A 69,753-nucleotide genomic window follows, 5' to 3' on the forward strand; every position below is an offset into this window, starting at 1 on the left:
ATTTTTCCATATTTATGTTGCCGCTCCTGCATCAATTTCTCACCCCGTCTCCTTTTTTTAAAAAAATTTTAAAAAACACGTTCATTTTGAAAAAAAGTTTCAACTTTAGGAGAAGGAAGTCGAAAAGATGAAAAGGTACTTCCCTAGTTTTCTTGACTCAACAACCTTACTAAGGACAACTTCCTGGTTGAAGCACTCAATGTAGTCGCATAGGAACTCATTCATGTCTTGTATGATGGCCTCTAACACATTTATTCATTCAATCTTCTTTAGAGATTTAGTAATGTGTAAGATAAATTGATGATAAAACTCTTCTTAAAAATCAATATAACATTTTTTAGAGGTTTTTTTTACAAGACCTTTTCCTTTTTTTCATAGTTAGGGTGAAAGACTACATTTTATAGGTCTTGAAGCTCTTTGCTAATTAGAGGACAACTTCAATGCTCTTTATAATGCTCACTCATGATATTCTTTATTTCCTTTATAAACTTCCATACATGGAGGTTTCTTAAAAAAGAACTTGGAATAAGATAGTTCATAATTTTGAAAGTGAATAATTCTTGAAAAGAAATTTGTCTTTTAAATTCTTGTGTTTGTGATCTAGAGTTATATCAATGAAGATGATGATTATATATGATCTAGCGTCAAATACTCAAATCCTCATCTCTTGTGTGTATATATCACTAAGACAATATTCGTCTATTTCAAAATGATTGTTATTTAAGATTTTTGTACACAGATTAATGAATACAATAATGTTGTTATAAACTATTACAACTTTTATTAAACTAACCTTATAATTATATCAGAAGAAGTAGTGTATAGTTATTTTAAAATAAATTTTATTTACTAAAACAATAGACATTTTAAAAATGGAAGGAATAATTTGGAAGGAATATTATAGTTGCTAATGTAATGTATTAGGTTTTCTTGAGAAATTTTTTTCAAATTAAATTTTTAACGTGTTGAAATTTTGCATGATTGTCAAGAGTTTAACTCTACTCCCTCCGTTTTTGTATTATAAGTCGTTTTAGACTTTTCACACAGTTTAAGAAAAATAATAATTGTTATATGAAAATGAGAAATTATGAAGGTTTTTACAATATTATCCTTCATTAATGATATAGGGAAGATAAATTTATATAATTGAAAGGAGAGAATAATAAATATTTAAGGATATAATAGAAAAAGTAGCATCAATTATTCATTGGTATTGTAAAGCGATTTATATTTAAATTCAATTTATTTTCAAAAACGATTTATAATAAAAAAACGGAGGGAGTATTTTATACTTTACTTAATATTTATTTAAGAGATAAACAAAAGTATAACAGGTAAATTTAATTAGTTTAATTAATTTAATAAAAGAATGAGAGTAATTTTTCACTTATGTTTATCCATTTTCACCTATCTAATTCTAAGCTAGAAGTAGAATACTACTCCTATATTCCATGGCAGCGCACTTGCACAATGACCAATGTGGATTCTTTCAGAATTTATCCTTTTTAAATCTCGTTACACACAGTGTACAGCAGGCTTTCTAGTTTCAGGCAAACAACCAAACCAACTGCAACAAAGTGAACAAACAACAAACTTTTAACCGAGTAGCATAACAACAAAGACGCACGTGTGAGCATTCGCCACGTCACTTATCCAACCACCGTGTGCCGTCCCTTCCCAAACCCCATTTCGTCGTTTCTTCCTTCCTTCCTTCATCCATTCCTCTCTTATTATTTTCACCACTACTCTTTATCATACTACGTGTGAACAAAAACCTTACTCTCCTCTTTCTTCATCTTCTTCTTCCTCTCATTTTCCAAATTTAACAAATTTCCTATTTTATAATGCCCACGTGGTGGGGTAAAAAATCAACCAAGACCAAGGACCTTCTTCACCAAGAAGAGCCACGTGGCGGAAGCAGCAGTGGTGGAAGTAGCGGCGGCGGCGGCGTGCTTCATTTCAATTTTAATAAGTCTCCGATTAGAAACGCTGCCAATTATAAAAACGGTTATTATAAACCAGAAAACCCTAGGAGTTTTGAAGACGCTTCTAATTTTAGAAATTCTCCCAGATCTAGTAGAGATTTCACTCCTTCAACCACCACCACCACCGCTGCCGGTGGTTCTTCTTCCTTTTGGGATTCCGAAGCCGGTGATAAGATAGGGCATCCTTTGCCGCGTCCTTCTGTTTCTTCTACGCAAAGCTTGAGTAATGATCAGGGGATTACTTTTGGCTCTGCTTCTGTTTCTGGCTCTAGCGTTAGCTCCAATGGCTCTTGTGATGATCCTTTGGCTTTTAACTCCCAGATTAATAGCGTTAGGTTGGTTATACTCGTCAATTGACTTTCGATCCATTTGATTTTCACTTTTCTAGTTATGATTGATATTTGAACGTATAAAGTGACTTTTACTTTTAAATCTTGATCTCTCTTCATTTGGTGTTATTATGTGCTTAATTTAAATCATTACTACAATTGCTTTTAGTTATGGATAAAATTTGTAAGGAAAGGTAACACAGGGCTGTTAGGTTTTGTTTTTTTTACAAGGGTGTTATAGTTCTCTATATGCTGATGCTAGACTAATCACTGTCATTTCTTTATGTTAGGGGACAATGTGAAACAAAGTTCAATGTGAGGTCTAAAAGCCCTGGTCCTGGGTCAAGAGGACCTACCAGCCCGACATCACCTCTTCATCCAAGGTTGCATGTTTTGAGTCTTGACTCACCTACAGGCAGGCAAGAAGATGGAAGGAGTGAGTGTCATCCATTGCCTCTTCCTCCAGGATCTCCGACTAGTCCATCTTCAGCTCTTCCGAACAACGCGAGACCAAATGGAATGGTAGAAAATTGTGCCACTAACCGTGGCAGGTGGAAGAAAGGAAAGCTTCTAGGTCGGGGAACATTTGGGCATGTTTACTTGGGATTCAATAGGTATTTTTTTCTCCTTTTTCAGTGATGTATATTTACTTTCAATTCTGTTTTGGATTAGCTTCCGACAATTTTTATCATGTATACTTTTCACTTCCTGAATATTTAATGGAAAAAAGTGTTTTTTCAGTCTGGTGGGTTGTAAATTGTAATTATACGAATACACAAATATTTGGGATTCAAATTTAATATCACAATGCCAGTTTTGTTGGCAGAAACAAAAGTCTGACATTAGAGCCCAACTGTTTTACAGAAAGAAATCATCAGCCTACTTTCAGATTGCGCATTTTGTCTGGTTTTGTCCATATTACGGACAGATTACCGAAACTAAATGTATTCTGCTTCCTATGTTTTTTCTACCTCTAAAATGCTTGTATTGCGAATTTGCAACTTTGGCAGTGAAAGCGGACAATTGTGTGCAATAAAAGAAGTCAGGGCTGTATGTGATGATCCAACCTCAAAAGAGTGCCTCAAACAACTTAATCAGGTAATTTAGTTGTTTTTCTGAAGAGATGTGCTTCATGCTCTAAGCTTCACCGCAGACTGTCACGATAATACTTTTGTAGTTCTTCTTTTCACTGTTGCAACTGAGTTTGTTTTTAAAATATCAAAATCATTTGGTGATCTAATAAATCTATATCATGTTTTCAATTTGCTGCAGGAGATAACTTTGCTGAGTCAACTTTCACATCCAAACATTGTTCAATACTATGGAAGTGATTTGGTATGCTAATATGTTCCTGATGTTTAATCCTGTAATATACAACATATAGAAAAAGAAATTAGAAAATCATGAATGTGATCCATTTTATTTTATAGATGTACATTTTCCATGCTTGCAGGGAGAAGAAACACTTTCCGTTTATTTGGAATACGTCTCTGGAGGTTCTATTCATAAATTACTTCAGGAATATGGGTCCTTCAAAGAGCCTGTCATCCAAAATTATACAAGGCAGATTGTCTCCGGACTTTCATATCTTCATGGGAGAAATACAGTGCACAGGTAATTCTGCAAATCATATTATAACTATAGCTTGAAACCGGTGCTTCTTGAATCTTTGTAAGTATTTACATGCTATATCTTCACAGGGATATCAAAGGGGCTAACATACTAGTTGATCCTAATGGTGAAATCAAGCTGGCGGACTTTGGAATGGCTAAACATGTAAGTTTATCATGCATATACTTTAAAGTGTGCATCGCTGCCGTCTCACTTGAAAAATTCGTAATTGATTCTAGCACTGAATAATTAGACAGTGACATTGTAAAATTTGTGGAGAGTGTATGATTAATACTGCTTCTTTTGGGATTTGATAAAATTTGCCATTTTACTTATCTGAATGCCTAGTGGTGGAGTCCTTCCTCTTCCACGAATGCATGTGCTTTCTCTCTCAGAATTGTGAACACCAACATAGAAAATGAGAGGAGAGCTGGAACCTATCTATTTCTTACACAAACATTGCACATTCTCTTCTCTGTTCCATCCTTTTATTACTTAACTATATAGCATTGTCATAAGCACGTGGTAGAAAGAAAATCTAATTTAGAGGGCTTCAAAAAGTATAATTTTCTGTTTTGGTTGATTTCTTATTTATGGAGACCATCTCTGAGTTATGATTTGTCCTGGACCAGATAAATTCTTCATCCTCAATGCTTTCTTTCAAAGGAAGTCCACATTGGATGGCGCCAGAGGTAAATTCTCTTCCCCTTCGTTTCAGATTTTGATTTTTTTCTCCCCGCTCCTTTCACTTTCACTGGAACTAGTTATGTATCCTTATGTTAACTTTCTTAGGTTGTAATGAATACAAATGGCTATAGTCTTCCTGTTGATATTTGGAGCTTGGGATGCACAATTCTTGAAATGGCAACATCGAGGCCTCCTTGGAGTCAGTATGAAGGGGTGCGATATTGACTATTTTGAACTAGCATTCGATTACATATTTGTTATGACTTTTCATCCTGTTTGTAAAATATGAAGGACCAACACTGTTTTTCAATGTTGGATTCAACAGGTAGCTGCAATATTTAAAATTGGCAACAGCAAAGACATGCCTGAAATTCCTGATCATCTCTCAAATGATGCAAAGAATTTCATTAAGCTATGCTTGCATAGAGATCCTGCAACTCGCCCTACAGCCCATATGTTACTTAATCACCCCTTTATTCGAGATCAGTCAGCAACAAAAGCTGCAAATGTCAGAATAACCAAGGATGCTTTTCCCTACATGTTCGATGGAAGCCGGACGCCGGTACGGTGTTCGATTCTTATTTATTTTCTCAGTGAAGTTATGTTTCATTGGCATCTTACAAGCTAGTTCTACATATCGCTAAGTTGGTCACATAATCATCATAAAGATGTTCTGTTCTCTGAAATATTAATATGCTGCAATCATTTTTTAAATTTAGTTTGGTTCCCTAGTTTAAGGTGATACGTTACTGGATAACATCAAATATTGTACATAATAACTTAATGATAGGATACTGGATTTTTAATCATCCAGAGGGGTTATAATACCATGTCAGGATTTTATCTATTGTACTTGTAGAGCATATAGCTTTGTTTTTTTAGGTAAAAGCTGACTACACAAATTTATATAGCGGACTTCATGCTACTAAATTATACCTTGGAGCAGAACTTGAACCCAAAATACAATATCATTTGAAGTTGCGATTCTAACGCTTATATCCCTCTCACTGATTTATATATATTTATAAAGTTACATATTTTCTGGTAATCAATTTTGTGGTCAATCTTGGTCTGGAGCTAACTTTCTCTTTGCTTGTTTGATTTTGCAGCCCGCTTCAGATCTTCATTCCAATAGAAATTGTATTGCTTCTCATGATGCAGACCATGCAACAAAGCCAGTTGTTGCATCTTCCCGAGCAATAAGGAGCCCAAGGTTAGATATCTGATTTTTCGCGGTTATTTATGATTGAAGCCTGGTTTTCTATACCTTTTTATATATGCTTCATGTTTTTTATGTTATTTAGGCTGACTTGCTGTTTATATTTCCTTATTCAGAGACAACACAAGAATGATCACATCCTTACCAGTATCTCCGTGTTCAAGTCCATTGCGACAGTCCGGTCCGGCACACAAGAGCTGTTTCCTTTCTCCTCCACATCCAAATTATTCTATGATGGGACATCATACCCTTGCTTCATATGAATCATATCCAATGAGATCAAATGCCAAGTTTACTCTTGATCCTTGGCAAGAAATACCTATGTACAAAGCCCACACACCTGGTGGATCCCCAAGGAGACTTATTTGAGTTTTTAAATGTAAATACCCGTAAGATCTTTGTTGGTTTTCCCCCAGCCTGCCTTGTGCTCTGTAGTTGAACTTCATTCAATCTTAACTCTCTGAAAGTTCAAACTATATAAAGAAAACTCTGGTCGATTCTTTCTTTATAAATGAGAAATAGACGACGGTAGAAGTGAGAAGTGTAGGAGTCATCTCGGTGCAGGCACTGGACTGGGGAGACCTTGTAGCTTGTAACATTTTTCATTGAATACTGTAAACAGAAGGTGCTTGTACTGTGTAGTAGCGTTTTTGTTGTATATTGTTATTAGTCCATGGTAGAAAAGAGTAAATTTTCACACGTATTTCCTTTTTCTTTTAAAATGCTTGATGTGATTCATGCATTTCATTTACTTTTTTGTCGGTGAGAGATTACACACATTTCCCTTCAACGATGGATAAGTACTCCCAGTAGTCGAGGGTCCAACAAGTAAAGAAGCTCACTGAAAACCCTACATGTCACCTGTTTGGGTTTTCCTTACATCCGAGAATTTACACATTGTGTTAAAAGTGAAAAGACCTTACGATGTGTTCAGACTGTTGTTCCAACGAAGGTTAAGATTAAGATAACCATGTTGAGAGAGTTTCTTCAATAATAATTCGTTGCTTCTCGAATCAGAAATGCATTGAAAGAGAAGAGATGAGGGTGGTACCTACTAAAGATCGCCCAAGTCAATAATTGATTTAGACATAGAAATATTATTTTCAGCTTTTTGTGAGTGTGCACTTAATTTAACATATTAACATATGATTCTTTATGTGATCTAACAATTTATTCTACTATATTTTATGAGTGAATCAAGTGTTTTCTTAAGACATGTCTACACAATGTTCTTCACGTCCTAAAATGTTTTAAACGATGACATATCCGTGACGTCTTTGTAGTGACATCACCTTTATCATTATTGCTCGTACCTCTACGTTTTACATGATTCTCCCTTGTGGGGCCAGAAGCGATATGAACTAACCATGATCCAAATTCATGGACACGAAGGTGGTTGGGCCAATTTTACTTTGCATTGATCTCATAGGACCACTATCAAACTAGCATCAAATTTAAGACTTGCATAACTATGTTTCTCAACCATATCAACAACAAGTTACATACAATTCTCACCAACCTCTAACAAAAAACAAAATACATTGAAAATGCCCTGTATAAATTAAAATAGATTAATTTAATATATATGTACGCATCTATTTAATCTCTCAATAACAAGAAATGATAATGCTAATTTGTGCCCCAATGACACAAATTAAGAAATTTATTTTTAAAAATTTTGTTTTAAAATATATAATAAAAAATTGATTTTATATTTTCTTTAAAATTAATATACAAATTGCAAAATATTTCATTAACAACCATTGTTAACTTGTGCTCTTTGGACACGTTAGCATTATCCTTTAAAATATTCAAATTTCAAAATTCGTGTGGAATTGGTCTGAGTGATTCTAAATTTTATAATTCCCACCATGCATACGGACAATTAAAAAAATTTCATAATTTTGAAAGAAATGCTAACGTTATAATAATGAGTAACCTTTATATTTATTGAGATTGATTTATCGTGAAGCTTCCGCGGGAAGCTGCCACAAATTTGAACAATACCAATTCCCTTTCTTCCCCAAAACCTAAATCCATTAACATCAAACAACCTAAAAATGCCGATCGAAATGCCTCAAGGCTTACCATTCTCCGTAGACACATGGACTCCATCCTCCAAAACCAGCAAGCGACACCATTTCCTCACGCACGCTCACAAAGACCATTCCTCCAACATCACTTCTCATTCCTCTTTCCCTATTTACTCCACTCTTCTCACCAAAACCCTACTCCTCCAACATTACCCTCACCTTCATGATTCCCTGTTTCTAGAAATCGAAGTAGGCCAATCCTTGATCATCCATGATCCCGACGGGGACTTCACTGTTACAGCTTTTGATGCTAATCACTGTCCTGGTGCGGTGATGTTCTTGTTTGAAGGTGAATTTGGGAATATTTTACATACGGGAGATTGCAGGATTAATCTCGAATGTCTTCTCAATTTACCTGATAAGTATGTAGGGAGGAAAGGGAAAAAGGCTACATGTCCTCTTGATTGTGTTTTCTTAGACTGTACTTTTGGAAATTTCACTCGTTCTATGCCTACCAAACAATCCTCTATTCAACAGGTTCGATAACTTTTCACTCTTTTTTGCTTACATAAAGCACACCATCAAATCCATGACTTTTTTTGTTGCTTTTTTATGAAAACTGGAAGTAAATTTATTTATGATTTAGGTATTTAGAGTCCTGTAAAGCCAGCTCATATATAGTAGCTGCAGGGATATCTGACTGCAAAGACGCGAGTTTGTTTGAATATGTGATATCCTCTTTATTCACCTTTAAGACAACTGGAGAAAAAACAAATATTCACCTTTAAGAGGTGAAATTTCAGTCACAAGGCAACTAGAAAAAAAAAATTGTTCCTAGTAATATATTTAATTATGTTCTGCTAGGGAACTAGATGTGTCTAGTGAAGTGGTGAGATGTGGTATTGGATCGGTGGAGCAAGTTTCTGGTGCAGCGGATATGAGGTTGGTCTGCAAGATTAGCACTCCAACGTTCAAGTCAGTGAGAGAATGAGAAGTAATGTGAGAGTGAGAATGAATTTGAGTTTCTAAAATGACGTGCTTTACCCTTATATATCAAGAGCGGTTGAAACCGTTTGCGAGTGATGCGGCATGCTGTGTGGACAGCCGTCTGATTGAATTGGTCGGGTGATTGATGCATTGGAGGACGAAAACATCTTCTGGGCAGAATGAAGGTCTACTCGTTCCACGCGCCCATCTACTTGCAATTCACTCTTGGGCCTTTTGGCACGGGCCTTGGGACAGCCCAGAACAAATTCCCAGCTTCATCATGTTTAACCCCTTCAACCTTGGTCTTTCTAGTTCCCGAAACGTGATAGGAATGATAATGTGCAAGTGGGCCTTGACTATGGTCCTAGGCCCAAAATATGGAACGTGTATGAGAGGAAACGTTGGAAAGGAAGATGTGGACAGAATAATGTCAAGGCTGCATGAGTTGCATGAGTGGGGGGAGAGAATAATATATAGGTGGTTAGAGGACAGAGAGGGTAGCTAAGTTTTCTGTTAGTGGAAACAATTCATTTGCCGTGAATTGTGGAGAGCCTTGGCTCTAGGGATTGCAAATCATTGCAATCATTATCCTTGTAACTGTTTGATTGTTGTTAAACGAATACACAGTTGCATTCAATCCATATTTTCTCTATTATTATACCTGAGTTCCATCAAAACGCATGATTTCTGTGTTGTAAAATAAATATGTTACAACAGGTGGATTTTTAAGCCCAAGCATGCTTCATTTATACTTTTTTGTTTGTTTTCGTGGTTCTAATTTCTGAAACTTTCAATGTATTAGTAGATGCATATTACTGTGCTTGGAATTAATTTTCAACCATATTATTTCCCCAAGCGCAAAGATTGCACATTACTAAGTTATTTTTAGTTAAATTGAATCCATCATTCTGCAATATTGTTAACTCATTATGAGTAATGTTCTATCTGACAGTTTTGATTATGGAACTGCAAAGCAGGTTGTTAATTGTATATGGAAGCATCCGGATGCATCGACAGTGTATCTTACCTGTGATGTCCTCGGTCAGGAAGACATCCTTGTTCAAGTGTCCCAAACATTTGGAGCAAAGATATATGTTGATAAAGCCCAAAATCCAGAATGTTTCAAGAATCTAATGGTTACCGTGCCTGAAATCATTAGTGAAGACCCATCTTCCCGTTTCCATTTATTTGATGGATCTCCAGGACTATATGAAAGAGCACAGGCAAAACTGGTTGAGGCCAAGGCATTGCTCCAGACTGAGCCTCTCATTGTCCGCCCTTCTGCTCAGTGGTATGCTTGTGAAGAAGTTTCAGATGTTCAGAACACTAGAAAAAAGAGGATGAATGAAGCAGTTAGGGATCAATTTGGTGTTTGGCATGTCTGTTACTCAATGCACTCTTCCAAGGAAGAATTGGAAGAGGCGCTTCAACTTCTTGCTCCAAGGTGGGTTGTTTCAACAACCCCTCCCTGCAGGGCTATGGAGCTCAATTATGTTAAGAAATACTGTTTTAATTCTAAAGCCGGTCTCAACAACTCTGTACTGAAGCTTCTGGATATGACTGTGGAAACTTCTGACTTTGTAGATACATTTGTCAAACCTGTAAACTGTTATCCTGTGCCTTGTACAAAAACTAAATCACCCATCAAGCAGTACACTGATGCGAAAGCACTGGAAGAGTTGACTCTTTCGGATAATCGTTCGCCTGTCACATTATTTGGAAGAGCAAGGCTTGGTCTCCAAGATGTCGACTTTTTACGAGTACAGTGCAATATTTTACCAGTTAATGCCCCTTTGCAAACAGATTCAAGTGATGCAAGACAAGAATGTTTAGATGATCCTGCTGAAGTGAAATGGGAGAGGTCACCAGAAAGAAAGGAAGATTTACATAATGTGAATAAGAATCCGCAATTAGAAGAGGTTCAAGAAAACACAAGAGTTCGTAAGAGTGCCTCTAATGAAAATATTGGATCCCCGGGCCTGAGTGAACATATCAAAAAATATTACAGGCCAATGAATATTCCTACGCTTCTTCCCTCATTAGTGGATCTTAGGAATTCCATGAAACGTGCCAAGAGGAGAATTGATCAGTTTTCTGCGGCTAACTTTGATCGGAAAATGCCCATGGATTGATGAATCTTTAGATTTTAGATGAATTTATTTCACCTTGCTCTTTCTCAGATTACTGTCTGTGTTGCAAGAGTGCTTCGCAAGAAGTTGCAATGTGGGAAGGCAGAATTTGCAGGAGCAAGGAAAAATGTTGCGGATTTGTTTCAATAATGTTGTTGACATTATACTTTCTTTCAATATAAGAGATAGATACATCAAAATATGTTTGATATTGAGGAATAAAATTGCGTGGGAGTTCATGTATGATGTCCTATAGTGGCGATGGTGATGGTGATCAATTCATATAATTACCTTTTATTGCTTCTTTTTATTGGTAATTAGTACATTTTTATAGTCACGGACACGTGTGAAGTAATTGGGTTTTTTAAATACATAAATATAAAAACACATTACTTTCATGTTTTTTAAATAACACTCTTTTTAAATTTTCCCAAAATAATTGGGTTTTGAACCACTTATACCCCTGAGACCACAAGAAGATGCTCAATAGGAGACAGGTGAGAAAAATGTGTGATGATCCACAAAAGAAACACAAGAAAAACATATTAACATGTCATGGAACCTTCAAATTTCAAATAAGGTTCCAATAATCATCAACATGCAGATCACTTGTGTTGTGTCAACTAAGTGAGTAAACAATGTACTGTACCATGATTTCACTACATAAGAATCCGCAACCTTATGATACCAAAGTTTCATATCTTGTTTCATATCTTGTAGGATACCTGTTACTAATGACTTACCGGCATAATTTGTTCATATCTTGTAGCATTTATAGTACCGGTTCTTATAATATAGGAGGAAAAAATTCTCATACCAGCCGATTTCATCGCATTGCACCCATGTTGAGTACATTTCTCATTTGCTAATTAAAATATGTTAATCCAAAACATCCCAATGTAAGATATGGTGTATATATAAACAGCACATAGCACATACGCTAATCACATTTTCATATATCAATGTAAATATATAGTATATATGAGAAGTAGTGATAATCACATTTTCATATATCAATGTAAATATATAGTATATGTGAGGAGTAGTGAGGAGTAATTGAGGAGTAATTGAGGGTGAGTGATCAAATTGACATTAACAACAATGAGGAGTAGTGAACCCTTTTTATAGTACAAAGTTACAAATGATTCGAAACTAAAATAATAGTCAAACCAGAAAAATAAAACTGCTATGCTTTAGTGTAACCGGTTACGAAAAACAGCATAACTGGTTACACCAACTGAAGTGCTAAAAACAACAGTTTCAACAATTTTTCCACCTGAGACATATCTTAGTCTTCCAATAACTGTCCTTTTCTGGCTTAGTTCCAATGCAGATTCCAAGAATCGTCCATAAACTTCGCAGGATCCTCATGAAGAAAGTCACACTTATCACAATTGCAATATTTCTTGCAGATCTACATCTTATGAATGATTTTTTGATGGCCATTCTGATTCCCGCCCAATCGCAACTGTTCTTCTGTACGCGGACCTACAAGCTCCTGCCAGTTTGGTGGTGGCTGCCTTATCTCATCAACCCCATGAGTAAAGGTACAATTTTCACCGTTTTTATAGCTACCAAACCCGAACTTAGTACAAATACGGGTCTTGAAAAAAATGTTGCCCAATCTTCTCTTTGGAGGAGGTTGCTTGTTGTCTGGAACTCTTGTCCTTTTGAAAGAATGGGAACCATCGGATGTTGAACGTGGTTCAAAGCGTTGGTTGCTCATCAGTAATGGAGGCGTCACCTCAATGATATCGCTGCTGCTCGATGATGAGAATTGCGTTGGTGACATCTTGACCGTTGGAATGTTGTCTGAATAATAACTCATGGTTGCTGATAAAACTAAAAACAATATTGAATAAAATCAGTAAAATTTTGAGTCTTATTGATTTGATTATCGTTATCATGAGATCATAAAATTTGGAACCGAGTAAAAAACTTTTATCAAGATGGTTACGAGGTTCAAGGTTTGGTTTGGTTCTTTCGGGAGAATTTTGAGTCAGGTTTGGGTACGTTTGTTTGAACTTTGAAAAAAAAGTGAAAAAAGTATATATAGTAAGCAATTTGAAGGTTTAAGGTTTTTTGTGGGGTTAACAAAAAAAACCTAGTTGCTGTTACAATCCTGGTGGACTAATCACTAATCATTGCCATTAATTAAACTACTAGGGGGTGCGGGTAAAATAAAAGGAGTAAGAGAAACACTGATGATTACTTTTCAATAACCGCCCCAAGTTTTGAGATTGCACTACTAAAGTATTTGTTTCTGTGTAGAAAATTGAAGGGTTTCATCTTAGTTCAATAAGTAAGTACTCCCTCCGTCGCCGTCGCAAATTATAAGAGAAAAAAACAAAATCATGTTTATTAAGAAAAGTTAAAACACAATTATTTGACTTATATTTTTTTTGAAATAAAGTGTTTTGGAAGATGTAAATAAAATTCTAATTGGTTATTGGTTATTGGTTATAGAAATGATGAGAGAGAACGTAAGTTAAATGCAATTTACATTTAATTTTACCTTGAAAGAAATGAAAGGTGGTTTTTTCTCTTATATTTTGGGACAAGAAAAATACATTTTTTTTCTCTTATATTTTAGGACGGAGGAAGTATTTTATTAAGGATTTTGATGAATGATTAGGAGTTAATGTGATTGAAGTTTAAAAAGAAATGAGAATATACGAATAGTAAAGTAGTCAATACAACATTCCAAAGTAAAATATTGACATGTAAATATATCCATAAATATAAAATTATTCAAAAGAATGAAACTATATAAGAATTTCCACTCTATGCGTTATTTGGAGCCTACAATGTTTTTCTTTTTGTATAAGATCGTGAGATGATCACGGAAGTGTTGTGATATTCACACTTGTCGAGTCGATTTTCAAGTCATTTTCTGTATGAGTTAATAATTGAATGATCATACATGGATGAACTCCTTATTTATATAGATGATAAACTCATAGATATATTAAAGTTTGTTCTAACATTTCTTGAGTATATAATTGATATCATAATATAAGTGTGATGATAAATAACAAAAATAAGTGGTATTTAGAACGAGTTATGGAGTTATTCTCTTTATGTCATTAAACTAATTAAGATGCATTATTACAGTAGGTCAGAGACTTTGATACTAAGTTCCATTCCCTTTTGGTTAGGAAATAAACAATGATACCAATAATCAAACCTAGTAATGTGATTCACCAAGCAGCTTTCATTTGAAATTACAAAAATCACAAGTAAAAGCGAAAGCAATATGAAAAAACTAAAGTGTATGAGTTATTAATCATCAAATTAGTAATGCAAAAATGCTATTATCAAATCTTGATAAGAAAGGTCACACAATTTTTGTATCTCTTGTAAAAAGAAACATTCAAATTATTGTTGTATCACATATACTTATTCGTCATTCATAATTATTAAATGTTGCAGAAATATTATTTGCTCTTTAATTATGAATATTAATGACTAGTAAGATTGCAAACATCATTAAAATCTTTTAGATGTTCCTTGAGATCATACACATAACCCCTTTAATTTTAAAATATTTTTGGGTTAAATGTAGGATACTCTCTGCCTCTTTCTAACCAATTTCAGATGATCTACGTTTTTGCGGTCACAGATGCCATAATATAAGATCATATAATATGAATATTTGACCATACTATATTTATTTTTAGAAATATTGTATAGTTTGCTTCCCCTCTCATTGAACTTCAAATACCTATGATGCATGTATCACCAGTTTTTCTTCCTCAACATACTTTCTTAAGTTCCACAACATACACTATAACAAGATGCAAAATCAGGAAGAGCTGAAACAATAAATCTAAAACTTCTGTACATGATATCCACCCTGCAGCCTGAAAAGCAGTAAAGGCACCTAGAAACACCGAGAACCAGTAACCAGGACGAAATACACTAATTCAATAACAGAATACATAGTTAACTGTATCAGTAATACACATCCATTCACCCAAACAGTAAAGAAGGCGATTCTTTTACTTCTATTAAGGGTCCAAGCACAACAACTAGCTCCAACCTGCTAAGCCTAACCTATCAGCAAGATTGTACATAACCAACTGATCCCACACAGGGCCAAAGAGGCGTTCCCCTCCAATGGAAAATGTAAGCGCCCAAGAACAAAGAACTGCCGAGAAAAGAGTAAACCCAACTGCAGACCCAACAACATCTGCACAAACATGTCCAACAAATCAAATAAAAGAGCTCTTCCACATAAACCCTAAAAGAGGTAAAAAATGTTGAAGAAATTCATCGTATTCCACCAAATAAACCCTAATTTCTAAAGCATTTAGACCCAAATTTTTACCAATGTTTTGCAATATTTCTACTAATTTTAAAAATTTAAAAAAAAATTGTGAAGAAATGAGAAAAGTGAAAAGGGGGAAATGGAAGATACATACATGGGCGAATGCGAGGGAAGGAGTGGGAGTGGCGAATAACAGGCCAGAAGTAGAAGCAATTGACGGCCCAAAGAAGAGGAAGAAGTGCGAAACCGAATTTGTAGAATCTTCGAGCGTACTTCACTGATTCTTCCTCCGACAGACCTAGTGAACCGTCGATCGTCGGCCAAACCGGCACCGATGAAGCCAGCGGATTCGGATTCGGATTGTTGGTGTGTGACTGTGACGGATCCATCACCTCCGATCTATGCTATTGCTAACCTAAGCGATGACAAAACTACACTCTTTCTTCCTTCTTCATCTTCATCTTTTATTGTGTATAATTAAATTGATTGTGACGTGTCAAAAAAAATTAATAATTATTAAAACACATTATCTTTAGACATAATTATAAGCGAAGATTCTCTTTTTAGATTCATTAATATATTTATTATTCAATCAATTTAATTTTTTTTTTTACTTATATGATCATTAACAACTTCTTTAATCTTTTATGTTAAAAAATTCTTTAATGTTGTAGGTTGGTTTATATTTTAGATTTAATCAAATTATAAAATTCAAATTTAAATTTCTGATAATAAATAAAAAATAATTTGTCACCACCTTATATTTTATCAAGGACAATTTTTTTATTGTCTGTTTTATCTTGGATAAAAAAAAATTTGACAATTTTTAAATGATTCATACAATTGACTAATCGATAAAATGTTAGATTTAAGGAAATAAAAGTGAAAGTCGTTAATAGGCGGATATTTCAAACTAAATGGAGTGGAGTGGAATATAACGGAGCGTAATGGTACAAAGCGGAGCGGAATGAATATTTCATTCTAATATTTGGACATTTTAAGATGGAATGTAATATAAAATGTTGTTTTGTCCAAATTGGATGGAACGAAAATAAGAATAAGTAATGAAATTGGATGGAATGCATTCCATCATGATCCGCTTCATTCCATAATTTTTTTATCAATCCAAACGATGGGATATTACATTATTCCATTATGTTGCATTCTGTCAATCTAAACATAGCCTTAATTCATTTCGTAGTTGTGCAAAACATTAAATGCAAGAGCGAGAGTTAGAATTGCGTGACATCTCATTTATTGTTCTTTATGGGCTAAAATACCAACCACTATTAAACTAAAAAAATCAGTGAAAGTCGTAAAAATCGTGAAAGGATTGAGGCTTTATATCATCTTAGACTTTTAATACAACTATTATGAGTTGGTTGGAATTTAAAGGGTTACTCTTTCCATCTTTATATGTGCTCTTCAAATCATTTTTTTAGCAAAATGGCGTGGATCTCAGAATAACACATTCTGGTTTGATTTTGGATGTGTCCGGAGATCGGACGCATGAAAGACATTTTTTGGATTTTCGAAGATGTGAGATGCAAACATAAGAATGGAAAGAGCAACCCCCGAAATTTATGTAACCAAAAGTTGAGGCGAAGGATCATGGTCCAACTTTTGGAGATGGTCAAACTTTTGATGGGAATTAGGAAAATTTTCGTCTAAATTAATTTTGGGGATTCTTCAATAAATTTCATGAACTCCCATACCTCTGAAAAAATTCTTAAAATACTTTTAGATTTTAAAATTCGGACACACTTGAGCTACACAACAAAATCTGAAACACACTAAAGAAAATGGTAAGAACAAAACTTAATCACACCACAAAGTCATCCTAATAAAAAATGCAACGATGTTCATGAGTGTTTTCGGATTTTGAAATCCATAATACACCATGTTATCACAAAACCAGAATCACAAACTTATCCTAGGAGATTTTTTGGATTTTGAAATTCGAAAAATGCCCTGTTATCGAAAAACCATAAGCAAATTCATGATCACTTACAAGAGATGAAGAAAACACAAATTAACATTAATATTTGTTATCACAAACATAAAATACGTAACATTACCTAAATCTTTGTTAACATAAATCTAACATGACATTTGTCGATTAAGAGATGGTTTCAGATGTGTCAACATCTTTAGAATATTGTCGATTGATCTCTATCGCATCGACCTCGATCGACCCTTTGTTACGTAATGCTGAAATTACTCCACATAACTCTTAAATCTTCATTCGTCTTCAACTCAAAATTTTTGAAATTCACTTTTCCTTCATTATCAATTGAGGGTGAACGATACCCAATTTTAATCACCTTTTGATTGTCTGGGTAGCGCAAGAGATTATATAGTTTGGATTTCATAACTACAAAAGGGGTATCCTATGTGACCCTAAATTCAAGAAGATGGCTCATGTCGTTGAAGTACACAGATGCGAGATACCAATGTTGAGAAATTGCTAGTTGTTTTTTATTGCTACATCTACATATGAGACATGTTTATACAAGTTTTAGATAAATAAGGATCATACAAAAGCTATCATGTCTCTATCCAAAAATTAAAATTCGGATTCAATTCGATGTTTGATGGAGATTGAAATACAAAGTGATCATTTTATGTTTGAAATAACACAATAAATATGGTTTGTCCGTATATTAAAATCTGGAGTCATGCATTACAGAATCTGATTTTGCAGAAGTATATGATTTAGGAAACACATTTCCAATCAAATTCAATAGTGCGGTATTACGATCGGCAACAATCACATGTGGCATGTTTTCTCAGTCTTTCAGCATAGTCTAAGATACTTATAAAGTCCACGTAACATTGTCCTTTTTTTCACTTTTCAAAAATGCAAATCCAACTAAAAAATTCATATCAATAGAAGTAACACCAACAATTTTTAGAAGTGGTAGCCTCTATTAGTTAGTCTTATATGTTGAATCAATAATGAGAACAGTGGAAAAATGTTGAACAATTTGATGGAATCAAGATGAGTCTAAAATATATTTGGAACGGTTTTTCCATCCTCAGAGACTCTATACCTAGATACATAATGATCCTCATCCAGAAGCTTCAACAATTGTTGCATTTCAGATCTTTGGACCTTTTATCGCCTTATTGTTTCAGGTGCGAACATTGTACACTTGTCTTATATTTACTTTCGGGGCTTTTTCTTTTCAAAATTAATAGTATGTTTTTGGGCTGGACCATGTTCCATGTCAAGTCAGAGACAATTTTCTATCATTTTGAACTCATACGACATAGAATGGATTGACCAACTAACTTGTAACATAAACCATGATTATGTATACTATGTATTATTCACCCTACAAATCACACTAAATGTCCATGTATTATTCACCCAACAAATCACACTAAATGTCCATGTATTATTCACCCTGTGGTACATGTGCGACTTAAAAGGACACTCACATTTCCTCACTTCGGTGTCATATTGCGTTTCAACTTTCGGATAGGTGCTCTATACTTGCCACTTCTTTAACGTTTCATTGTCACAAATATTTGTCTTCTATCAGAACCTCAATCCGACCTCCCGGTTACAATTTCAATTCCTAATTTTGCAGCCTCAATACGAACCCATTGAAACATATGTTCAATCAGGATTCAATTTCTAAACACATTTGACAGAATCTGAATTTCAAAAGCCAGGCGTAACGTACATATTTCAACTCAAAAAACAAAATGATCTAAAACAATAATCAATGTCATACATGTACATTACCTGCAATTACAACTTCTTGTACTCTTTTTAATGCCAAAATATAAATTAAAAAAAGAATTGTTTTAAAATAAAAAATTTGAGTGACAATAGAAAAAAAATTGTAGAATTTAAAAAAAAAAAAAAAAACTGGTATACATGTAATGTGGAAGTAAAATTCATTTTTTTCACTTAAAATTTCGGAGATTTTTATTCAATAAACTCCAAATATATTTTAGACAAAAATGAGTGTGACTCTCCAAATTATGTCATTGGTGAGTCTATATTTCACATTCTTCCAAATTTCCAGTTCTTGTCCAAGTTATGTCATTGGTGAGTCTTTATTTCACATTCTTCCAGATTTCCAGTTCTTGTCTTTGGTTTGTAAGGCTATAAAAGGTAATGCTCTTTGTAGGGAATTTACTTTTATCATAATTTTTAACATTATTCAGAATTTATATAATATATGAAATTATAATTAGTTTTTAGATTTTTAATTAATAAAATTTTTAATTAAATTTTGTCCTCATAATTTATTGTTTAAAGTGATGTTGAAAAAAATATATGTAATATAATATTTTGTTTATTAATATTGAGAATTTCTTCAACCACCTCCCAACCTTCTTGGCCACCTCCGGTGAATTTACCACAATACCCCTTGTTTCGGAAGTTCATTTCCGAAACGGTACTTTTTTTTGGAAAAAAGGTGTTTTCGGAAATGAACTTCCGAAAACGTGTTTTTTTAATATAAAATATTGATTTCGGAGATGCATCTCCGAAATAAAGTCACTTTTCAGAAAATGTGGTGTTTCGGAAGTTCATCTCCGAGCGCACCCCCTTGGAGGAATTCGGAAATGCACTTCTGAAAATAGGTCTGGACAGAAGAAAATGAACAATTCGCTTTATTTAATCGGGTGAAAATTACAACGATAATATTACATAAAATTAAAGTTACATATTGTTAAACACGGGTAGGTGGGGATGAGAGAGTGGTGGGGAGAAAAAAAGGCTTCCAAATTTCAAAAGATTTATTTATTATTTTAATAAAAATACGTACAACTGAAAGTAACAAATGACGGAGGAGGTGTAACCGGAGCCGAAACATATGACGGAGGAGGTGGATGTCCGGAGGAAGAAGACCCGGAGGTACGTCCACCGCGAGACAAAGGAGCCAATCAATGTAAGCTATAATTTATCATTATCATCAGGGGACGTCATTACAAAAAATTGGAAAAAAAATCTTATTATTTTTAATCTTGATTTTTTAGAAATGACCTCCCCAGATGATAATCATAAACTATAGCTTACATTGATTGGCTACTTTGTCTCGTGGTGGACGTATCTCCAGTTCTACTTCCTCCAGACATCCACCTCATCCGTCATATGTTCCAACCCCGGTTACCACTTCCAAAAACTAACATGATAAATCCAATACAAATACACTGTGCGATACAATCCGAAATCAGAACAAAACAAAACAAAAACATGTTATTCTGCCCGACGAGCGTTACAAAATACACATCAAACAAAAAAAACACGTTATTCTTCCCGACGAGCGAACTCCTCCGAATGAAGATAATTATACCAATCCTCATCCCACTCAGTCTCAGAACCATCAGCGTTGATCACGACTCTCACGCCTGAAGATTGAGCTTGAGCATCCGGGCCCCGGGCCCCCTGGGAACGAGAAGTAGAGCCGGTCGAAACCTTCTTCTTCTCCTTCACCTCCTTCACCTCCTTCACCTCTTTCACCTCTTTCTTTGAAGAATCCTTTCTTCCCTTAGCGCCCTCTCTAGAAGACATGTTCCTGTAAACAATTGAAATCGATTAATATGCGAGACAAAATAAAAAACAAAAAAATTTGTACTTCTGATACATTTCGGAAGTTCATTTCCGAAAACTGGGATGGAGGTGTTTTCGGAAATGAACTTCCGAAACACCCCTGCGATGCAATTTCCTGCAACTTCCATGGCAGACCCCTAAATCAACCTTCAAACCAAATCAAAATGCTTCTAAACAACCTAAATACTACTAACAACCTAGCCATATATCATTTATGCAATTAAAACCCTAAATAACATGCATTTGAATAATAGATCTAAAAATTTCAAAACTTACAAAGTGTTAGGATTGAGGGCTTTTGAATGTTGTTTAGCAGTGTGATTGGAGCCTTGATGCAGCTTTGGAATTCTGTTTGCACAAATTTTCGCCTCTGCCACTTTTTGTTTTGATTTAGGGTAAATGATTGGGGGAGGGGGAGTGTTTTGATAAATCTGCAGAAATCGCAGTATTTCGGAAGTGAACTTCCGAAATAATTGTTTCGGAAATGAACTTCCGAAGTAAGTCAATTTTTTAAAAAAAAACACGCGTTCGAAAATGAACTTCCGAAGCAGGGGTAGTTTTGGTTTTTCGCAGGTGACCACCCATAGGGAGGTGGGTAAAGAAATTTTCTTAATATTTATATGAAACTTGAAGAGAAAAAAATAGTTACAATCATTACACTCCACGATCTTTCGAATATGAACCAACTTTAACTTTTTAATAATCGAGTCAATTTCATTGACAATTTTTATGTTAGGAATAGAATTCAAGGAAAAAAAGAAGAGCAGAAATATCGATTAACTTCAAATGAATTGTGATTTGTCATATAAGCTTTGATGCTTTCTCTTTAAAATCTAAAAGATAGAATAAATAAATATATAGTAATTGAAAACCAACAAAATGGAATAAACAAACAATCTTGTCTATAAATTATGACTATCTTATTAATATAATTTCTAAACTATTACAATAAACTAAAGATACAATAAACTTCATCTTACTATTTAGTCTTTCAATTTTTTTCTCTTTAAATTAAAGTGTCCATTAGTAGTGTATAAATATTCCATTAGTAGTGTATAAATATTTTTCTCTTGATTATGATTATGAATAGATAAAATATTAGATATCAAGAAAGATGATCCTTATATCTAATATATCTAATGTCATAAGATTTTGCCAGGAGATTTAACCTCCTACATTATTTACTTATCAACAAGACACAACTCTCAATAAAATAGTTTAGGATAAAAGAAAAAGTACAGAGAATGTGACCCTTTGTCTCAAGATGCAAGATGCACTTTTTTTCATTTCCATGAGAATTTTAGCTTTAAATAATTTGTTAAGTGATACATGATACATGAATAAGGTTGGACACAAATATTTCTTCCAGTCCTGCTATCAATGCAATCCAAGCAACTCTTCCCCAATTAGATTAAAAAACTCACTCAAAGAGAAGCAATCACCAACTCGCACCAATCACATCTTTTCAAGGGTGGGAAAGTTAGTTTAACTGATATCATCATCATCATCTCTTTGATGACACATCAAAACCAAAAGATTGAACTTTTAACTTCGTAGCTGAGATAAATTCCTTATATTGCTCTTCAAGTTTGAGATCTCTCACGAATTTTGGCTCTCGCAAAAAGTACTCCTGCCAAAAGACCTGCAATTTCCATTTCTACCTTCAGTGTTGAAATAAGAATGTAATTCAAACATGTACATGTTTACTCTATAATAATGATAATAAATGCAAACTTTCAGTTAATACAAAAAACTAACCAAATAAAATGCTCGCAGAGTTTTCCAAACTAGTAGGAACTTTAAACAGAAAGATGCCAGCAATTGAAAGTGGTATCTTATTCAGTGAACCTACAAGACTGAAGATCGCAAACTAGTTATTAGACATGTTGTATAGCATGGTATTAGGAAACTGAAATCAAGTATGAATTTATCTTCTCTAGAGAGCAACAATGATCGCACCTGTAAGTTGTAGCCCCTGTCTGATGAAGAAACCACATCGATGTGAAGCTAATTGCTAGGCCCAAAATTCCACTGAATGTTACCACTAGCCAAAAGCTAGGCAATCTTAGAAGAGGCCTGTCAATTGAAATATATTACTATTGTTTAATAATGAGATTTGCAAAATGAAAATGAAAGGGATAGCTTTTTTACATAATGACATTACATAGTCTTTGATAAGAAGATGAAAACATGTGAAGCACATAATGACTTCAAAGGCAAAATGTGGGAGAAAACTCACGTGCTTAGGAGATAATCCACCTCACTGAATACTAAAATCAGAAAAATTCCCAGAGGCAAAGAAAGAGTGTTGTTCAACAAGACCATTGAAAACTCATTTAAATTTCCAGATTTTGTATATTGCTTTGCCGTATCCATGACCCTTCGTAGGGTCAGCTGCAGCAATAAAAAACAATCAACTAATCAGCACACTTAATTAAAAGCTAAAACCTTTTCTGTTAAGTGTAAATTTTATTTAAAAAGCACCCAGAAAACAACAGAATGGTAAGAAAAGTAAGTGCATCAAAAAAAAGAATGAAACTTATTATATAAATAAATGAAGCTTAATCATAAAGCACTAATACTCACAGAATATGATGCAGTTAAGAAACAGTTTAGTGTCTGCCACACATAGCCAGTTGCATTGAAAGAGAGATCAGTAATCCCTCCAGTTATTGCTGAAATGATCTGCAGGGAAAAGGGAAGAGTCACTCGGTAATACAAAAACGTGTTTGCTATGATTAGAGAAATAAAACATTCCGCACAATGAATCAACCTTTGACAACTACAATAACCAGGGATGGTTGTAGAAGATGTAATAAATAATAAACAAACCACGACTTATAAGGTAAAACATGTGAGTGCTTTACCAAACATATTACAAGTTTCTTAATGTCAAGCTCTTAAACATACCATTAGAAATAGAGCGGCCCAGACTCTGCCTTCGTGCTGCTTCTTGAACAAGTACATTTCACCAACGGCGGTTATGACATTCGTAACATTCTTCAAGACTGTCACCATAGCTACATTAATGTATTTCAAACTGCATACAATACAAATGAATAAGCAAAATAATACACTCAAGCAAGAGAGATAGAAACTGCTCTGTGTAATGTAAATCCATAAATTGACACCGGAAAGATTGAAATGTGAATATCACATGTTTGGCGATTAAACAGTTAACATCCTTTAGAGTTCATAACTTGGATGCTCCCCAAAAATGGGCAAAACAATTCCTGGATGTATATCAGCTTAAAGTTTCAATTTCATGATTACACCAGACTACTCAAATGAAATCCCTCTGAACACATTCCACATACTAATACTTCTTAATAAAATCAATGCAGTTTCACACTCATCATCAAACAGAATTCCATTCTTTTCACAAAATCAACTCAATTTTGTACCTACCAATAAACACTATTTCGGAAAGTTTACTTTTAAAAAAACTGGAAGCATATGAAAGATTACAAAAACCAAAGCCTTATGCAATGATGGGGACATTTATCAAATGATGCCATAACATCTTATCATAAATAATGTCTAATGACAAACCATTTAAATCCAAATCCTTAATGGTTTGTTTGGCCACGTGCCTACAATTTTTTCCTAGGCCTCTTCTCTAACCATTGAACTATCTTCCAACTAGTCTATCCGCCTTACATGTTCTTCTCCCAGTCCTTCAAAAAATGCTCAAATCACCGAAGCAGAGAGTATCATTTGTGACCCTAACTTTCCCTCTAAAGGTTTCATTAGACATATGTGCGCGCCTCCTGCTATTAGAAAATCAGTCACAAAGTATCCTCCCCCGTCACCCCCTTTGTTAGCTTATCGGTATATTGCCAAGTAGCACTAGCGCTGACACTTCTAATTGAAGGTGTGTCCAGTGTCTGACAGGACACAGGCACATATGATTACTTTCAATTAATTCATTTTCTGAAATTATTACCGAAGTCGACTCGTGCTTTAAGATATAATGTAAAGATAAAAGAAAGCATTATAATAGGCAGAAAGTTGAAGAGTTGATACCTAAACATGCTTGTAATTAGCATTCCAACAAATATAACATTGACAGGAAACCAGACTCTAATCAATTTCCATGTGAGTGGTTCAGTTGAGATTAAACCCAGAAGACTCAACACAGAAACAATAATCACCGAAATCAAATTCTGCATCAACAAAACCATCAACCTTCACATCATTATTAAACTATAAAGTAACCAAAGTTAGAGAAAGATAAAAAGCACACAAAAAAGGGAAATAAATAAATAAACAAATAAATTACCTGATAAACCATCAAAGAAATTCCAGCATTAAAATCATAACTAGAAAGTACAATTTTGTTAACTAAAATCATTCCACAAGAGGAAAGACAATAAGCAAGTCCAGATAATAACGCTTGATTATGCACTTTAACAACCCTTCCATTTCTCGAGCCTTTCTCTTTGCTCTTTTCCAGCAACTTTCCGTTTTCTTCGTCAGGTTCACCATCCGAAGAAGACTTCATTTCAAGCTCACGGCGGTGCGAATCGCGCCACGGCGGTGGTGGTGGAGGTCTGCTCCGGCGAATGAGTTGTTGAGTAAAGGAAAAAGGTGAAACGGTGAAAAGATTCGTTTTTGAGAAACCCTTGTTTGTTTATGATCGAGGCATCAAGGGTTTCTAATAAAGAGGGAAATATTCAAAAGTTATAAGGTTCTTCTTCTTGTGTTCAATTATGTCTGTGATTTCGATTTCTAGTTTGTGTGTAATGGTGTTTATCTTAAATATATAAATAATCATAGCCTTTTATTCATTTTTTTAAGGACTCTCAAATACAAAATAAATAAATAAATAAGACTGCATCGTGCTCACGTGAAAAACTCCATACTCAATTTAATCTCTAATTATTAATGCGAGAGAAATGACAAACCAGCCATCACCAAATTTTTTTCACAGTATATCCAAATAATGGTACCAATGGTGTGCCAAAAATAAATACATGTTACTTATATTTTCTTTAACAGTATGTATTTATATAAATGGTGGTTGAGTAAATGTTAAGAAAGAAAAAAAATTAACAATTTATTGAATGGTAAATTAGATACGGATATTTTTTTTACATAAATAAACTAAGTTGTCCTTTTCAATTACTGTTAGGGATGAAATTATTCTTTTAAAATTATTATTAGAGATTTAATTGTTTTTTTAATAGTGATCAAAGTTGTTTTAGTATTGTTTTTTCATAAGCTAAATTTTTTTAAGATCAAATTGAGTCTCAAGAGTTTTATTTTTAGACTAAGTAAATCTTTATTCAAATAAATAAATAATGATAATAATGAGAAAGCACAAATAGTTTTTTATTCAATAGTGGTTGTATCAAAAAATAAGGCAACTTGTTATCTAAGTGTTGACTTTATGGCACCATTTTAATTAGAAAAGTATACATACCTACCAAGTTGTTTATGTGACCAAAATGAATTTCATTGAAAATAGACTTATATCAGCTAGAATCCACTAACTTATGGCGTGCTGACATTTCTGCAATGAATTATGAAAGGAATATCACCTAATTTTTGCGTTTCAGGTCAAAGTTCTAATGCTTTTATGATACTAGACTTGTTCTAAGTTTTCAGTTACACATCAACTAAAAAAATAAAAGTATGGCAACCATAGCTTTCCATCATGCTGAGTTTTATTTTTCAAAGGAGAAAAATAAAATGTGATACTGTGATGTAACCTTTCAATCATGCTGAGATTCGTTTCAATGCTTGACAAAAGACATATTTTCAGATACAAAGAGGACTTGTTTAAGAATTAATCTGGTTAATATAAGCAGATTGTCTGGCTTCGATGAAACGTCTTATGCTTGCTGCATCTCCATGCATGACTACCTTTCCATCTTCCATGTAGATTGCACCATCTGCATACTCTAGTTCTTCCAAACGATGGGTGACCCATAATGCTGTAACTTCTTCAGAAGTATCCAGACAGTTTCTAACAGCTTTGATAACGCCAACCTTAAAGGGAAAGTGCAAAATATATATCAGTAAGGGTTGGTCTTACGCCGAAACGTCAAAAGCCCTCATATTCACAAGTAAGAAAAAGTAAAAAGTTATACTATGTCAATTTCATCATTAGGACAGAACCATGATCTAATGACAATGATGGCATAGAACATCGCAATTTAAAGATCACCTGGTCAGTTTCATCTAGGAATGTTGTGAGTTCATCCAATAACAGAACTTTACAAGCTTCTGCTAGAGCACCAGCAATGGCAACCCTCTGCTTCTGGCCACCACTCAGAGTTTGGACAGATCTCTGATCATTGCAACAGAGGGAAAATTCGTTTATTATACGTACAATTCACACATTTGTTTTAGCATTCAAGTCAAAGTCCATACTACCTTCATGTAGTCAGCTAAACCAACAGCATGTAAAGCTTGGGACACCCTAGATCTGACTTCATCATCGGCCAAATTGATTTTACCAAGACCAAATGCAACATCAGAATCGACTGTAGGCATCACCACCTGCAACAAATGCAATACAATTATACTACACACTTTACAGACTTATTATTATTAAATAGACCTTACATACACTGATGCACATTCAAGTTGTACAGTTAAAATTGGTGGATCTTTTTCAGTAATTATAGATTGATAATAAAATCAAGTTTTTGATTTTCCATTTTGTGTTGTGAATGGTTTTTTTTCTTTTTGGATCATAACAGTTTTATCTGCGCTGCAGACATCAAGATAACATTAAAATGAAGATTCACTTCAAGTGTATTTTAGCAAATATATCTAATTGAATGATTCAAATTCATAAGAAAGCACCATTGACAATGAAACTCTTATGATCAGTTGTTATTAATTAAAGCGTGCAGAGAAGATAAATCAAGTATATTTATTGTGCTCAACAATAAAGGAAAATTTACAGGAAGGTTTGGAGAAGAATTGACATGGAATGCAGTAAACTAAGTTAATCTCCTCTCTTTTCCCTTTCACAAGGCACCTTGTATCAACTTTAACAAGACCCCTGTTAAATGTCATACTGATCAATAAATAGTTTCCATTTTTTAACTCCTAAACCAATGCCCTTAAGTCACCATAAACTAGACCCCTGTTAAATTACTAGTGAAAACATTTTCTCCAACTAAACCTGTCATTGCCACTTCTTAAACTTTTAGATGCTAAGGAAAAAAAAGGCACATTTCTTCAGAAAAAAAGATTACAGAAAATCAAGTAACGACAATCAAAACACTAGAATGTTGATCAGGTACTAGTTGATGTTAGCCTGGACTCAGATCAGTGGCAATGGCAATAAAAACTGTGGAAGGGAGTGTTTGCTTGCAAAATAAACAAATAAGGCAAATGGAAAGGTTGGAAAATGCCTCGAAGTTGGCTTGAGCAGATTAATTATAGTTAGCCATGTTAAGGGATAAATAGTGACTTTCCTATCCTGTTTTTCAGATCAAACTACTACATTTTAGACAAGCTATACAAATTTGAGTCTACAGATAGCAAGGAAGCAATAGCACGATATTAAAACGACACATATGATTAGTTATGATTCACTGACGATATTAAACTTTTACACTAGTATTGTATCAAAAGTAAATTCAAAATTGAAACTTCAAATTGTGTTCCTTTCACAATGAATCAATCAACCAGCAACAAAAAAAAAAAGCCAAACCTGATGATCTGGATTTTGGAAAACAAAACTTTTAGGTTCTTTCACATATACTGTTCCTGAAGATGGAGTCAATAGACCAGCCAAAATCTGCATGTAAAGCTCACAGTTACATTACTATTCTTAATTCTAATCACACCAGTTAGTATAGTTGCTTCTATGTTTACCTTCAAGAGTGTTGATTTTCCACACCCATTGGGTCCAAGAAGCATCCAAAACTGCCCAGAAGGAATGCGGAGAGAGCAATCTCTAAGAGCCTGTACATCCTTGGTTTGCCTCGCGGTGAATGAAAAATTCAGATTACGACCTTCAATTGCAACACTATCCACACTTTTACCCCTGCGAAATACAAACGCACAACCTGTTTGTGAAAATGCCCAAACGAAAATGAACTAAAACAAATCCAGAAATTAGATAAACCTAGTAGCAGCAGTAGGAAGTGTAGAATATAGAGGAGCAACACGATGCTGAGCGGTAATACTGAGAGAAGAGAGATTCATAGCATGAGTTTTTATTTTTACTATTTTTTTCTCTCTTTTCTTTTATTTCTCGTCAATTCCACGGCTATTTTATCAAATTATTATTATTCCTATTTTTTTATCTGATGTGGCATATTCTAATTAATCATTAATTCTATGTGATGCTATAGTGTCATGAATTTTTGTCACTAACTATAAAACAAAAGAGTATCATCTTATTTTCTTATCTATATAGTTTGTATGGCTTTGTGTCTCTCTTACTCTTCATGGCTTTCTGTGTGAATCTCTGCTACTACACTTCCTTCCCTTCTCTTTCACATTTTTCAAAAACATTGAGAAGGAAACATGGCCATTGTTCTTTCCCGTTGATTCGTGCAGCTCAAGCCGGTGAACCGGGTGGCAGTTCACAGCCACAGACTAAGAGTGATGCTTCCACATCCTCGTCTCAGTCTTCAACTCCTGCCCCTAAGGCTCTTCCCAAGAAACCTGTTTATTCCAGTGAGTCGACCGATCAATCACTATTTATTTGAATTTTGATGTTATATAGTGAATATTGTTGACTCTGATTCACTTTTGTTAATTTGTGGACAGTGAAGAAAGGTCAGATTGTGAGAGTGGACAAGGAGAAATATCTCAGTAGCGTCAATGTAAGAAGATGATTATTCATTGTTTCATTTATAGTAGTTATTTGAACTGTGAGGAATACTAACAGAACATGTACGAGGTTAATGTTTCAGTATCTTTCTGTTGGACACCCACCTTATTACAAAGGATTGGACTACATTTATCAAGACCGTGGCGAGGTAAACAAGTATGATAAACTTATGTATAATCACTTATATAATAAGCGTTTTTCTAATTGGAAGTGTTAAACTTGAATTTCTAGGTTCTGGATATGCGAATATTTGAAACAGGAGAGTATGCACTTGTAAGTAACTTACCAATGGTGTGCTATAGGAGTATATATAGTTTCAATTATGGTAAAATTGTCAAGTGTTTGCAATTAAGTCGGTAATATTCTGATACAAAAAGCTTACCCTTGCTTAACTCATAGATTGCATGGGTAGGAATCCCAACAGCTCCAGCTTGGCTTCCTACATACATGCTTATCAAGGTAATGTTTAACTTGTTCTGATGGCTGCTACAATCTAATAATAAACACTTGATTTCTTTTCAATTTAGTTGCTTTGGGAGCACTGAGTCTTTTCTTTTTTTACTGCAGTCAGAGAAGCTCAATTATGAGAGGCTATAATCTTTCAGATGGAGTGCAGAACTATGTAATATATACAATTTCATGTTTGCCTAGTTTTGTATGATTCAACTGGATTAATTTAAAATACCCCTGTGACACAAATAGGTCAAATAAAGCACTGAAATACAAGATTTTTGTTAGCATTATAAATTTACTAGGGCCCTTAAAGAGGATAGTCCACCAAAGGGGTTTTAAAGACCAATACACTGGCGAGGGTGAGGTATTCCTTGAAGTCTTAGGCCGTCCAAAATGGGCCCTGAAGTCGCTTAGATACACATATCAACTTGCCCGATTGGGCTTCACCCACTTCTCCACAGATGCGGGATATGATGTGTCCCATCACAACAGGTCCAAAGAGGATGTCAAAGAGGATAAACACCTCCCCCACGATCCAAGGAAGCACATATTCCTTCCTCCTCACATACCTGGTCAAGGAGAGTGGGTAACCTCTCTCTGCCCCAGATCCAGGGAAACCTCTATAAATACCTCAGTCTAAGGGTTGAGATAAGGATCCAATCCCATTATGCAAATACCACGTCCAGAGCTTTTCACCTTCCTGTGTGAGCTAACTCTAAATCTCACAAAAAATCCTAAAGGCCTTTGACAGCCCCTAATCATTAGGAGTTGCCATGTATTGTACTTTTAGCAAATACACAACTTATTTTCCATGTCTGAAAAGTAGAATGAATATCTCTACTAAAATTGCTAAACTGTAGAACCTGAGCCATCTTCTTCCCTCCCACCTTGCTGACTGACGACATCACGGATAAGGCACACTCTCTATGCATCAGAATGCTTCCATATACAATTAAAAACCTGTTTTTTTTGTTCCATAAGCTGAACTGTCAGATAGAACTTTTGTTGAGGATGGTGGAGAATAATGAATTTTCTTTTCCTGATATGATTTACCAAATAAGTCTCAGAATTGGAAAAAATTAAAAGTGAGCTTCACCCATTCTAGAACATTTTCCAAAGTATATATCAACTATGATGCGATCTAATAAATTTTAAAATCTCAGATGGGCTGTGCCTTTCCAACTTTAGACTCTTTCCCTATTGTGGAACAGGCTTAAGGCAGTTTAAAATGACAATCGGTAGTAGGTACTTCAAATATATAACTACAAAGATAAGTAATCATAGACAATGCTATAATACATTGTTTTCAATGTTAAAGTTCTATACATTGTTTCCTCCAATTCCTTGGTTAGTTATATGTATCTGATATACTAATTCTTACAAATAGTTCCAACTATCATTGAGAAAAGTTACCAAAAATCCAATATTCAAAAGGCTGCATATTTGCCAAAGTTGAATATTAAAATAAACATCAAAATAGTATTATTATACTATCATTTAGTCCTGTTCAGAATGCAACGTGCAAGTTTTTAAGCAAATATTAATAAATTTGAGAAACACTTAGCTGACAATATAACGTCTGAATTGTAAGTTCAATCATAGAAAATCAAACCACAAACCATCTAAAACAATGCATGATTGTCAACTACTTAAAATGCAATTCACAATAAGAGAACTTTAACTCTAAAACAAGTAAGAAGAACAACAATTAGTCAACTTGTATTCCATCAATCATTAACTTACAATGATCCGTGATGTCACAGGGAATCAAAACAAGTAGAAAATTAAAAACAAAAATATAAATTAACTTATGTTGAAGTTGAATCTCATTTTCAAGTGAGATAGCACAGCATAGCATCTTCATCGCGACATTAAGAACATGGTGATATCAAACTCTCAGTGTAGACTCTTGGCTCCATCTTATTGAGGTTTGGAATCTCAGGAATCTCAAAAGTACCTGTTTTCGCATTGTAAACAGCCAACTTCAAATTGAGATTCCTCCACTCATAACCATCGAATAGCACTTGATCATCCTCCGAAATATATACAACCTTGGTATAGTAATGAACAACACCCGGAATTTCCACGTAAGGAACACCATACAATTTAGTCCAAGACTCTTTATTTCCAAATTCTTTCATAACCCAAATATTCAAAAACACATCATTGTTTGCAAAGATGCTCAAGCAATCCCTTAACACCCCCAAAGTGAAATAACCCTTCTCCAAATTCGGCCGAGGAAGGTTTTGATACGACTCATTCTTCAAATCAAGAGAAACAATGATACTATAAGAACCACTCGAAACATCATATGCAAACCAATTAACAGCGCCGCTCACAAATACTCCTGGTGCAAGCATTGGATAATATGCAAAGTCCTTAATCCTCCTCCAATAGTCCGTACCCAAAGTATAAACATTAACTACTTTTTCTGAATGGTTAAGGAAAGAAATAGCAACAACCTTGTAAACATCATTGGTATGGTCATATCCAAAGCTGTATAAAGAAGGAAGTATGAAGCACAGACTCCGACACGGACACCGGGACACGACACGACACGGACACTCCGACACAGATAATGTTGAAAACATAGGACACCAACACCGCTACATATAAGCTAATATTTGAGTTTCATATATCCATATATTGATCAAAATTAATGTCTGAAATTCTTTATTGATAACATTGTTTCAATACATGTTTAACTCTTTTAGATGTGTGTGAGATTTGTCCAAAAAATATATAAATGTGATTTGAAGCAAAGAAATAAAACAAATTTTTGTTTGAAATATTTGTCTGAGTTGTCGGAAATTGTGGTATGAGTGTCATACGAGTGTCGGACACTGATTAAAAGAGTGTCGGAGCAAAGAAAAAAACCATTTTTTAGGAGACACTTGTCTGACTTTTCTGACACTTGTTTGACTTTTCCGACACGTGTCGTACGGGTGTCATACAAGTGTTTGACACCGACGCGTGTCGGACACCGTGACACGCCTACTCCTAGAGGTGTCCGTGCTTCATAGTCAAGGAACTTCTTCAAGGGAATAAATATTATTTTCCCATTCAGTGTTTAAAGGAGACAATCTATTGAATTTTCTAATATAAAAGGGTTCCACAAAACAGCAAAATGGTATTGGTGAGACAAAGGATGCCGTCGCAAGAGGAAATTTCCAAATAATTGTCGTCAGTCGGGCACTTGAGTTTCTTCGGTGTGATAGTAGAGTTTGATACATTGTTGAAAAAAGAGAGAATTGGGGAATGCCATAATTCACCTGATTGGCTCTTGGTGCTTAAGAGGAGGTGGTGTTGTTGCTGGCAAATCTTTGACATTTGAAGGTGCTTTTTTGAGAATTTGGGGTCTGAGATTAGAGAATTCCAGGACTTGCAAAGGCATTGGAGTTGCAGGAGTAGCTTCACAGGTAGTCTACATAGTATTTCTTCCACAAGTTCAAACGGAAGAGTAGGTAGGGCTCCGGTCAAGGTTGGTTCCTCTGTGGTTGGCAAAGAAGAAACGACGTTGTTCTCGCTGCATGGCGCCATTATTAGCAACCGTGTTTCCGACAGGTGAATGTGAATGTAGTTCATTCAGTGTGTTTTAAAGATCCGTATGTATTTTAGGAAACTAGAGTGGAGTTTGTTATAAAAAAAACTAGGTTCATTTTGTTACCGAACTAGAGTCTTTTTTTTTACACGTGGGAAAAAGAAAAGAAAAAAAAGCATAAAATTATTTTAGAAAATAAAGTTCCACAAGTATGAGTTGAGCTACCAACGAGTGATAATTCTAACAGAGGCTCTGCAAAGTACGCCGCATCATTAACAGTCTCATGTTTGTTAAATAATTTGTACGAGCATTATTCTTGCTCTTGAGAATTTCTCCTTCTTAGAAGCGGGAATATGTCACACGCATTTTCAAGAGTCATTGTCTATTGTATTATGAACAAATTCAAGTTTGTTAAGTCAGTTATGATCATCCCGAACATTATAAATATCATCTAAATTGTCTTTCCAGGTTAATTGAATAGGCATCAGGGAATTCAAACAAATGGAAAGCGCTTTCAGGCGGTCATAAACAGTCGGAGAAATATTAGTATGTAATGAATTGAAGTTCCAATTTCCATCCATATAAAGAGAACATGCCCCGCTAATTTCCCTACCACAGGCCAATTGGAAAACCAGAAAGAGGAGTCGTAAACTTCTAATTAAAATTCAAATTCATCTTTAAGAGCAGAGATAGGTTTCATAATTGCATTCCAAATAATTGATCTTAGTTTCTTTTTTATAATAAGGAACGATTCCTCACTAATGTACGTATGCTTCAAAACTTAGATCCATTGGGCATCACAATTTTGGTGGAGACCCCAAACTAGCTTACCCAACATAGAAGTATTGGTCTCTCTTGTTTTTTGGATCCTAAGATCACTCGGCTTTTTTAGCTTAGTAATTTTATTCCAGCCAACGAGATGCACACCAGAGTTTGAACTACCTTTCCACACAAAAAATCTTAGTCATCCTATCAATAAAATCACAAGTTGGTTAAGGTAGCCAAGCCAATTGCATATAATAATTTGGGATGGAGTTCAAAACAGATCTAACCAGGGTCAAATTACCAAACTTGTTTACCAATTTATGTTGTCAAGATGCTAACCTCTAACTAATTTTCTCCTTTATGATCTCAAAGTCTTTGTGTTGAAGATGACCATGCAACATAGAGAAATCCAAGTACTTTTCTAGAGTAAGAGTTCACTTTATACATGTATCGGAGACAATTAGATTAATTTTATCCCTCTTAGTGGTAGCGGAGAGGAACCCCTTTGATTTAGCAACACTCACTTAAGGGTATAAAACATGGCAAAACGATTCAAGAAATCAAAAACAATATGTGCCTTGGAGTTAGAAGCCTTCACAAAAAGAAGAACATCATTAGCAAAAAATAAATGTGATAAATGGAGTCCATTATGAGTAGACCTGACAGGTTTTCAATGGCCTTCATTGATTGCCCTGATGATTATCTATTACAAAAGTCCCATGCAGATAACAAATAGATAGGGTGAAAAGGGGCCACCTTGCGGTAATCCTCTAGTCGGAACAAAATTCGATAGTTATCTCTCATTCCAAAGAATGGACATAGAGTAGCTAGTTACACAATGCATGATCAACTTTATAGTAATGGGAGAAAACATGTTTTGCTGCAAATAAAATTTCAAGAAATCAAAATTAACATTCACAGACCTTTTCAAGATCTATTTTGAACATTATATCAGTTCTTTTTAGATTTACGCATAGGATGAATTGCTTCTTAGAGGATAATGGCTTTATCAATTGTCCCTTTACCAGGCAAAAATCTACTCTAGAAAGGTAAATTTATCTAATTTAGATACGGACGCAATTGTTTAACCATAATCTTCATAATAAACTTGTAAATAGTGTTGCACAAGCTAATGGGACTGAATTCCTTAAAATGTTGGGGGAAGTCTACCTTATGAATTAATGCGATAAGAGTCTTAGAAAGAGATAAGTAAAAGCTACCCATCACAAAAGCATTTAATATAAGTTGGACATCTTCGTTTATTCTAAGATTCTCAAACTTTATTGTGAGGAGCTGCATCCTTAACATACGAGCTTTGAATGTGCCTTCATCTGCAATGGTGATATAACCCAGAACCTGCACTTGCTCGTTTAAGAAGCCTACTAGTGATCATTTGAATGGTTGAAGGAGTTTTGAGTCCAACTTTGATCCTTGGAAGGCCTCCCAATAGAGGATATCCATCGAACTGTTAGGATTAATCAATAATCTTTTCACATTCTAATTGTGTATTTGGATATTGATCACCATTAGATCGTCTTCATGCAAAATTATACCCTGAGCGTCTCTGTGAGAGAAATTGACGGTCGTGATCGGGGCTATTAACTCGGTGAAAGGAGCATTGGCAACATGCATCACCTATCATACATATTTCTTTCTAGATTAGCTAGAATCACTGTCGCCTACAAATACTCCACCTATTATATTCAACGTATGGCATGTTACACTCTGTTCCCACTCTTCTTTCATGCTTTGAGCCCTTTTGGTCAGAGAGGTTCTTCCTTGGGCTTCTTTTTGTGGAGATATCGTTCTATCCGTGCCTTGACATCCATCATGTATATATTTCTAAAGATGTCATCTTTGTATCATTTCCTGTTTACATGCTTCAAGTGGCGATAGACGTCAATATGGTAACCTTGCACTCTGTGGTATTTGTACCATTTCTCAATATCCACTCCATCACGTTCCCCTTGGGAGGGTTCGACATAGAAAGGATCTTTGTATGGCAGACCTCCTACAAAATTCTTTCTCGTTTTATGTTCAAGGGGGTGAAATATTCATACGGTCTACGATTGCTTTAAATGATGCTTTCTCCTACGAAGGTGCTTAATCCCAGTCTTTTTCCCCGCTGTCATATTCTCTGCATTATTCTCACCCCCTTTAATGTAACACTCTGCTCGTGCCATTATCTCCTCCATTATTTTCGCAGATTTCTGGGCTAAGGACTTGTTAAAGTGCCTTACTTTAAGGCCGCTCAGAAACTCCCCCCCCCCCAAACATCTCTTATAATTAGGGTGGCGAACTTAATGGTTTCCTCATTAAAACGAATCAGCTACTCTCATAACGACTCACCCTTTCCTTGGCGGATACTGAAAAGACTTTTGGTCGACACCTTTTTGTGTTGCTGACGGAGAATTGATGTATCATTTTCCTGGCCAAATCTTGATGACTGGTTACGGAGAACCTGTGAAAGCTCAAGTACCAGTATAATGCGAAATCCTCAACGTGCTCGCTGTCAGCTTGCATTTCAGTGAGTCGGTAGCTCCGATGATGGTCATTTGAATATTGACCGTTATGAGATGCTCATGAGGACCACTTTTTCCGTAAAAAAGGCCAACGGAGGTGGCTTGAAATTATTTGGGACTTGATCGTCCCAAATTTCCACTGTCGGCAGTTATAGGTCGATCTGATCTTCCAACTCTTCATCCTCTAGTGGAGGTTGATGTTGATTTTGCTGCAAGGCGTGCACGATGCCTTATAATAGTTCGTTCTAGTGGCATAGGTGTTCCATGACAGTATGTAATTCCTCCTTGAAAGCCTATAATCCCTGATTGTTGTTTCTTTCTCTTGTCATATGGTGAGATCAATGGTTTGAAATGTCGTTGTGTGACCCAAATAAGTTTTATCAAAGCCCTACGGTAGGCACCAAATGTTTGTGCAAAAATCACTAATTGGATAGTTCCCTTAATGTTGGTCATAAAGAAACACAATGAGTGATCTATCTATAAGAATTGAGTTTGTCCTTTCTTGATTCGTCGCGTACCTCTTATATGCTCCTTCTCTTCTCATGAGCTAGAATCAAGGCTTAAATGTCATTTAAGTGGTATAATAAATATTCATATCCATTCAAACAGTGATCATTGTGCAAGGTAACATGTCTGGTCCTATTTTTAAATGCTCCTAAATGTTGGGTCGTAGTTTTCCCGTCCACTGACGGTCTGTGTCACGCTGTACTTTGGATATGGGCAATGTTTAACTTGGTTACAACAGGCTACCCATATCCAAAATGTACTTAGTCTCCCAAAACATGAGGTCCAGAGTAGCAAGATGCTTAAGGGATATCACACCCGAGTATTATGACTATATATTTGACTGGACTCTATTTTCGATTATTGTAATTTCCCAAAATGTAAAACATCCTTGTCCGGGGAGAGGGTCTTTTAGTGTTTTTGTTAGGAATGATAAATCTATATTTATTTCTTTAATATATTTTTATCTAAACCTTAGACCCTTCTAAATTTTCTTTCCAACAACCCATAAAATTTATAAAAATGACTTTAAAAATAATAAACTTTTTAATATAAATAACTGAAATTTAATTGAAGCATTTTCTTAAAGTTCTAATTATTTTATCTGACTTTCTAAAATTCTAATTTGTATCCATTGATAATTTAAAATAAACCACCCTAATATCCAATGAAATTTTATCATTTGCATAGCTCATAATATTATTTTATTAAATACTTCACAATCATGTTATTAGTGATACTGATATCTAGTTGAATAATGTGTAAGATTTTTTTTTATTAGACGAATTGTTGGGAGTTAAACTTTTTTTTGTTTCTTTTTTGTTCGATATTGAATTCATGATGTACAACACCTCTAATCTTTAGATCTACTAGCTGAAACCAGTTGAATTACTTCTCTAATCCAAATGTATACTATTTTACATAGACAATTCTTAAGAAAAAGTAAATATGAAAGAGAAGAGGGGATATAGAAAGCAAGAAACCTGTTGATGAAGGAAGAGAAATATTGTATAATACTCATGCAAATGAAAAAAGGAGTTGAGAAAATCAGATTTCAAACTACAAATATTATTATCATAATCCATATCATCAATAGCCACAATACCAGCAACTGATATAGCATGCCTTCAATGTAAATAGTAACATTATGCAGCAAATAGAACTAAGTTGTGAAAGTAAATTTCCAAATCAAATCAAATCATGATACAAAACACTGAGACGTCTAACTGTAAATAATCTCCGACACAGCCAAACTCGAGTCATTTACACTATCAAGCTCTAATTCAGAAAGTGATATAAGCTTCCTCTTTATCTTCTCAACTGATTCAGAAATGGAAGGTTTGGGTGTAAGAGATTGGAACCCTGGATTTTGGCTATTAAACACAGAGAACACAGTTGCAACTTCTACACCACGATTTAGAAAGTAATGGAATAAGCCCTTAGGGAGCACAAACACATCACCTTCCTTCAAAGCCTTCTGAAAAAGCTTATTTTGTGTATCGAGAAACCCAACTTCTAATACACCTCCATTAACAAAGATCATCTCGCTAGCTCTTGGATGATTATGGAGGTTCACAATTCCATCCGCTTCAATGTCCGTTCTACCAATTGAGATCCCAAGAGTGTTGAGGCCAGGGAACTTTGAAGCAGTGACAATGTTGACTGATGAACCAAACGTGTCTCTCGAACCAGCTTTGCTTAATTCCATGGTCTTGAAATCATGAGCAGATTTGTTAGCTGGGTTATTGCAGGAGAGGCCATCGATGAATGCTGTCTTTTTTTCTGATGTGGGGCATGTGTCCTGTAGATTATCACAGTCTGCTAAGCTTACCTGTATGCTGCTAAAGGCTGCAATGAGGAACATGAAGAAAAATGAAGAATAGGATTTCATCTTCATCTTGATTCTCAGCTTTTGTCAATACAAATTATGCAAATATACCATTTTGTAAGGTCTTGAATCTTGAATGATGTAACAGGTCTTTGAAGATGAGTGTTTTGGGGTTGCAAGAAATATAAGTTATGTGACAGTCTTGGAGTTCACTGCTGGATTTACTAGGAAGGACGTTGCTTTAAAGAAAAATATTGAATAAATAAATAATTTTTTCAGAATAAAATTTTCAGTATCTAAGAGTAATAATAAAGAGATTAAATCTGAGTCAAATTTGTCTATACTGTATTTATGTTTGGGTTCTCTCCCAGGGAATAAACTGTCTGTACAACAGTAACAAATAATGTTCAAGAAAACAATCAAGTATAACAGAAAAAATCATTGGTTAAACCTCTAAAATTAAGGTGCAACTCCGCATAATATAGCACCAACCAGGGTTAGATAGGGGGCTTGACATGATATATCAATCAAATTCACGGTAATCATATACATTTCAGTCGCAAATCTGAAACCAGTCAGATTATTAGTCCATGTCAGAGGTAGGCAGGAAGGTCTCATGTTGTATAATTTCAGGCTTCACAAGCCCAATCCGTTATTGCAACTCATTTCTCACATGTAGCAAAATAATCCGTTTGAGCATGACTGAGAAAACTTCTCAATTAAGCAACAATGTGAGTCAACTGATCTGGTTTTCAACAATGCTGAAATTTCAAACCATTCACGATCCGCACTCAGTGAATCAGTAAAGTCAACACCATGATGAAGTGCCATTGTTCTGCAACTCAGGACACGGAACAGGGAACACGCCATTAGCAAAACCAGCGACATATTCACAGCGCCATTTAGCAGATAAGGCTACACCAAGAAGAGTAATATTTTTGAAGCACAGGCCTTCAAATGATGAACCCTTTACACCTTCCAGAACCGGAGCTTTTGTTGAATTTACACTGACCACATTGCTGATTGAAATATTTTTAAATCTAGGTACAGCTTTTGAATCCCATCCATCATCAGGATGATCATTTGAACCTCTACTAAACCTAATTGGTATCTTCACTCTCTCCATTCTTATATTGCTTATACTCACATTTGTTACATACCCCCCTCTGCCATTATCAGATTTTATACGAACACCGGCTGCAGAGTTCCACACATGCAAATTCTCAATTATAATATTTGAAATTCCACCTGACATCTCACTACCTATTCCTACTCCAGAGCAAGTTGGGGTAGTGCCTGAAACTCTTCTAACTATGATGTTTGTGCTAGGCTTAGCCATGTTGATTCCATATTGATCCCAACCACTCTTGATGGCTACAAGATCATCCCCACTTTCTATGTAGTTATCTTCAATACACACGTTGGTACTCGAGTCTGAAAAATCACGAGATAAGGAAAATTACTTGTAAGATACTATAAAATGATTTATGCATAACATTTGTTCACTTGAATTTGTGCAAAACAAGCCAACAGGCAAGGTGGATAACAGAACACAATTAATAAAGAGGTAAATAATAGCAAAGAACAAACCTGGGTCTATGCCATCAGTATTTGGGGCATTAAGAGGGGCCAAGATTGTCATCCCTTTGATCACAACATTACTGAATCAAAACATAGCATTTTATTAGACCTCGAAGTGTTTATGTAGTTACAGAAGCTATAGAACTTATAGAAACAAGTTTTACCATGCCCATAAATTGCTTTTAGCTTATTTTCATAAGCTCTCTAGGATAGCATATGAAAATAGCTTATCACTTATATAAAAATAATTTGACTTTATTATATTGTTTGTTATAAAAATAGCTTATAAATAAACAATTATAAGATAAGTGCCTATACTCTAAGCGCTTAATTCAAATTAAGATGTTTATCCAAATAAGACCCTTTTTGATAGTTTGCCGAAACCTTTATATAGTCCTACAGTGTTGATTTATAGAAGAAACAAATAGCCCATAAAAACACACAAACCTGCAGTAAACAGGATGGATGGTCCAGAAAGGAGAATCTCTAAAGGTGAGGTTTGAAACTAAAACATTTTCTGAGTTCATGAGTTCAAGGAGGTGGCCTCTTGTGTGTTCCAATGTTCTGTTCCACCAAAGCTCCCACCACATCCTCCCTTGACCATCAACTGTTCCATTTTCTCCTACAAAATAATATAATAAATATAAACAATACGACGAATAATTATGTGTGGCATAACACTTCATATTAAAGACGTGTCTGGTGTCCGAAACACACTTGTATCAATTTATTCATCTTTTAAAACTATTATCAATGTTGACGTGTTTGTCGTGTCTAGTGTACATGGCAGCAGCTGCAGTGCTTTAATGGAACCAACCATATAGTGTAACTTGAGCAAAATAAGTTGTTGGCTTTTTCCCTTTGAAAATAGTACTATTATACAGAATGGAAAAAGCTAGTACTACTATTTTAGTTTACCTGTGATTACAACATTACGGACTCCATTCCCATGTATAAGACTAATGTGTCTTCCTCCTAACCTCTCTCTTCCCCTTCCATAAGATGGCAAAGGTTCAATAATAGGCCATTCTTTTGGATCCTGTTAAATGTAATCTAAAACTTTAAATTCATAAATAAAAAACCACACTCTCATCATATTTCTAAAACCATAAACAAGTTAATATAATAAATAAATAAAAATCACTGGGGTGTCAAAAGTGAAAACAACCATCATGTTATTTGGTGGGTTCCATGTGATTGAAACATAAACAAATCAAAAGCAACATCTCACAACTTTTACTAATAAAGATAGACAGAAAACAACAGAAAATTTAATGAGAACACGGCATAAAACAAACATTTAACAAAAAAATAGGTTTATTTCAACTTTCTTCGCTAAAAGACACAATGAAAATCACATGCAGAGGCTGAAAAGTCCAATTCATTTCTAGTAATAATATATTAATACTGAATAATATAATTTGGAAAAAAAGAAAAATATACCTGAGAACCTAAAATAACCGCACCGTGATGAAGAAAAAGCGTGAAATCACTGGTGAGATTAAAGCTACCAGTAAGCCACGTTCCAGCGGGGATATTAAGCTGGGACCCACCTTTGTTTTGAAAGCGTTGCATGTATCGAATCGCGTTTCGAAACGATTGGGTGTTGGAGGTTTTGCCATCACCTACGCCGCCGAAATCAACGATCGACTTGATGATTTTTCTGGGAGGAACTTCGTGAAAGAAAGAAGAGCATGTGGTGGGATCGAGGGAGTGCTGTGGCGATTGGGAGAGGAGGATTGAGAGGGGGAAGAGAGAGCGGGAGGAGAATTGGAGAGAGAGGATGGCGAGGAAGGTGAAGATGAGAAGGAGGATTGGGTATGAAGGTCTGGTGTAGGGTCCGAAGATGAGATTGAGAGTGGTTGTTTTCTCCGATTCCATTGTTATTATTTACGTGAATCGTTCAAGAGTATTTGATGAAATAGAAATAGAAGAAGAAGAAGAAGGTGATGAGGGATGGAGAAGAAGCACGGGAAAGTGGAAGGAAGTGCGTGTTGCACTACTATTGCATATATTGAAACGCGTTTCCACGATGTGGAAGAGAGCGTTAGAAAAATATAATTATAATTTAATAATAATATAAAGAAAAAAAACAGGGGTGGGGTCCAAATAAGAAGATTCTGTTTCCGAGGTTGTGTCAATCCGCGGCGTGTATCACTCCCTCTCACCAAATCGAGTGCGGGTCCGTTAACGTACGCTTTCTCTGCATTCTCCACTTTGCTAATGCTATTTTAAGGGGGTTGGATCAGATCCGTTGTGATTAATTTATGGTATGGTGCATGGAAGCTAAGCTGGCATTGCATTGGTAGAATAGTGCGCTCTAAACACTGTCATGTGATACTTTTTTGGTTACATTATCATGTGATGTATTTTATCATTTTTTTAATAAAAATAATAAATGTTAAATGCTCGGTGGCGAGATGTTTTAGAAAAAAAAACTATTTTCAAAAATTAAATTCTAAAATATTTTTAAATTATTCGTCAAGAACACAATCATCCTACAATAAAATACATTAGGGCTATGATTGGGAATTTGGACAGAAGAAAGGGGAGAGTTTTGGAAAATAGAAAGAATTGAATGAAAAGGATAAAAAGATTTTGGGTAGGAGGATTTTGGAGGGTTTTAGTTTATTCATAACACCAAAAATCCCATAAAATGAGGGAACTCAAAAATTGTATTTAAGGAGGATTTTAGAGGGTTTTGAAGGGCTCACATAAATTTTTCAAATATCTTTTAAGTTGTTATAGTATTCTGAAAATTAAAAATTTAGTAATAATAATGACTCTTTTATCATTCTAAACAAAATCATTTTTTCAAAAAATGTCAAATATTTTTCTACTCCCTCCGTCTCATAATAAGTGTCATATTTGCAGTTTTTCCTTGTCTTAAATTAATTGTCCATTTACAATTCAAATGCATCAATCATTATTATTTTTCCACTATTATACCCCTATTTATTAACTTTCACGTTATTCAACTACTATTAATAGGGGTATTCTAGTAAATGACATTAACTTTTTTACTAAAACCAACACATCCAATCATTTTCTTAAAAACCGCGCATTACTCAAATGGGACACTTATTATGAGACGGAGGGAGTATATTTTTTTAAAATTTCGTTTTTGGGAGTCTTCCCCTCCCCTCACCTCCAAACTCCCAAACATAGCCTAGAAGACACTCACCATAAACGTGATTCTCGAACTTATACAAAATATTTCTATTGAGAATCAGAAAGGATTGATAAAATATTGAGATGATATTTTATATTAATAAAGCAAGTTTTCGGTGCGGACGAGAGAATGTTGATATGTATGGTTAACATTTTATAGTCCAAATCAGTGAGAGAATGCAGAATAATGTGAGAGTAAGAATAAATTTAAATATCTGAAATGACGCGTTTTTTTCTTATATAATATAAGGCTATGTACAATGGTTTTATTATTCAACACTCTTTTTTTTCATTTTTTATACTACACATCATCTTCTCATTCTTCCACCTAATAATTCAACACACATTCAATTTATACTCACTACAATGATTTTGTTTAATAAAATTCAACATCCTATTCCACCACCATTCACAACACACTAAAAAATTTAAACATTCAAAACAACCAATAAAATTTTACATAGTATTTCGTGGACCCCACTCTTTCCACATTCAACATGTTGAAAACTTTCAACACCAATTAATACACATCACTTTAAACACCCTATTCAACACCCTCATTGTAAGGATTCAACAATTGAATTTGTTTTTCAACACCCCCATTGTACATGGTCTAAGTGGTTAAAAACTTTAGCATGAGGGGAGACGTGTTGTGCGGAGAACTGTTGAATTTAATCAGACGATGATCAATGCATTTAGAGGACAAAATCAACTGCCCTTTGTGGATTGAGGGAACACTTAGTCCATGTGCTCTTTCGTTTGATGTCACTCTTAGACATTTTTCTATGAGTCTTGCAAATAGCCCAAAACAATTGTTCCCAAACTCTTGTCTCTGCTTTGTAGGACGAGAATTTGTCGAGTATGCTGTAACACCCTCTAAACTCTACGACAAATATATTACATAATCAGAGTAAAAGCATGCATATCGAAGAGAGCGTCACATGTACTTCGAAATACAATAAAACAAAACAACATAATTGCATATATTCATGTTCATCACACACATTTTCATCATGTTTCATATGCACATCACAACGGAATAATAGAATGATACCAGTAATAAATTCTCATAACATAAAGTCATGCATACAAGCATTAGGCACTAAGACCACATATCACGTAAACTCAACATATCCAAAATATAAAGAGAGTATAACAACATCTCTTAAAACATAAACAATAAAACATGAGTCAAACGATCATCGTGTTACATAACTAGAGCATGAACTCTCTACCTACGAAATGTGATAAACAAGGGAATAGCTCTCCTACTAATCCTCGTAAGCAAACATCTTTACTCCTCGGTACCTGAGCGATGTCGTGCAAAACATCATTCTAATAGAAGGTGAGGATTCACATCACTATAGAAATATATAATAACAAGCAATGTACATTAACATACAACCAAAACAATTCCTCACACTTCCAAAATACATGTATTCAACACTTTATAAATATACGTAAGTTCAAGAATGCCCCTAAGAGGGGTGTGAATTAGGTACTTTAAATTTTTTGGTTTTATACAATGAAGGTGATTATTTTTCTAGTATACGATGAAGTTATGAAAGCAATAAAGTACAGAAAAATAAACAACACAAGGATATATCATGGTTCCCCTCACAATCTGAGAGTACTCCAGTCCCCTTTTAACATGAAAGAGATTTTACTATTGTTTGTGACTTGTACAAGACCCACACAAACACGAAGAACAATTCTTTTGGACCAAGAACAATCCTCTTGGATTTTACACTAAGTCCACTAAGAGAATAATCCTCTCAAAGTGACTTACTTGTTTCCAACAATCTTGGACAGCAAGATACAACCAACCAAGTAGAACAAGAAAAACAATCACCTTCAAAATTGGTGTCGTCTGTGATTATTTTGAATTCTTGTTAAGAGCAATCTAACGAATTCAAAATTGTAATCATGCATTATACCAAAAAACAAATTATAATCATGCATAACTCAATACTCCTATTCGGTAAAAAAAAAAACTCAATACTCCTATTTTATACAATTTCAAAAAATATAATTACAAAATAGAAATAAAAATAAATACTAATTAATATATTTAAAATATAGTGTTTTTAATATCTATAAAAAATCATAAACTATTTTCATATACAATATAGGCTAAATTACAGTTTTGGTCCCCCTATTTTGGTCAACTCATGAAATCAGTCCTCCCTATTTATTTTTTAAACAGTTTTGGTCCTCCATGTCCATTTTTCATTCAAAAAACACCGTTGTGTATTATTTTTTAGATACGTAGCATACTTTTATTGACTTGGAATAAGAAATATTAATTATTGACGATGTTTTCCTCCTTTAATCGTCTTCTTTGATCGTCGTCTTTTTCTCTCAGCTTGCTCGTTCATCTCTTTCATTCTCCAAAAAAATGCTCTCTACGTTCTCTCTCGTTCAGAAAGTATTCCAGGAATACAAAAAACTGAAAAAATCAATATTTTTTGGACGAAAAATGGACATGAGGGACCAAAAATGTTTAAAAAATAAATAAGGGGACTGATTTCGTGAATTGGCCAAAATAGGGGGACCAAAACTGTAATTTAGCCTACAATATACATAAATTCATTTATTATTCAATATTTTGATATGTAACTTCATGCTCCCGTTATTATTTAATATTTTGATCAGTAATTTAATATTCTCGTTAATATTCAATATTTTGATCATTAATTTCACATTTTTGTTAATATTAAATATTTTGATTAATAACTTTATGTTGTCCTTAATATTCAATATTTTGATCAATAACGTCATGTTCCCGTCTATAAGAAATTAGGATTTGAATCAACAATATATTTTTCCCGTCTATAAAAATAATAAATATTATTTTTGTTTTGACACTACTTATAAAAATATATTAATCAATAATAAACTTAGTTCTGTTTATAAAAATAATATTGTTTAAAAATATTTGATGATAATTAAAATGTTTTATAATAATAAAAATCTTAAATTGACAAATTATAGTGAATAAGTATTTAATCATATTATATAATTTCAATTAGTAATAACTATTTAATATAATTGAATAAAATCAATTTACCAATCAAATATATTATTCCATATATAAGAATATTTGAATCAACAGTTAATTATTTCTATATATAATTTTTTTTGGAATTATTTATAAAATATTTTTAAAAATAATAAACTAATTCTCGTTATTATTTAATATTTAATTAAATGTGTTAATATCAATACCATATGCGCATACCATATAAGTACCCGTGTGTATCTATAATATATTATTTCGTATTTGAAATGAATTGACCCATTAAAGTTTTAAATTTTAATATTTCAATTATTTTATATTATATATAAATAAATATATGTTGATCATTGATTAACTTGTCTCGTTAAAATTTTAAATTTTATAAATAACAAACAAATCGTATGATAAATAAAAATATTATACAATTTTGATACTATTAATTCATACATTAGTTATGTTTCATTCTATAACTATTTACTCATATAGTACCTATGTTTTATTCTATAACTATTTATTCATACAGTACTTATGTTTCATTCTATAACTATTTATTCATACACTATTTATGTTTCATCATATTACTTATGCTTATTAACACCCGTAGTAGTGTGAAGAAGATGTTGTAAATTATTATAAAGTAATTTTATATCATATGTTTTATATATATATTTTTATATTAGGCTTGACAGCTTGAGTAAGCTTATTAGATAGTAAATCAAAAGTTACTTTTAAGTCTAGAAGTAGACTCATCCTCTCACCTTTTTATTCTATTTCAAAATAAATTTCTTATGTCAATATTTAAATTTATTAAAATAAACTTTTTAAATTGATTTTCTTCTTATTAATGCAACATTAATTATTATTTAAAAATTTTAAATTTATTACCAATAATTAAATTTTATTATAATATAATATTTTAAATTTTAATGGTTATTTTCTCATTTCTTTAAAGTATTTTTTTTTCGTTTTGGAACGTGGAACATACAACCTTGTGGACTCACATAATTGTTTTTGATCCAATAAATTTTCTTATATTATAGAAATCAAAATTATAATTAATATACTTAGAAGTCTCAAAATAAAAGTTATATTAGGTAAATTATTATTTTAGTTAATCATGAAATATCTTAATGCCAAACACAAAAAATATATGACAAAAGAATAGAAAAAAACTTAACTTTTATTGAATAAATAATTTCTATAATGCATTCGGAAAGATTTTCTACAAAGAATCTTCAGCAATACTAATATAATATTTCATACTTCACTTCTTCCGGCATGATTATATAAAAATATGATTTACAACAAAAATAGAAATGATTAAGGGAATACATGAGAATATATATATATATATATATATATATATATATATATATATATATATATATATATATATATATATATATATATATATATATATATATATATATATATGGAATAATAAACTATGAATAAATTGGAATTTTTGAATATATTAATATGAGCTAGTAGAAATAGTTTTGATGGCGCAACCTGAAAATGATTAGATGAATCCATCACAAGATTTTGTGAGAATCAATAAACATTTCTTACATAATGTAGGATATTCATATGTGGAGCAAGATGCTGATGAAGGTTATCCGAGAATCTCTCAGGTGAATTTCATGGCAAATGCGAGAGGTCAAAGAGATGCCACTTACAAAATCTATAACGACGATTTCCTATTCTTCAATACTGAGATGTTCTGAATTGTAGTTTTTATTGGGCCGTTTGGGCTGACCCGAAACAATGTATTTAACTTTTGTAATTAAAAAAAACCATTTTTATAAAATATAATATTATGACTACAGTATTAATATACCCGTGCGTCTGCACGGGTAAAAATTATTTAGTAATGTAAAATTATACTACAAATTGTGAGCGCACGGGTAAAAATTATTTAGTAATGTAAAATTATACTACAAATTGTGAGTTATGTTTATGTATGTTTAACTGCTTAGAATCTAATTGGTTGTGTCCCATGACACTTCATCAAGTATTTCATTCACATTTTCAACATTAAAGACAAATGCAAATGAGTGATAACTCAACACCTACTAAATAACAAATTATCTTGAGAGTAAGAATGAATCGGTTCATCAATCATATTACAATGAAAAGATTAGAATACATATTAATATTTAAAATATTGCATCATTGAAATGGTCAATTTATGTATGTCTTTTTGTTTATATCTAACTGATTGTGCCTAGTTTCCCTTTATCATATGCAAATTAACATTTATACATGTTTTGTTGTTTGGATCTAACTTGTTGTGTCCCATAACATTAAAGACAAGTACAAAGTTATAATGAACAAGATGTAATATGATTTTGAGATAGATATTGTAAAAATCATAACAAAGCTAAATAATAATTTTATGCAACAATAAATATATATTGAATTGTCATTCATTTGTGTATTTATATAGAATTGTTAGTTACAATAAAAAAGTAATCGTGTTGATAGTCTACCGTGATAAACTTTATTTCATTCACTTTTTAATTTATATATGAGTGAAAGAAAAAAATAAGAGAGAAAGATAGTGGAACGCCGACCTGGTAATTCGGACACGGTTCCTTTTTTCATTAAAATTTCATTCTCAATCAAATGTCCTTTCTTCTTCTTCTTCTATCATTTCATCTTCTTCTTAATTATTAGGTATGCAAATCTCTCTCTCTCTCTCTCATTCAGTTATTGATGCCAGTGATCCTTGAATCCATTCTCGAATCAAAGGAATTGAAACCGAGATTCAAATTCGCTTGTTAAATTTAATCGTTATTTTATGATCTAATCAGTTAATTGCGATGGATTCGAGTACAACCCAGGAATTCGATTACTTGTTCAAATTATTGATGATTGGTGACTCCGGAGTTGGCAAGAGTAGTCTCCTCCTCTGTTTCACCTCCGATTCTTTCGAAGATCTTTCTCCTACAATTGGTTCGTTCCTTTGTTTCTCAATCATTCTGAGGATAATGTCATTGTCATACTCTTCATAACCACTGCATTGATCTAGAGTTTCATGCTTTCTAATGTAGGTGTTGATTTTAAGGTTAAATATGTTACTATTGGTGATAAGAAGTTGAAGCTTGCAATCTGGGATACAGGTATGAGTTTTTCTTTATTCTTTTTTTATTTGTTTTACTTTGGTTATGTTTTAATGTGTATAAGATGATTAATTATGCAGCTGGTCAAGAGAGATTCAGAACACTTACGAGTTCTTATTACCGAGGTGCACAAGGGATCATTATGGGTGAGTTTCCTTTATTTGTTTATTGATGCGTTGTGCCAAGTCATAATTAATTTAACATGATAGAATATTTTGGATTTTGATTAGGAACTAGACTGGGTGATTTTGATGTATGGTTAAAGCTTTTTTGTTGCCTCATAGGATCAAAATAAATGGTTCTCGTAAAGATAATATTTTTCGAATTATTGATGAGTGGTGACTAGAGGTGGCCATAAAGAGTATTGCAGGGATGATTTACTATAATGGATGAGGATCAGTGTAGAAGTGATTTTAAAATTAATCTTTTCATGATGCTCTTGGGCATCTTTGGAGCATTTATGCTTTAGCTAATTGATTACTTACATGCTAATAAACTCCATGCACCTTTAAGTAATTTTCCATCACCCATGCGGAATCTTGGAATATCACTTCTATCTTATTGTGAGAGTTGAAAATCATGATTGTAGCTCTTTATAACTTAACTATGCAATAATGATTGTTAGGAACATGTAGAAATTGGAATGAGAGAAAGGTAGAAAGAATAAAATAAATAAATAGAAGTGCATATAGAAAATTTAACAGGAAATGGAAAATCGAATTCTCCACAAGGATTTCCCTCCACAGATGACTTCTCCTATCACAACAGCAATCAAATGTACACAATGAACTCTTATATCTTACTTTCCCTATTTAAAATCCTTCTAACAAACTAGTCTAACTAATCCCAATTACTTTATCTCCTCTTGACTTTCCTAACAAACCCACCCCCTTCAATAACAACTTTGTCCGCAAGTTTGAAAACGAAAGACATAATTCTTTGCGCATTGTTGTAGCTTTAGTTGAACGGACATCTCCTTTCAATTTTATGTCTCTTAAAATCTCTTTACTTTCCATTGTTTGTATAGACTTGACTCATGTAATTTCCACAACAGGATCCTAATAGGTTAGGTTAGGTTACAATAGCAATAGCTGTGTGATTATCCTAGGTTTATGTTGTTGCAGACATAGTAAAAGAATGACTGTCTTTCCTTCTTGTATTCCCTAGACTTGGTTGTTTTTTACTTCCAAAAATAAATTTGGTTTGTAGACATTGCTAGTTACCCTTCTTTCTTGGATTCCATTATCAAAATGTATTTGAGGCCCATTAGGTCAAGCATCGACCCATCCTTCTTGGTGATTAAAATCAAATTTGCAACATTATAGGTCCATTGTAATTCTCTTAACAATGACCCGATTGCTATCTCAAATGGGCTAGAAATCTGGCCACTGCAAGTGTAGATCGATGTCTGAGAGTACTAGGGGAGGTAGTGGCTTTACCTATGACCCATTAGATCAAGCATCAAATGCCCATCCTTCCCCTTTGTCTTTCTTGCTCATCAAAATTAAATTTGCAATATTATGTGTCCATTGCAACTCTTCTAAAAATGGCTCAATTGCTATCACAAGGGGGCTAGCATCTGGCCACTGCAAGTGTGGATTGACGTCTAATAGTACTAGGAGGTAGTGGTCTTACCTGATTGTCCAAGATCCAACCTTGGTTTACACTCCTTCTCTTCTTTTGTGCCACACCCTCACAGTAATGTGTTTCTGTCCCTTTTTGACATCTCATCTCTGTTTGATTACCTCTTCTGTTCTATTTTCTCCTTGTTTTTTCCCTGCCACAATTTCCATATTATTCCTGTAGCCTCTACATTATTTTTCGACTTTGCTTCTAAATGGCCATCCTCAGTTCCATCTCCACCATCACCATCACCATCACCATCACCATCACCATCCACCTCATTCTCCTCTATGGCTCTACCATAATCTCAATCTCAAGCATTCTTATCACTGCATTGAGCTCCAATTCCATCCTCGTATTTGGTTGTTCATTACCTTCCTTCCTTCCTTCCTTGACGACTTCCTCTAGTGAGAACCTTTCAGTGGCACAAGCTGCGGGGTTGGTGCTATAGCCTATATCACCCATTTATCTTGCTTAAGAACGGGTACTGTTACTGCCACTGCCACACCCAGTTTATGACCATTTATTTTATTTTTTTTGTTTCTCTTTATCCTACCTAGAATTTGTAGGTTCGTTCCCCATTGTTTCATTAATTCCATTAAGTCCCGTCTTGATCTCAAACAACTAAGACCGATGTTCATTGATTACCTCATTCAATATTTCCATTGTATGCTCTATGTTTAGGGTTACAATTTCCCTTTGGTTCTCTTAGTTTCAAGATTCCACCCTTTTCCCTTCAACACAAAGTTTCTATTTCTCCACCTCTTGGCCCATCCTATTTTTGGCTACACCTACCCCTTCAACACTCTTTTTGATCATAGGGGTTCCTAGCTCCCCTATTTGTTCTTCACAATTGATTCCCTACATCTTTATAAACCAATATGGTGTCTTCTTGATTTAAAAAATGCTAAACTTCCACAGACAAGGCTATAATCCATGATCATTGGTCTCCTCTTTCAATGACACTATCACCTTAATTTCTCCCCCTACGAAAGTTTGTAAAGTTGGCTCAATTTGTTTTGAACTTGGAGAAATTGCATGAAAGAAGTATATAAGTGATACAAAATATAGAAGTGTTGAAAACTGAACAGAAACGGAAAATGGAATCCTCCCCAAGGGCCCCCCTTCATATTCCTTACATAACAGCTATCAAATTTATGGAATGACCCCTTCTATCCTAACTCCTTATTTATATTCCCTTCTAACTATTTAACATACCTAATTTATACCATCATTTTTAACTTATCTTTATTCAACATTTTTTGATTTCATAAATGTTAGATTCCCACAGACAAGGCTGTAATTCATTATCATGGCTTCCTTCAATGACACTGCTGCCACCTTCATTTCTCCCTCAGCAAAAGATTTGCCAGTTCCGACCAATTTGTCAGGAACCAGGAGAAATTGTAGTGGAAGAAAGTTAGAATCAAATGAACATAATTATATGATTGAAAATTAAGCAGGAAATGTCGAATATAATTTTTCCATAGGGTTTCCCCCTCAACAAAGGATTTTTCTTTCCACAGAAACTATGAAATGTACAAAATGACCTCCTCTATCCTTATTATCCTATTTTTATAGTCCCATCAAACCTAAGTAACTCCAATGAATGACTACTCCTCTTTATTATTCCAAATATGACAATTGCAGGTGCACACTTTAGAACATACTTTCCTACCTATATCGTGCCATGGCTTGTTAAGTAAGTGCTCTTTCATCTAATGGAGCTGTGCCAATCCAGTAACTAACATTCTCATTGAAGTTATCAACTGAATTCACGTGGAAATGACCTGTATATCTGTATAGATACATTATGTTGATTGGTCTATTGAACTTAGGAAAGTGTAGATGTACTGTTGAAATTTTGTTTTCCTTAACTGCATTTCTTTCTTAAAAATTGCTGCAGCTTACGATGTTACTCGACGAGATACATTTACAAATCTCTCTGAAGTCTGGGCTAAGGAAATAGACCTTTATTCAACAAATCAGGACTGCATCAAGATGCTTGTTGGAAATAAAGTGGATAAGGTATATTCTCTTGGGAAGTTTACGATCATGCTCTCACTTCATTTTTTGTATTCTTTAATAATGTCAAGATTTTCATTTGAGCACCTTATCTTTATGTTTATGGATAGTGCATGATGGCTGAGTTTTGGATCAGAAGTTTCTCCCATCATTTGTCATGGAACATAGTTAATTTTCTGATTTCACTGCGGGCGTAACCTGTGAGGAAGTCAACATATGGTATCTACTATTGAATGTGTCACAAATGGATTATGGAGATATTCTGGTCTAGTGAACTTGTCTTTGGTCTATTTTGTTGTTTTCATTTTTCACTTTTCAGTTTTAGTTCTATGTTTCTTGGCTGTGATTACTTTGCTTCCTTTTCTATTTTCTCTCTAGTTACTTTAGTAGGATTGTCATTATCCTTCGATTCTTCTTTGAATAAGAAACATGAGGCAGGTTTGTTGTAGTATGAGTTTAGTATTGAAGTAAGTTTAAGTATTGAATTAGGTTGATTGGTCCACTATAGGATGCCATTTGCACACTGAAATCCATTTCCATTATGGCCCTTTAAGAATCATTTCAATTTTCGAGTCTTAGACTTCTCCAGTCTTCTGCAACATTTGGTATTTAATTATTGTTCTGATTTGGGCATTGAGTTAGAGCTTGTTATTGTCTTTCATGCGTCCAATTAGAAGAGTTGACATCACTATTTGTTTTGCAGGAGAGCGATAGAGTTGTGACAAAGAAAGAGGGAGTAGACTTTGCAAGAGAATATGGTTGTCTATTTATTGAATGCAGTGCTAAAACTCGAGTTAACGTACAACAGTGCTTTGAAGAGCTTGTTTTGAAGGTATGTTGAGGACATATGCGCCTATTTTTTAACATAACTTTTATCCCTTATAGGTCTGCTGCATATATTCATCATTTCCTTAAGTATTCTACTTCCAAACAAAACTACTGAGGTGTTAAAATCATAATTTCGGAATCTCGCACAAGTTGCTGGTATTAAAAATAGGAATGACAATGGATAATGTCCGAGTAAAGTACTATAGCACATGTTCCCACACTCAATTTGAAAGAATATCCGTACTTAGACTCATAGTTTAAAAAGAAGAAAATTTTGGTGTGGCCATGCATGCCCATCCCCATTCCCAACTAAGATCCGCCTATGGTATTAACTATTAAGGTATATCTAAGGTATCCTCTTATTTTTGCGGATAAATTATCCGCGTATCTATTATGGGTATTTTTCAGTTTCCTCAAAGATCAAAATTTGATCCTCATTAACTCTTATAGCACGTTAATCCTTTTCATAGATATGCCTCCTATATATAATTGCGGAAGACAAATGTTTAATTGAGGAAGTTTAGTTTCATAAGCTTGAGACAGTATTAATTACCTGTAAGACAAACTACCAATCATATCATCTGTTTTGAAATGAGTCACATATTGACATGTAAGGAAAAACATGCATAAGGGACAAATGGAATCGGATTGCATATTTCGAATGATGTTTATCAACATGCTGAAATCGTAGAATACGGCCATATATTTTTTAAATATAAATTTTGGTCTGTATGTGCACCCAGATTTTAGACACACCGAGCCTCATAGCGGAGGGTTCGAAAGGGGTCAAAAAGAACATTTTTAAGGACAAGGAACTCCAGTCTGATGGAGCCACAAGTGGTTGTTGCTAAAGAAGATGCTATTTAACTCAAACTCAAGACTCACACTGCTTATGAAGATCTCAAAGAAAAGGGAATCAGAGTTCTAATACACACTTTTTGGTTATTTAGCAGCAGCTGAAGTCTTAAAACATCAGAAAATCCAGGCTCTTATTTTTTCTGGAATATTTGTAATATAATGATCATGCTTCTTTTTATTTATTTAGATTTTATTATTGTTATTTGCATTTAACATGTTGACGTTGAAGAATCTTGATATATCATGGTATGGAACCCAACTTTAATTGTATACAACTAAAGAACAAAGGGGGAAACTGGATTTCAAGCTTTTACTGCAAGATGAGGTAAGGGGCGTGAACCCGTCTGATCTTGAAGTATGAACCGTTCGATCAGAGATCTACGGTCAATATTAGATACAACGTGATATTGTATGGAAATGCTACTGGAGTAAATTTTGACATATTTGGTTCATCTAAGATAAAATTGTTTTATGTCTTTAAAGTTATTCTATTTAAAATTAGATATTGTAACTTTTGGTTATAAAATTGATTTTTTCATTTGAATTTATTGTTCAATTCATTTTTGTCTTCAATTCATTTTAGCTGAAACTAATTTTATAAATTAATTAATTAAATGAATTTTTGTTTCTTCATAACTAAGCCTCTGTTTGGAAACTAGGTGAATTGCCTCAACCGCAAGTTCTAAGCCATTCCTACCGTGAATTGCCTCACGGTGAAAAATCACGTTTGAGGCCACGGTGACCATAAGCTACACTGTGTTTGGATTGGCGGTGGACAGAATTGATTCTAGTAGAATTGAGTTTGGTAGAATTGATTCTAGTAGAATTGGGTTTAGCAGAATTGATTTATGTTTGGATACATTTTTGTAAAAGTGAGTTGAATAATAAATTATAGTGTAAAAATCATCCAGAATCAATTCTGGAGGCAGAAGCTACAAATTCTAGCTTCAAGTAGAATCAATTCTGGAGACAGAATCAATTCTACTTTTGTCAAACCAAACATCTTAAAATCACCTAGAATTGATTCTACAACTCTAGAATTGCTTTTGGCCATTTCAAAAGCCAAACCAAACATGCACTTAGTAACTTTTCAAAATCATGGTGAAAACAATATTGAACGTGCGGCAGTGGTATTTCAATTGGTTTCCAAACATAGTAGCTTTTAAAAAACGTACGTTGCTACCGTGATTTCATTCAACACCCAAACATAGATTAAACAAATGATAGGAAAAAAAAAGCTTTTAAAAAACGTACGTTGCTACCGTGATTTCATTCAAAACCCAAACACAGAAGACAATGTAATTTATTTATCAAATGATGTTCAATATAACGAGGAGTCAAAGTTAACAAATTACGTCGAGCCTAAGAATTGGCAGTTCTCACAAGATAGTGAGCAATCATATTCACTTGACGTTTTCACCTTAAAGTTTGGAAAATAATGTAATAAACTAGTAATTGACTCAATAATAAGACTAAATTCTAAGTCATCCTTACTATTAGAATGGATAGCTTGTGTCACTATTTGGAAATCACTTTCAAAAGTCACAAACTCCAAGTGCGAAGATGTCGCTCTAAGAATTTCCTCTTTCAGGGCTAAGGCTTCAGCTTCAACGACGTGGAGAATTTCTGGATCCCAAACAACACCTGCATAAATAAAATGGCCAAGGTGATACGCACACACCATCCTCTGTTAGTAGTGCCATGTCAGTAGTGTCATTGTTATTATTAAAAGTCGCGTCCACATTACATTTCAGCCGGCCCATAGAAGGTGGACTCCATTCCAGAGCATGATGGGATCGAGCATTGCTTTCCGTATCTTCCTGAGCTTGAAACCAATCGTTCCATCTATGCATCGCACATAAGCCTAATTTAGTCGCTTCTTCTTGCTCATTATGCCAAACAAAGCCATTCCTGTTTTTCCAGATAACATCTATCATAACCACAAATCTACCTGCTAATCTTTTATCCTCCTTCATACAAATATAAAAAGTAAGAGACTTAACGTCCTGAAATAAGTGAATACAAGAGTGTATAAGATTAGACAAATTTATTGCCCTCCAACACTGATTAGTTATATTACATTCCAAAAACAGATGTCATTCATCCACAGTGTTATGCTCACACATATGACAGGCTAATAGACACATAACAAAATGTTGTTTGAGTCTCGCACGAGTAGGAAGGCAACCTATGAAAATTCTCCATCAAAGATGCTTAACTCTAGGCGGCGCTTTGATGTTCCAAAGACTACCCCAATCCTCCTCCCCTACCACCTTTTCCCGTCTTCTAAAAGCATGTCGCCAAAGTTTATAACCAGTGCACACAAATAGATACCATCTTTCTTTTCCTTCCAAATCATCCTAACATTTTTAACTTCTTCCAACTACGGTACCTGTAGGATTTTTCCGTATCCGCATCGTTGAAAAGATTTCTTATAACACCTATATCCCATTGTTTCACATTAGTCATCATAAGATTTTTAACAAAAATATCATACACACCTTGTTGTTGGGGGCTACCCATACTACTTTCACTACCACCACGAAGCCAAGGTTCCTGCATAATCTTGATATGGCTACCGTCATCGATACTCCACCTGCACCCTAGAGTTAAAACCTCTCGAGATTTCCATATACTCCTCTAAATAATACTCGGATTATAACCAATAGGAGAATCAAAGAAGGAATTATTATGGTAGTACCTTGCTTTGAATATTCTGGATACAAGTGCATTTGTTTTCGAGAGTAGGGACCACCCCTTTAGTGACCATGACCATGTTAAATGCCTTAAAATCACAGAAACCCAACCCTCTCTCCTTATTGGAGCATGCTAACCTTTCCATGTTATCCACTGAATTCCTCCACCATTTCTCCCACCTCCCCACCAAAAAGCGTTCAACATTCTTTCAATGTCATTGACTACTGTGTGTGGTAGAATAAAGATGCTCATTATGCATAACTCTTCAATTGAGATTAGACATTTGCATTTGCAACACTTTTGACATGTGCAGGTTTCTTCAATTGAGGTGAGACATTTGCATTTGCAATATGTTTAACATGTGCATCAGGTTTGATAAGTACAACATTAATCCCATCAAATTTACTACAAATCCAATTTTTTTACTCATATGTCAATCAAAGAGATGTTCAATCATGATGAGGTCAACATCAGGACTTAGGGTACATGCAACCATGAGACCCGCACTTGATCCTCGTCCTCAGACAATCGTCCACAGTCATATATAATTGGATGATCCTCCGTATAAGGCTAGATCACACATGGATGATTTTAACTGCTCGCATTGTATGAAATGCAACTTGCACCATTTTATGTACTCTTTCATTTACACTACTTTTTCATCCATTTACTGACTTGAGTGTTGAAATGTTAATCTTACAGGTTCATTCCACTCCACCATATCAGAAGCTCATTACTATTAGTCCACATAAAAACTTTGTTTCATTCAATCTCCACATATTTCTAATTCCAATACAAAACAAATATTAAAAGATTTTTAAAATAAGTAAAGAACCACATGTCTTAATATTTATATAGAAAGATGAATTAAACACAACATTCTTAACACGCAGTGCATGCCAATTTTTTTAATAACAAATAAATTTAATTAATTATTGATGTAAACATTTATAAATTGAAAATAATAAATTATTAATGAAAATTTTAAAAGATTAATTTATTAAAAATATCTAATTTACGTATAGAAGTATAGTCTTATTAAGTCATTTTAGCTAGTAGTTATGCAATAATATTAAGGCTAAATTGCAGTTTTAGTCCCCCTGTTTTGGTATTTTCACGATTTTGGTCCCCCTATTTTCTTTTTAAACAGTTTTAGTCCCCTATCCCAATTTTGTTCATGAACAGTGCATGATCCGTACATGAACAGTACATGACCGTACATGAACAGTACATGACCAGTTGGTTCAAAATTGAGATGAGGGACCAAAACTGTTTAAAAAGAAAATAGGGGGACCAAAATCGTGAAAATGTCAAAACAGGGGGACCAAAACTGTAATTTAGCCTAATATTAAATACAAGAGCATGAATTCGAACCAGAATAATCATTCAATATATGCTTAAATGCACTTTTGGTCCTTGTAAGTTAGCGAGTTTTTTATTTTTGTCTCTATAAGTTTTTTTTTTGTTTGACTCCTTATATCTTACTTTTTGGTCGAGGTTTAGTCTCTAAAATTAAAATCCGGAGGAAAATCTGCAGGTTTCCTGCGGATTTTCTTGTGAAATTTCCTGCGGATTTTAATTTTAGGGACTAAAACTAACGCGAAAGTGAAATATAGGGGCTCAAACAAAAAAAAAACTTACAGGGACGAAAATAAAAAATTCGCTAACTTACAGGGACCAAAAATACATTTAAGCCTTCAATATATTCACTTTTAAGAGGTGAAAGTTCAACCTTTATATTATAAGAAAAAAAAATCTCTATTTGTCCTAATATATTGTATTTCTTTTTGTTGTGTGTGAATAAATATCATAATCAAAATCGTGCCCACCACACCAAAGCACTAATTGTTTTCTCCCAACCAAATTTCAACACTGGATTTTCAATGATTCTAAGCACAGTGCAGTGCACTGAAATTCTTTAAGAAATCAAAATTTGAGGTTAAAGTTGGGATTAAGTACAATCAACATCTCCTAACTCTTTGGGTCCTTTTTCTGTAGATGTCGACATATATGCTGTTTTCCCTTCCTTGCATTGTTTTCAATTTATATCAATTCACAAAAAGAGAAGACACTAGAAATTGTCATATGGGTTTGGTCAAGGACATGTTCTTCTCCTTCTTGTCCACAAAAAATGTATTAAACTATTCATAAGGTTGGCAATCATTGAATTACTACTCACCTCATATACATACTTATTGTGACGTGTGTTACTATGTGACTAAGACTCACATATGTGATTAAATGAATATCGAACAATATGTCAAACTTCTTGAAAAATAAAAAATAAAAAATAAAAAAAATAGAATTATATTAGTTTATATTTTAAAATAAATTTGATAAAAATAAAGAAATGATAATAAATAATCAATACAAAAATTTATACTGATTCACTATTAAGTTGATACAGGGTCGGTCCTGACCTTTTAGAGGCCCTGGACATATAATAAAAATTTAGTCTTAATAAAAAATAAAACAACTTTAAATTTTTATATTCTTTTTTTGAATTTTATTTTTTCCTTGGTTTTGGAGAGAGGAGAGTGTGTCAGATTTAAAGAGAAAATGATATGTAAATGATCGTACCTGATCAGATGAATCGTCACGGGCTGCTTGGAACTGGGTCTTCGAGGAGTGAGAGGGGGGGTGTACCTGCAAGGTACTCTGATGCCAAAGTAAGGAAACGAGCAAAGGAGTGCAAGTACAAGCTAAGAGTTAGAAAGAAGTGAATACCTGACCCTCTAGTGAAAGAGGGTATTTATAGCCCCCAGCGCTGGGCCATGATCTCGCTATTTGGGTTGGATGCCCAGGCACAATTAGGAGACTGCCAGGTTTCCGGAACGGAAATATCGGAGGTGCGTGAGTGCCCTCTGTCCTGGTTAACCGCTCAAAAGTTCAAGGGAGACGCGGTCTTTTAGGGACCACGTGGACTCCGCATTATTCGGAGGGTTGGATGTGAAAAGAGCCCTACGAGGAGTAGGGTCCTCGGCGGAGAGCCTGCTCGTGGAGAGCAGGGTCCTGGGCAGAGAGGATGTTCGCGGGGAGCATCCTTGCCGGGCGTGAGACGGCTCACGAGGAGCATTATGTCGAGCATAGTGGAGACGAGCATTCCAGATCCAATTATGGGTCACAGAGGGGTTTGGGCCTCTGAGGTTCAGTGGGCCGAAACTATGTTGGGCCTAATCTTGACCCAGTCCAGAACAAGAGCCCCCTAAGTTGGAGTTCTCTGGTCAAGAAGCTGCGACTTTGACGATGCTCGGCTCCGGTGGGATGGATCCTCATCGATTGGGTATGCTCGGATGGAGTGGTTCGTGGGTTGAAACGGAAGGTCGCGCGTACATAGCACGCGCTGACGTGGCATAGACGATAATTGCCTAGGGCCTAGGTGGCGGCGCTTAGGGGACAGCGTCAGGCGACGCGACGTTTCGCCTTCCGAGATTTTCCCTATAAAAAGGGGGTGTCCCCACATTTAGGCATTTTTTCCTCTCTGTTCGCGTGCTCGGCTTCAGATAAACGATCTCCGGAAGCAGTTGGTCGTTCCACCGTTCGTAGAAATCGCCGTCGTTCGCCGAGGAAATCATTCTAGCCATCCTTTGACATGTCTTCATCAGGTATGCTTAAGAATCTTTTTGAAGTTTTATGCCTTTTTCGTAAGATTTCGGTAGCTCGCGACTGCGTACTTTCGCTATTTTCGCTGTCCGTGTCGGCTGTGCCCTATTCATGGTCGTCACTGTCTCCTCGGGTTATCCAAGCGATGCCCGGGGTAAGTTTGTGGGCCGGACAACGTCTCCGGTTAATGCTTCGTGTTTTTTTCTGGGTTAAACTACCGTAATCACGTCTCCCTTCGCTAAGTTTTGGCGTGAGTCCTCGGCTGACGGATAGGTTTATCCTTGATGAGGGGTTTAGCCGGGGGCTCTGCTGCTCCTGCTCTACCCTTTCGCTTGTGTTGCGGTGGAAGGGTGAATTTGATGAACCGTCGAATTCATTTTTTCCTTCTGCATGCAGGTGAATCCGATTCGAGTTCTAGTTCGGGGTCCAGTTCGAAATCTGGCTCGTGGGCCAATGGCTCGGAGAACACGACGGCGAGCAGCTCTGATGTTAAAGTTGTTGAGATTCAAAATGCGCCCGCCACAGCCGAGGGGGACCATGAGGATTCCCCTGGTTCGGATGCCAGGGGGGTTTCTCCAATGCCGCTCTTTAGTTATGAATGCGTGGTCGACCTAGATTGGGTAGCCGACGAACCTAAGTCGGTTGTTTCCCGATACACCGAATCTTTAAATGGAGCTTGTAGGGAGGTCAAGGTTCGGGGAGACGGCGACGAGTTGAACTACCAAGTAGGCTGCCCGTCTCGAGAAGAGCGCGTATGTTCTCGTTTTGACGGGGATAGTTTCGCTATGTATGAATACGTGTTCAAGGAGCTCGGTTTTCGTCTGCCCTTCTCTGGCTTTCAGACTTCTTTGTTGGCGTTTCTCGCCCTGGCGCCATCTCAATTGCATCCGAACGCCTTCGCCTTCATGCGGACATTTGAGATTGTCTGCGACTATTTAGGTATCGGTGCCACGACCGCTTTGTTCGGCCGCTGCTTCCGTGTCCAAAGACAGACGGCGGACGTGCGTTATAGCTAGGTTTCTTTTAAAAATGCTGATAGAAAACTTTTTAGGATGTATACCGACTCAATGAAGGATTTTAAGGATCGGTACTTCCTCGTCCGTCCGCACAGCCCGACAACTTATTCTGCTTTGTCTGATATAGTAGAGGTGCGGAATGAGGCTGGTGTCTTGGAGAGGGATGAAAACGGGCAGGTAGTGAAGGAGTTATGCACCGCGTTCCCATTCTTTTGGTGGAAAGGCCACTTCTCGGCTCCCCCTAAAAATTATGCTTGGAAAGACGGAGAGCTAGACGAGCAGGACACGGCCTCGTACTCGGTTCTTTGCAAGTATGTAGACAGTTTCACCATGTCGCGGTGGGTGACAAGGAAAGGGGACCCTGTCTTGGACGAAAATGGAGTGCCGAGGGTAGAGCCGTGATAAGTGCCAAAATGTACTTATTTTGTGTATGTAAATAGTGGCACTTATCGATACTTTTGTTAATACCGTTTGAATAATTCCACGTTTTGTGTATAAATACGTATACTTTGTGAATAATTGTATTTTCATATACTTTTATACCATTTGATAGTTTTTCCTTTGTTTTTATAGGTATTCATGCTTATTGGAGCCTTGAGGAATAAAGTGTCAAAGGCACGGCTTCGATTTCGCAGTTTTGGTGCAAGCCCGCGTAGCCACCGTCAAGCGGACTTCCATAGGCTCAAAATAAGGATGATCAAAATCATCATTTTGGTTTCCATTCATTCATTATTGGATAGAGCATTGAATAAGCTTTCCAACGCTTCAAACCGGGTGCAATTCGGAGTTACGGTTCTCAACTTATGGCGAAAACAAGATTTCACTTTTGCTGTCAGCCGCTAAGCGGGAGTACCTCCGCTGAGCGACCATGACAGATATCAGCTCGTTAAATAGGGGTAAAAATCACATTTTTAGGTTATGTTTTGGGGTAATTGTTCCCAAATCATCAAACCTTCATTCTTAGGGTAGATTAGCTTAGAAAACAACTTCGGAGGTTGCATACGGATGATCGGGGGTGGATTGAGCGTCGAACGGAGCTGACAAACCGGGAGAGTTTCGGTTCATTTCTCTTCTTCTTTGTGTATTTCTCTTTGGTTGGGTTTTGTTTGTATATTTACTTGAATCTTATGTATATTTACCGATTATAATGTTATGTTTAACTTGCTTTACAAATATGTGTTGATGTTGTTCGGGATTTTTGCTCTATGCTGGGGATTTGGGTTGCTTTAGAGATAAACTTCTTGAATCCTTATCTAGGATGATAATCTGTTGGTTCTGAACTCTAGAGATAGATTTAGAGCTAGCATTCACTGTGGGTATCTGTACTTAATGCTTTCGTGTTTGAGCGGCGCGCGAGAGATCGCCGACGCGAGAATACGGATGTTCTCGCGACTTCGCGTTAGAGATAACCTTAGTTGTGAGATGATCTCGTTTGTGCTCCAGAGATGGACGCTTATGTGAGAGATACGTGATGACATAGATGAGTATCGTAGGTTGAGTATAACGGGTTGGTAAGCGTATGTTTGTGAAGAGTGAATATATTTACATTCGTGATAAGTTATTTCTCTTCTAAGAATGTGTTTATTCTTTTACTGTCTATATCTTTGTTTACTTTTTGTCATTCAAATCCTAAGTTCGAAACCGTAGAAACTATTGAATGGCATCTCTCCATCTCTGAGGACGATAATTCCCGGATCAATATTTCCAAATCTTTTTTGTTGCTTGCCCTATACTGCATTCAACAAAATGGCGCCGTTGCCGGGGATGGTTGTTGAATTGCATCGCAATAGTTTATATGGTCTTGAGCTTTGTATATATCATATATATTGTATAGTTTCACTTGTATATGCTTACTTGTTTACTTTCATAAATATTTCCTTTTTGTATAATAATAGTTGTTTGTGTTCCATACTTGTGCATATGTGTTTACTTGTGGATATAGTTGTATACTTTCATTTTTATGTATGTTTAATCGTTGTATATATTTGTACCCGTAAATTTTGTTAAGTGGTTGGTTAGGACACTTTCTTTAGGCTTGGGCGGTGAGATGTCACCATGGCATGACGGGAGGAAGCTACTTTCCAAACACCAAAACAATAAAGGCGTCGAGCTAACGACGTAAAACAAGCGCTTGTTGGGAGGCACCCCAACGGTTGTAAATTTTTGTTTATATTCCAGTATAAGAGGTATTTAGGTGAAGTAGAGAGGGCTGAAACACCTAATTCTGCTCTGATTTTTCTATATTTTACTGTCATCGCTTAGCGAGCTCAGCTCCGCTAAGCGAGCATATCAGAATTTTGTTTTCCTGCTTTGTACCAGTGGGGTTCCTATTCCACTTGGTTCACTCCTTTTTCCCACTTTCACCAAGGCTATTTAGTAGTAGATGCTAGTTTTATTTTTCTAACTCTTTTGTTGGTTGTTTGTACTCAAATTTTGTTCGGTGATTCAAAGATTTTTTATGTGATTTTCCAAAGCTTGAGTGTTTCAACTTGCGAATGTATGGTAGGATATTGTTTTTGAAGTGTATAATTCAAGGTACTCATTTATCGCTTTCTATAGCATAGCATGTTTAGGAAACTTTTCATTTTTACAATTACCATACCATTCATTCTTTTACATTACTTGCTTGTTGATTGAATCACTTTAGTTCCCAAACCATAAATGTGAGGAAGTTTTCCATTGTTCACATATGTTGGAGGCCATAATCTTTGTTTTAACTAGATTTTATTATGCTTAATCTTTTGTTTATGTTGATTTTATGAAAGCATGAAAAGGATCAAGACATTTTGTTTCATTTTGAGCACAACCACCATAACCAAATAGTCAATTCACCTTGTGAGTGTGTGATCATTTGTTAACCCTTTTGAGCCTTTTTGTCAATGTCCATGTTGTTTTTGCTAAATGCTTATCTATGAGTGTTTAGTTCTCATTTTTGCATGGATGATTGATTCTTTGTTTTCTTGAACCCTTAATCATGATTTTTGGTATGAATTTTTACCTTGCCTTAGAAAGTAGGGAGTATTCATATGATGGTGTGGTTGAATTCAAGTTGGGGAGAAAAATGATTGTGCACTTATTTGGTTGTTGCTATGAGGTTGAAAAGAAAAAAAAGTGAAAAGAAAAGAAAAGAAAAGAAAAAAAAAGGGAGAAAAAGTTTTGAAAAGAAAAAGAAAAGAGAAGCTAATAATTGTGCTAATAAGTATTGTGATTGGTTTGAGAAACTTGTGGTTAAGGAAGAAGTTTAATCAAGATTTTGTTGCTTAGGACTTTGGTGGATTGATCACTCCCTTAGGTTTAGGCAAGTTTTTGTTTCGATTAGCCTTATGACATATCCCTTGTTTGTTAACCAAACCACATTACAACCTTGAAAAGTCCTTGTGATTCTTGCTTTTGTATCTTCAATGTGATTCTTGGATGAATGCATAATTTAATCTTTTGTTTGCAAGATTGTTGGATGAGTGTTAAAAGTCCTCATTTTTGTGTGTTCTTCATCCATTGATGAATTTTTGCTAGGTGTGATTCATGATGTGAGCACGTATTGTGTTAGAATGTTTTGCATGATTTTTATACTTAGGATTAGTTTCATTTACATGTTGTCGTTGTAGTATAGTGGTAAGTATTTACTTTGTTTATACGTTTTTGTATTAAACCATACATTTGTTTTTGGTTTTCAAAACTTGTTGATTAACAATTATTTGGTTTATTACTTTCAATTCTTTGATTTATTTGACATTGTTTGAGGACAAACAAAGTTTCAAGTTGGGGAGAGTTTGATAAGTGCCAAAATGTACTTATTTTGTGTATGTAAATAGTGGCACTTATCGATACTTTTGTTAATACCGTTTGAATAATTCCACGTTTTGTGTATAAATACGTATACTTTGTGAATAATTGTATTTTCATATACTTTTATACCATTTGATAGTTTTTCCTTTGTTTTTATAGGTATTCATGCTTATTGGAGCCTTGAGGAATAAAGTGTCAAAGGCACGGCTTCGATTTCGCAGTTTTGGTGCAAGCCCGCGTAGCCACCGTCAAGCGGACTTCCATAGGCTCAAAATAAGGATGATCAAAATCATCATTTTGGTTTCCATTCATTCATTATTGGATAGAGCATTGAATAAGCTTTCCAACGCTTCAAACCGGGCGCAATTCGGAGTTACGGTTCTCAACTTATGGCGAAAACAAGATTTCACTTTTGCTGTCAGCCGCTAAGCGGGAGTACCTCCGCTGAGCGACCATGACAGATATCAGCTCGTTAAATAGGGGTAAAAATCACATTTTTAGGTTATGTTTTGGGGTAATTGTTCCCAAATCATCAAACCTTCATTCTTAGGGTAGATTAGCTTAGAAAACAACTTCGGAGGTTGCATACGGATGATCGGGGGTGGATTGAGCGTCGAACGGAGCTGACAAACCGGGAGAGTTTCGGTTCATTTCTCTTCTTCTTTGTGTATTTCTCTTTGGTTGGGTTTTGTTTGTATATTTACTTGAATCTTATGTATATTTACCGATTATAATGTTATGTTTAACTTGCTTTACAAATCTGTGTTGATGTTGTTCGGGATTTTTGCTCTATGCTGGGGATTTGGGTTGCTTTAGAGATAAACTTCTTGAATCCTTATCTAGGATGATAATCTGTTGGTTCTGAACTCTAGAGATAGATTTAGAGCTAGCATTCACTGTGGGTATCTGTACTTAATGCTTTCGTGTTTGAGCGGCGTGCGAGAGATCGCCGACGCGAGAATACGGATGTTCTCGCGACTTCGCGTTAGAGATAACCTTAGTTGTGAGATGATCTCGTTTGTGCTCCAGAGATGGACGCTTATGTGAGAGATACGTGATGACATAGATGAGTATCGTAGGTTGAGTATAACGGGTTGGTAAGTGTATGTTTGTGAAGAGTGAATATATTTACATTCCTGATAAGTTATTTCTCTTCTAAGAATGTGTTTATTCTTTTACTGTCTATATCTTTGTTTACTTTTTGTCATTCAAATCCAAAGTTCGAAACCGTAGAAACTATTGAATGGCATCTCTCCATCTCTGAGGACGATAATTCCCGGATCAATATTTCCAAATCTTTTTTGTTGCTTGCCCTATACTGCATTCAACAAGCCGCGGGCCATCAATACTAAGGCCCTGTTATCTTGTCGGACTCCCGAGGAGACCTGTGCGCTGTTAGGTCATATCCGGGCTATTTATCTTGTTTTGTCCCTTCTGTTTGGTGTTTTTGCTAACCCGTTTGTTTTCTTTTTCAGATGCTATGCCGGAGAACGAGGATAAGCTCTTGAAGATGGTAACTCAAGATGCGAGGAAGCTTCGGGAGAAAAAATCCCGGGCGGCGGGTGCTGGCGACAACGCAGGCTCGGCCGGTTCGCCCCGGGTAGTTTTGGAGGGCGAAAAGACTCCAAAAAGGGCTCGTCATGCCGAGGCGACTCGTGAAGAGACGTCGAGCCTTGGGCCCGACCGCGCTTTAGTGCTGCCTCCTTGCTTCAAAGATGGGGGTTACTTTGAGAAGTTTCCTCTGGCAACCTCTCCGGACGAAGCCCGTCGGGTAGAAAAGATGGGACCCCCCGCTCTCCTCAAGCAGCTAGCGAGCGACGGTGCTGCCGTGATGAGGGTTTTGGGGATGGCCCAAGTGTTGGCTAGGGGTAGCCCGGTTTCTGCCGAGGCTCTAAAAAAGGCGGAGACGGCTTGGAAGCATGCCGAGGATGAGGCGAAAACCCTGAAGGCCGACCGTGAAAAGTTGAAGAAGAAGAATGAAGGGGTTTTGAAGCAGAAGGACGAGGAGATTTCGGCGGAGAAGAAAAAGCTTGCCGATCTTCAACGGGAATGGGCACCCTCGGCCGAGGAGTTCGCGGATGTGGCTGTGCTGAAGTCCAGAGCCGAGTTCGTCGAAAAGATAGACGGGCTGAAGCTGAACCTTGCTGAGATGGCTGAAGCTGGGTTCAACTGCGCAGTTCGTTAGTTGAAGCTTCTGAATCTGGGCCTGAAGGAGGATAACATTGAGCTCTCGTCAAAAATTGTGGACGGGGTGCTGGTGCCTGAGTCCCTTGATGGTGAAGAGGAATCTTAGTCTGGGACTGCGCGCCCGTTCTTTGTTGGCCTGTGTGCCTTTGTAGTTTGTACGTTGGGCTATGCCCGGATAATTTTTTGGGGCCTGCGTGCCCGTCATTTTGTTGTAATATTTGAATATCGCCGGCCAATTTGGTCGGCAGTTAATGCTTTACTATTTCGCATTTATGCTTTGATCATCTCAGTGCGTGTTTTAGAATTTTTATTGTTGTATGTTTTTGGGCCCGGGTTATGTTTATTCTGGGGAGGTATTCCAACACTTAGAAATATTTTGCTTTTGGATTGTCCTCGGCCGAGGTTGATTTCCCGGGCGTGTGGTGTACGATCCGGGTGCGCAGAACAGGTATGGGCCATGAGCGGGCACGAGACCGCGGTCGGGGCCAAGTGCTCACGGTGTGAACGGTCCCATCGCGAGCTGGGGTTATGCCGTGCAGGTACTGCCACGGTGGGTCTAGGTGTAGAATCCGCTGTGTAGCCGGTTCTATCCTTCGATAGGGAGTTCCGACTATCGTTGTCGTGGAGTGCTCGTGTTCGTACCATGACGCGAGTCCATGCTCGGTTTCCCCTCGTGTTCGGGACGAGCGGCCGGGGAGTGTTAGCTTGTGTCTAACTGTAATAGCGTCTGAGTTTTTCAGCATTCCAGGGTCGAGCAAGTTTATCTCCGAGGAGGTTCTCGAGATAATAAGCGCCGTTCTCGGTTTTATCATAAACTCGGTACGGGCCTTCCCAATTTGGGGCGAATTTGCCTTCGCGCGAGTCCTTCATGTTCCTGCGGAGCACCAAGGCGCCGACTTCGAACTCGCGTTTGATAAATTTAGCATTGTGGCGCAGAGCTATCTGTTGTTTCAATTTGGCTTCTCGGAGGGAAGACCCTGCTCGGATCTCTTC

At 35.3% G+C, this 69,753-nt stretch overlaps 10 protein-coding genes across 10 annotated transcripts; 4 read left to right on the forward strand and 6 right to left on the reverse strand.

Annotated features, from left to right (window-relative positions):
* The first annotated feature begins 1,500 nt into the window (after positions 1-1,500).
* Positions 1,501-6,534, forward strand: LOC131638432 (mitogen-activated protein kinase kinase kinase 3-like). The gene is made up of 11 exons (XM_058908999.1): positions 1,501-2,320; positions 2,605-2,928; positions 3,325-3,412; positions 3,587-3,649; positions 3,768-3,928; positions 4,015-4,090; positions 4,558-4,617; positions 4,718-4,825; positions 4,938-5,174; positions 5,722-5,825; positions 5,948-6,534. Exons 1-11 carry the CDS (start codon positions 1,845-1,847, stop codon positions 6,198-6,200), a joined length of 1,950 nt encoding a protein of 649 aa, XP_058764982.1. The 5' UTR covers positions 1,501-1,844; the 3' UTR covers positions 6,201-6,534.
* Positions 6,535-7,781: 1,247 nt separating this feature from the next.
* Positions 7,782-11,332, forward strand: LOC131638423 (uncharacterized). Its single transcript, XM_058908989.1, has 2 exons — positions 7,782-8,401; positions 9,829-11,332. The coding sequence occupies exons 1-2, from the start codon at positions 7,892-7,894 to the stop codon at positions 10,981-10,983; spliced, it is 1,665 nt and encodes a 554-aa protein (XP_058764972.1). The 5' UTR covers positions 7,782-7,891; the 3' UTR covers positions 10,984-11,332.
* A 3,446-nt stretch (positions 11,333-14,778) lies between these two features.
* Positions 14,779-15,705, reverse strand: LOC131638410 (probable gamma-secretase subunit PEN-2). The gene is made up of 2 exons (XM_058908971.1): positions 15,405-15,705; positions 14,779-15,172 (listed from the first exon to the last, which is right to left on the reverse strand). The coding sequence occupies exons 1-2, from the start codon at positions 15,637-15,639 to the stop codon at positions 15,012-15,014; spliced, it is 396 nt and encodes a 131-aa protein (XP_058764954.1). The 5' UTR covers positions 15,640-15,705; the 3' UTR covers positions 14,779-15,011.
* Positions 15,706-21,871: 6,166 nt separating this feature from the next.
* On the reverse strand, positions 21,872-25,586 carry LOC131638409 (GDP-mannose transporter GONST1-like). Its single transcript, XM_058908969.1, has 8 exons — positions 25,105-25,586; positions 24,849-24,988; positions 23,733-23,862; positions 23,409-23,507; positions 23,062-23,216; positions 22,782-22,898; positions 22,581-22,678; positions 21,872-22,464 (listed from the first exon to the last, which is right to left on the reverse strand). The coding sequence occupies exons 1-8, from the start codon at positions 25,324-25,326 to the stop codon at positions 22,406-22,408; spliced, it is 1,020 nt and encodes a 339-aa protein (XP_058764952.1). The 5' UTR covers positions 25,327-25,586; the 3' UTR covers positions 21,872-22,405.
* Positions 25,587-26,473: 887 nt separating this feature from the next.
* Positions 26,474-29,058, reverse strand: LOC131638420 (ABC transporter I family member 10-like). The gene is made up of 6 exons (XM_058908985.1): positions 28,915-29,058; positions 28,662-28,833; positions 28,498-28,584; positions 27,204-27,329; positions 26,995-27,117; positions 26,474-26,816 (listed from the first exon to the last, which is right to left on the reverse strand). Exons 1-6 carry the CDS (start codon positions 28,992-28,994, stop codon positions 26,607-26,609), a joined length of 798 nt encoding a protein of 265 aa, XP_058764968.1. The 5' UTR covers positions 28,995-29,058; the 3' UTR covers positions 26,474-26,606.
* A 139-nt stretch (positions 29,059-29,197) lies between these two features.
* On the forward strand, positions 29,198-30,356 carry LOC131638421 (NAD(P)H-quinone oxidoreductase subunit O, chloroplastic-like). The gene is made up of 6 exons (XM_058908987.1): positions 29,198-29,471; positions 29,565-29,620; positions 29,711-29,776; positions 29,860-29,901; positions 30,028-30,087; positions 30,196-30,356. Exons 1-6 carry the CDS (start codon positions 29,240-29,242, stop codon positions 30,223-30,225), a joined length of 486 nt encoding a protein of 161 aa, XP_058764970.1. The 5' UTR covers positions 29,198-29,239; the 3' UTR covers positions 30,226-30,356.
* Positions 30,357-31,952: 1,596 nt separating this feature from the next.
* On the reverse strand, positions 31,953-33,621 carry LOC131638427 (F-box/kelch-repeat protein At3g23880-like). Its single transcript, XM_058908995.1, has 2 exons — positions 33,499-33,621; positions 31,953-32,687 (listed from the first exon to the last, which is right to left on the reverse strand). Exons 1-2 carry the CDS (start codon positions 33,619-33,621, stop codon positions 31,953-31,955), a joined length of 858 nt encoding a protein of 285 aa, XP_058764978.1.
* A 4,844-nt stretch (positions 33,622-38,465) lies between these two features.
* Positions 38,466-39,435, reverse strand: LOC131638413 (germin-like protein subfamily 3 member 4). The gene has a single exon (XM_058908976.1). It carries the CDS (start codon positions 39,308-39,310, stop codon positions 38,636-38,638), a length of 675 nt encoding a protein of 224 aa, XP_058764959.1. The 5' UTR covers positions 39,311-39,435; the 3' UTR covers positions 38,466-38,635.
* A 130-nt stretch (positions 39,436-39,565) lies between these two features.
* LOC131638412 (probable polygalacturonase) lies at positions 39,566-42,874 on the reverse strand. The gene is made up of 5 exons (XM_058908975.1): positions 42,266-42,874; positions 41,741-41,861; positions 41,270-41,444; positions 40,832-40,902; positions 39,566-40,675 (listed from the first exon to the last, which is right to left on the reverse strand). The coding sequence occupies exons 1-5, from the start codon at positions 42,701-42,703 to the stop codon at positions 40,050-40,052; spliced, it is 1,431 nt and encodes a 476-aa protein (XP_058764958.1). The 5' UTR covers positions 42,704-42,874; the 3' UTR covers positions 39,566-40,049.
* Positions 42,875-49,532: 6,658 nt separating this feature from the next.
* Positions 49,533-55,673, forward strand: LOC131638407 (ras-related protein RABC1-like). Its single transcript, XM_058908967.1, has 7 exons — positions 49,533-49,691; positions 49,829-49,970; positions 50,069-50,137; positions 50,218-50,283; positions 53,667-53,788; positions 54,489-54,617; positions 55,357-55,673. The coding sequence occupies exons 2-7, from the start codon at positions 49,838-49,840 to the stop codon at positions 55,462-55,464; spliced, it is 627 nt and encodes a 208-aa protein (XP_058764950.1). The 5' UTR covers positions 49,533-49,691; positions 49,829-49,837; the 3' UTR covers positions 55,465-55,673.
* Positions 55,674-69,753: the final 14,080 nt, after the last annotated feature.

Source organism: Vicia villosa, unplaced genomic scaffold, assembly GCF_029867415.1.
Source record: "Vicia villosa cultivar HV-30 ecotype Madison, WI unplaced genomic scaffold, Vvil1.0 ctg.002312F_1_1, whole genome shotgun sequence".
Taxonomy (NCBI): Eukaryota; Viridiplantae; Streptophyta; class Magnoliopsida; order Fabales; family Fabaceae; genus Vicia; species Vicia villosa.

Excerpts from the sequence above, each read along its gene's own strand:
- LOC131638432 (XM_058908999.1), top strand. The coding sequence starts at position 1,845 with ATGCCCACGTGGTGGGGTAAAAAATCAACCAAGACCAAGGACCTTCTT. Across the intron at positions 2,929-3,324 it reads GTTTACTTGGGATTCAATAG|TGAAAGCGGACAATTGTGTG; the intron begins GTATTTTTTTCT and ends CAACTTTGGCAG. Across the intron at positions 5,826-5,947 it reads CGAGCAATAAGGAGCCCAAG|AGACAACACAAGAATGATCA; the intron begins GTTAGATATCTG and ends TTCCTTATTCAG.
- LOC131638423 (XM_058908989.1), top strand. The coding sequence starts at position 7,892 with ATGCCGATCGAAATGCCTCAAGGCTTACCATTCTCCGTAGACACATGG. Across the intron at positions 8,402-9,828 it reads AACAATCCTCTATTCAACAG|GTTGTTAATTGTATATGGAA; the intron begins GTTCGATAACTT and ends ACTGCAAAGCAG.
- LOC131638410 (XM_058908971.1), bottom strand. The coding sequence starts at position 15,639 with ATGGATCCGTCACAGTCACACACCAACAATCCGAATCCGAATCCGCTG. Across the intron at positions 15,173-15,404 it reads CTTCCCTCGCATTCGCCCAT|ATGTTGTTGGGTCTGCAGTT; the intron begins GTATGTATCTTC and ends ATGTTTGTGCAG.
- LOC131638409 (XM_058908969.1), bottom strand. The coding sequence starts at position 25,326 with ATGAAGTCTTCTTCGGATGGTGAACCTGACGAAGAAAACGGAAAGTTG. Across the intron at positions 23,863-24,848 it reads CTAATTACAAGCATGTTTAG|TTTGAAATACATTAATGTAG; the intron begins GTATCAACTCTT and ends TATTGTATGCAG. Across the intron at positions 22,679-22,781 it reads ACAGGGGCTACAACTTACAG|TCTTGTAGGTTCACTGAATA; the intron begins GTGCGATCATTG and ends TGCGATCTTCAG.
- LOC131638420 (XM_058908985.1), bottom strand. The coding sequence starts at position 28,994 with ATGAATCTCTCTTCTCTCAGTATTACCGCTCAGCATCGTGTTGCTCCT. Across the intron at positions 28,834-28,914 it reads CTTCCTACTGCTGCTACTAG|GGGTAAAAGTGTGGATAGTG; the intron begins GTTTATCTAATT and ends TGTATTTCGCAG. Across the intron at positions 27,330-28,497 it reads TCCAAAATCCAGATCATCAG|GTGGTGATGCCTACAGTCGA; the intron begins GTTTGGCTTTTT and ends CATTTGTTGCAG.
- LOC131638421 (XM_058908987.1), top strand. The coding sequence starts at position 29,240 with ATGGCTTTCTGTGTGAATCTCTGCTACTACACTTCCTTCCCTTCTCTT. Across the intron at positions 29,621-29,710 it reads AATATCTCAGTAGCGTCAAT|TATCTTTCTGTTGGACACCC; the intron begins GTAAGAAGATGA and ends TTAATGTTTCAG. Across the intron at positions 29,777-29,859 it reads TTTATCAAGACCGTGGCGAG|GTTCTGGATATGCGAATATT; the intron begins GTAAACAAGTAT and ends TTGAATTTCTAG.
- LOC131638427 (XM_058908995.1), bottom strand. The coding sequence starts at position 33,621 with ATGGCGCCATGCAGCGAGAACAACGTCGTTTCTTCTTTGCCAACCACA. Across the intron at positions 32,688-33,498 it reads AAATACTATGTAGACTACCT|CGGTGTTGGTGTCCTATGTT; the intron begins GTGAAGCTACTC and ends GCTTATATGTAG.
- LOC131638413 (XM_058908976.1), bottom strand. The coding sequence starts at position 39,310 with ATGAAGATGAAATCCTATTCTTCATTTTTCTTCATGTTCCTCATTGCA.
- LOC131638412 (XM_058908975.1), bottom strand. The coding sequence starts at position 42,703 with ATGGAATCGGAGAAAACAACCACTCTCAATCTCATCTTCGGACCCTAC. Across the intron at positions 40,903-41,269 it reads ATCCATCCTGTTTACTGCAG|TAATGTTGTGATCAAAGGGA; the intron begins GTTTGTGTGTTT and ends GTTTTGATTCAG. Across the intron at positions 40,676-40,831 it reads TACTGATGGCATAGACCCAG|ACTCGAGTACCAACGTGTGT; the intron begins GTTTGTTCTTTG and ends GTGATTTTTCAG.
- LOC131638407 (XM_058908967.1), top strand. The coding sequence starts at position 49,838 with ATGGATTCGAGTACAACCCAGGAATTCGATTACTTGTTCAAATTATTG. Across the intron at positions 50,138-50,217 it reads GCTTGCAATCTGGGATACAG|CTGGTCAAGAGAGATTCAGA; the intron begins GTATGAGTTTTT and ends TTAATTATGCAG. Across the intron at positions 53,789-54,488 it reads TTGGAAATAAAGTGGATAAG|GAGAGCGATAGAGTTGTGAC; the intron begins GTATATTCTCTT and ends TTTGTTTTGCAG.